Here is a 72,089-nt window from a genome sequence, read left to right as displayed (position 1 = left end):
TATGGTGGTTCATTTTGCAATACATATATTCGGCCTTTGTCACATTGTTGATTTACTACGAATCATATTGTACAGTAGCAGTTTTGTTATATTGTAGAACACATCCGAATAAAAAAATCGAGGACACTTTGGCGACTACAGTAATGAAAGGCGAAAGTCTGAGTGCTGCATTCCGCTACTCGACTGTTGCGCATGTAGCGATGAATGTTGCTACGAATATAGCGAGCGACTACTCTTTCACATTCTGCGAGTGCATTTATTCAATGAATTCTGCTTAGAAGCAACGAGATCGCGCTCTTTGTATCTTCGCAGTTATTCTACGTTTACTGTTGTGTGGTCGATTTTACTTTTTGCGCGGCATTATTTATTAAGTAAGGAAATTTGTACACAACTTATGCTAATTAGTATCTGTTACATAATCAGTCAATAATTATGTGATTAGTAACTGGTGATTACTAATTATATACTTATTTAACCGCTAATAAAGATAATACCAAAACAGAAATTAGCAATTAGTAAATTAGCCATTATATCTTATGAATTATTGATTGGCATAAGGCCATATCACGCATTTTCGCATACTGTGGTGGGGCTCTGTGATTGGTCGAGACCTCCATGACGTCATCCCGTCTCGAATAATCAAAGCCGCTGCAAAACCGTGACACATGCGGACGACACCGAATCAGGATATAAAGGTTTTCCCTTAAAACTTGGTTGAGGATTTTATCTGCTGTGTTCAAGTTGATCCGATTAGGCGTCATATATGATGATACCAACATGTTATTTGTCACGGGGCCATAGATTCTTACCCTAACTTAGATTTTGTAAATCGGGATCGATAAATGCCGTCACTTGCATGATCCGGACAGAGATCTTTGATGCATGAGCACCCTGCCAATCAAGAACCTTTAATAACCCGCTTTACAATTTTTGCCTTAAGGCTCCCTTTGAATTTTAAGGTCGCTTCTTCGAATATAACCATGGAGTGTTCCCGCTTTCCAAAAGAATTCTGCTCGCTTACGTTACAATTTTCCGTCTGTTTTAAATTGTTAATACATGTGAATCACGTTTTGCAGTTATTTTTATGTTATATTGTAGAACGCACCCGAAGGAAGAAACTTGGTCGAGAAGTTTATCTGCTTTCTTTAAGCGGATCCATACAGGCGGCATTTGTGATGATTAGCGACATTTTATTCCTCACGGCTGCCATAGCTGCTTTCCCAAACTTTTGTTTATGTGAAGGGATTCTACTTTTATTTATGTGAAGGGATCGAGAAATGCCGTCACTTGCATCGTTCAGGCAAAAATCTGTCATTGCATGAGCGCCGTGTCAAGCAAGCACCTTCAATAGCCCCTGTATGCTTTTTGCATTACTGCAGGTAAGGGCAGCCCTTTAATATCAAAGGCACTTCTATATGACCAGATGGTGCTCCCACTTTCCAAGTGTGTTCTGGTCGTTCATTTTACAGTCACTGTTTTCGGCCATTGAGATATTGATAATATAGTAATAGTACGAATCACCTACGCAATAATATTGATTTTATTTTTGAACACACCCAAATGAAAAAAAAATTGGTTGAGAATTTTATCCGCTTTCTTCAAGTTGTTCCGCGCACGCGTCAGATATAATAATTAACAACATTGTGTTTCTCGCGGGGCCCATAGCTGCGTTCCCAAACTTTTATCTGTAAACCGTGATCGATAAATGGCGTCACTTGCATCATTCGTGCAGAGATCTGGGTATGTATGAGAGCTCTGTCCAACAAGAGCCTTAATAACCACTGTTTGCTTTTCGCATTACTGAACTCAAGTTCGCCCTTTGAATTTTAACTTCATTTCTTCGATTATGATCATGTAGTGTTCCCTCTTTCCAATAGTGTTCTTGTGGTTCATTGTACAAATAATTATTTTCGGCCTTTGTTGTATTCTTAATATGTACAAATCACTTGTGCAGTAACTTTTATTTTATATTCTAGAACACACCTGAATAAAAAATCTCGGTTGAGAATTTTATCCGCTTCCTTCAAGGTGATCCGAGCAGGCGTTCAAAACATTAAAGAGGGAAATCATAGCATAATGACCTAATACAGTGTCCTGGCGCAGCTGAGTTGTTCGCACCGCGCACAAACCCAAACCTTCTACCTGCCTAATTTTAGAAAACAGCGAACGAGAGCCCCACCTCTCGTTCAAAACAAAGGCTTTTTTCATTCATTCATTTTACTTGAAGGTTAGAGGTGCTTGGGACTGACAAATATCTATAGAATCTGAAAGTAAAGGCTTAATTGCTGGCTCTCTTACCAGGCAGCACAAAATTGTAGGGCTTCATTTATTAAAGTGATCTCAAGGTCAAGAGAGGTCTATAGGAGGTAGCTGCTTCAACAAATTTTGTCGAAAACTCTCTGTTCCTATTATTGTAAGGTAAATTGTCGTAAACACAATTTTACAAACCGAATTTTACAAACCGAATGAAGGATATTATGGATGTTTTTACTGAGTGTGGATCCGGCCTGGAATTTACTGTTGAGAAACCAGTGGACGATCATTTACAGTATTTAGATATTTTGATTCAATTCGGTGATGATCATGTTTGTTGGGAATACAACCCGAGATCGATGAAGCCGTTGCTAGGCTCCAATTCAGGACATTCCAAATTAGTGAAGAATGGGATGATAAACACTTGCTTATTAAGTGCGTTGACGAAATCTTGTTACCACGGCATGGGCAAGAGTTTTGAAAGACAAGTGAAGAGAATTGCAAAGGCCGGTTATCGCGAGTCAGTTATTATTGAGGCCAGTTGCCGGGTCCTGAAGAACCTTAAAAGAACGCACAGACTGAAATCCCTGCCCAGCATGGGGTGAGAGGAAGAGGAAGGTTGCCGTGGTACCGTATGTGCACAGGATTTCGCATGGCCTCAAAAATGTAGGCAAGAGGTATAATGTGGACGTCGCAATGACCGCCCCGCTCAAGATGAAGAGGATTTGCCTGGCTGTTCAAAGGGAAAGAGAAGAGAAGAAGCAAGAATGTGGGGTGAAACATAGAAACCCCTATGTTGGATGCAAGACAGGTGTTGTGTATAGGCTTCCACTCTCTTGTGGAGCCAGTTATATAGGACAAACCGGACGGTGTATAAATAAGAGACTACAGGAACACTGTAACAACTTGGAAATTGGAAAGGACAAAACGTTTCTAGTATCCCATTGCCAGTCATGTGAAATAATGAAGAAGGAGAAGAAGTGCACTCCTAAGTTTGACAGTGTTAAGATTTTATATCGCCACAAAGAGAAGATAACGAGAGAAATAGTGAAAGCGTATTTTATTTCAGCGGACAATAAGTGTGTCAGGAAGACGTCTCTTGCTCTTTCAAGCAAAGAGGTGTCTTTTTTAAGTGATTTTTTAAAGTAATTTTTATGCAGCAGGTGAACCCAGGGGTTTTTCACGTGACTGTTTCTTTTCTTCTTGTTTGTTTTTCTGGGCCTTGGAGTAAACGGCTTAGGCTTAGTTGTGAGTCAGCGCATGTACTGTGGCTTTCTTGTTTCTTGTCCCTTGTTTTCGTGTTCGCGCTGTTTATATCAATAATGAATAAGTACCAACTCGCCCAACAAAGTATCTTGGTAAGCAATATTTCTTGTGCAACGGGCTCTTCGTGTGTCCTGCAGAACCTTTCGTTTAATGACCCTGAGGTGTTAGCGCCTGCCATCGCAGTTTGTGTCTTCCAAGCAAGAAAGGCCTCTTGGTACCTCAAGCTCGGCACAGTGCCTCCGGAATTCCTGAAGACCTTTGGGTTCCTGAGGCCGTCTACTGGTCATTGCAGGAGACTCTGCCGTATAATGGTGTCTGAGATGTGGAGGCAAGCCCGCCATTTCAAGGATTGTCTACGACTCGTGTGTGAGTTCATGTATAGCAAGCAGCGTGCGTTTCGCAAGTACACAGAATGGAGTGCCCTGAGTGAAAGATTGACGGAATTCCTTTGGAAGGTAGTTCTACCTCTGCTTCCACGGAAGAAGAAGATGAACAAAGATCAGCAAGGCAAGGTATTGAATTTCGCTGATGAAGATATACCTCTAGGTATTCATAAGATGCTGAGGCTGGGTCCTAAACATGCTTTTGAACCTAGAGTTGATGAGGCTGAACAGGTGACCATGTCACGATGTATTGCAAAAAGAGTTGAAGATTCTGAAAGGTCGCGGTGCATCCATGAGTGCATGGAAGTGCTAGAGCACACAAAAGAAGCATTAAAGGGGAAACGGTGCCCTATTAACTATATTGCTAAATGGATGGCCTCAAGAGACCTCAGAGTTATACTATCAGATAAAGAAGGGTATTTTACTATTTTTTCTGAGAATCAGTTTAAAAAAAAAAAGCCGAGGCTGCTGTTGAGAAGAATTTCAAAAGGCTTCCTATGGAAGCGACCAAGATAAAAGAGAGGGCTATGGCTCTTCTAGATGATCTGGGGCTTGAACGGATACGTGAACAGGTGAAGAAATGCAAAGCAACTGCATTTGGAAGTATTCTTTTCGGCAAAAACCCATAAACCAGATGTTCCGTTCAGAGCCATCGTATCTGAGAAGAGCACGTGGCAGCACCTGGTGTCCAAGTATTTGCAGAAGCACCTTTCCTCGTTGACTTTATCAGACCCTCTAAGGCTAACTAACTCTGAAGCCCTTGTCGTGTTCCTCAAAGAACACAACCCAAGAAATTGTGTCGGCTTCAGCATGGATGTCAAGGATTTATATTATAGCCTTCCCCATGACTGCCTCCTTAAGCGAGTACAAGTGTGCATTACAGAAGACAATAATGAATCTGACTTCATTGACGCCTCAGGTGTTAGTGTTGAAAGTTTCCTTGAACTTTTGAGGTTCTACCTGGAATCCACCTTCATAGGATGGAAGAACAAGATATGCAGAAGGCTGGAGTATGCATTGGATCGAGTGTCGCACCGGTCTTGAGTGACATCTTCTAAATGTACTTGGACAGACACCTGAAGGATAACTTGGAGGGCTTGTATTATTCCACCTTCAGGTATGCGGACGACTTTTTAGTATTAACAGACCGTGAGGGATTCAATCAAAGAATGAAGGACATTATGGATGTTTTTACTGAGTGTGGATCCGGCCTGGAATTTACTGTTGAGAAACCAGTGGACGATCAGTTACAGTATTTAGATATTTTGATTCAATTCGGTGATGATCATGTTTGTTGTGAATACAACCCGAGATCGATGAAGCCGTTGCTAGGCTCCAATTCAGGACATTCCAAATTAGTGAAGAATGGGATGATAAACACTTGCTTATTAAGTGCGTTGACGAAATCTTGTTACCACGGCATGGGCAAGAGTTTTGAAAGACAAGTGAATAGAATTGCAAAGGCCGGTTATCGCGAGTCAGTTATTATTGAGGCCAGTTGCCGGGTCCTGAAGAACCTTAAAAGAACGCACAGACTGAAATCCCTGCCCAGCATGGGTGGGAGGAAGAGGAAGGTTGCCGTGGTACCATATGTGCACAGGATTTCGCATGGCCTCAAAAATGTAGGCAAGAGGTATAATGTGGACGTCGCACTGACCGCCCGCTCAAGATGAAGAGGATTTGCCCGGCTGTTCAAAGGGAAAGAGAAGAGAAGAAGCAAGAATGTGGGGTGAAACATAGAAACCCCTATGTTGGATGCAAGACAGGTGTTGTGTATAGGCTTCCACTCTCTTGTGGAGCCAGTTATATGGGACAAACCGGACGGTGTATAAATAAGAGACTACAGGAACACTGTAACAACTTGGAAATTGGAAAGGACAAAACGTTTCTAGTATCCCATTGCCAGTCATGTGAAATAATGAAGAAGGAGAAGAAGAAGTGCACTCCTAAGTTTGACAGTGTTAAGATTTTATATCGCCACAAAGAGAAGATAACGAGAGAGATAGTGGAAGCGTATTTTATTTCAACGGACAATAAGTGTGTCAGCAAGACGTCTCTTGCTCGTTCAAGCAAATAGGTGTCTTTTTTAAGTGATTTTTTAAAGTAATTTTTATGCAGCAGGTGAACCCAGGGGTTTTTCACGTGACTGTTTCTTTTTCTTCATGTTTGTTTTTCTGGGCCTTGGAGTAAACGGCTTAGGCTTAATTGTGAGTCAGCGCATGTACTGTGGCTTTCTTGGTTCTTGTCCCTTGTTTTCGTCTTCGCGCTGTTTATATCAATAATGAATAACTATCTCTTAATGTTACCCCTACCATTTTTCGTTCCATAGCCTTCTGGGTTGTCCTCAACTTAAGTAGAACTCTCTTGGTTAGCCTCCACGTTTCAGCCCCATAGGTGAGTACAGGCAAGATGCAACTGTTGTATACTTTCCTCTTGAGCGATACCGGTAAGCTGCTAGTCATAATCTGCGAGTGCTTGCCAAATGCGCTCCATCCCAATCTTATTCTTCTTGTCATTTCCTTTTCATGGTCCGGATCTGCGGTTCTGTCCTAAGTAGACATATACGCCTACTACTTCCAGTACTTCGCTACCTAATGTAAGCTGCCATTCCTTCCCGAGGCTGTTGAACATTACCTTAGTCTTCTGCATATTGATTTTCAAGCCTACCTTTCTACTTTTTCTGTCTAGGTCATCAATCATTATTTGCAGTTCATCCCCCGAGTTGCTTAGCAAGGCAATGTCCTCAGCAAATCGCAGATTACTGAGGTATTCTCCATCTACCCTTATACGTAACTGCTCCCATTCCAAGTCTCTGAATACTTCCTCTAAACAAGCTGTGAATAGTACTGGTGAGATTGTGTCTCCTTGCCTAACACCTTTCTTTATGGGAATTTTGTTACTTTCTTTATGCAGAACTATGGTTGCTGTGCAGCCACTATATATATTTTCCAGCACTTTCACGTACGGCTCGTCTACCCCCTGCTTTCGCAATGCCTGCATCACCGCCGAGGTTTCAACTGAGTCAAATGCTTTTTCCTAATCAATGAATGCTATGTATAAGGGCTGGTTATATTCCGAGCATTTTTCTATCACCTGATTGATGGTATGGATATGATCGATAGTAGAGTACCGTTTTCGAAACCCTGCTTGATCCTTTGCTTGACTGCAGTCTAAGGTTGTCCTGATTCTATTAGCGATTACCTTAGTAAATACCTTATACGTACAGACAGTAAGCTGATTGGTCTGTAATTTTTAAGGTCCTTAGAGTCCCCTTTCTTGTGAATGAGGATAATGTTTGCATTCTTCCATGGTTCCGGTACCGTCGATGACACCAGGCACTGAGTATACAGGGTGGCCAGTTTTTCTAGCACGATATCCCCCACGTCCTTCAGCAAATCTGTAGTTATCTGATCCTCTCCAGCTGATTTCCCCTTTTCATAGTTTCTAGTGCTTTCTTGACCTCGTACTTCGTCACTGGTGGAACGTCTGACTGTTTTTCCCTACCGCCAATCTCATTACGGTCCTGACTACTTTGGCTACTGTAGAGATCTGTATAGAACTCTTCGGCTACTTTGACTATCTTTTCCATATTAGTGATGACGTTGCCCGCCTTGTCCCTTATCGCATACATCTGGTTTTTGCCTATGCCCAATTTCTTCTTTACCGCTCTAAGGCCTCCCCCGTTCTTTACAGCATGGCCAATTTTCTCCATGTTATACTTCCTTATATCGGCCACCTTGCGCTTATTGATTAGCTTTGATATCTCGGCCAATTCGATCTGGTCTGTTGGATTGGAAGCTTTTATAGTCTGGCGTTTCCTAATCAAATCTTTCGTCTCCTTAGACAGCTTGCCGGTATCCTCTCTAACTATCCTACCGCCTACTTCTACCGCGCACTCAGTAATGATATCTGTGAAATTATTGTTCCTTGCCTCTAGGGTAATGTCGCCATCCTCAGTTAGAGCGGAATATCTATTCTGTAGCGAGATCCTGAACCCTTCTGCCCTCCCCCTCACCGCTAATTCGTTGATGGGTTTCTTTCTTACTAATCTGTTGCGTTCCTTCTTCAGATTTAGGCTAATTCGGGACCTCACCATCCTGTGGTCACTGCATCGCACTTTCCCGATTACCTCTACACCCTGCACAATGGCGTGGGTTGAACACATTATGAAGTTGATTTCATTTTTAGTCTCTCCGTTAGGACTTTTCCATGACCATTTCCGGTTCTTCCGTTTGCTGAAGAAGGTATTCATGATTCGTAAGTTATTGCGCTCTGCAAACTCAACTAGTAACTCCCCCCTGCTATTCCTAGAACCAATACCATAGTCCCCCACTACCTTGTCTCCTGCCTGTTTTTTCCCTACCTTGGCATTGAAGTCGCCCATTAGTACAGTATACTGCATCTTTACTTTTCGCATTGCCGATTCTACATCTTCATAGAAGCTTTCAACTGCCTGGTCATCATAACTGCATGTAGGTGCATAGGCCTGTACAACCTTCAGTTTATACCGCTTATTAAGCCTAATTACGATGCCAGCAACCCTCTCATTATTACTATAGAATTCATCTGTATTACCCGCTATATACTTATTCACAAGGAAACCTACTCCTAGTTGTCGCCTCTCTGGTAAACCTCGATTCTGCCTTGTCTGCATTGCCCGGACATAATTTGAAGTACTACGCAACGGAATCCCCTGGCGTAAAGCATTCGCAACGCACAAGCAAGTGATTAATATCAAATTACTGTACTATGAAAGAAAAAACAACATAGGCAGAATAAATAATTTTTCTGATCTGCTATTGGTTATTTTAATCTGCAGTGGCAAAATGGAACGCAAAAGGCCACGGAGAAAAGCTACTGACAATCCCTGCGCCATGTCAGAATACATTTGCGGGCTGCATGAAATTTGCGGCCAGCCTACGATCACAGAAGAATCAATGACGACTGAAAGAGTGGAAGGCCATGTAGCTGATGAGTTCACAGTTTGAGTCACTCGGTTTCTAGCCGTTTGCCTATACAAAAATTGGCAGCCTCATCCGTGGTACTCCTAGATTATTTCACTTCAAGAATGCACGCGTGATGATCCATCTTCACTTACCATAAACAATGGCGATCACTTCCTCGCCAATAGCCTTCGCGGTTATCAGTAGCAGTACTCGCAGATGATTCTGTCCATAACGACGTCTTACCTGAGTTCGTAGCGACTTAGCAACGCAGTTGGCAATTGACGAGCGAGATATCGACAACGAAAATGGTCATGCACGCACGAGCGCCGGGTTAGCTCAGTACAGAAGTTTGGCCTGTCAGTGCAAACGCGCTGATTGGTCCCCGAGATACTCCCCCACCCTAAACCCTTCCCGTGCGGTCGAGCCTCAATCGCAATTGGCTAACTTCGTTTCAACAATCGGTGAGGCTTTTTTTGTCTCTTCGTTGCAACCATCTGGTTCGTCGCACGGTACTGGTATGCTGTGCGACACTAGGGCAGCTGTGTTAGAAGGGTGGGTTTGCCTTTTCTTTGTCTGCTGCCGGCTGCTGGTTCTGCGCTACCCTTTTCGTTTCCTACAAGCAGATGAGTGCCCAGCGCGGGTGTTCAACTACCATTGTTAGGCTCAAGTGTTAGGTAGCTTTTCCTTGATATACCGCTCAACAGGGTTCCATAGGCTGTCTGGATGCCGGATTTTATTCGTCCATGGTGGCATTTCGGTGCCACGCCGCCATGTCTGTCCGGATTTAGGCATCCCGGCGAACAGAGTAAAAGAGCTAATAAGAACTTTACTTCTCCAGCTACTGCCTGCAGAGTGGAGGCGAAGGACGGATTCCATTTATTGGTTACCATTCACAGCGTCGCTTATGTCATAACATTTACGTGAATTTATGTGGCTCATGTAGGGGGGGGGGAGGGGGTTTACCTACAGGAGACCGGCTGCAACGATGGGGAATTGTTCGGACAGAGCAGTGCTCCAACAGTCTACTTCAATAAGCTTATCGTCACATGGCCCAGCAGTGCGCCATTGCTCGTGTCATTTGGAGAACAGTCCATGCCGGTTTCAGGATTCTTGCCATAAATCTATATCAGATAACTCGTAGATGTCTTCACGGTGGCTTTGCACGGTTGCTGTTTGCAGGGGGCGCTTTCGCATTATGGCGCAATCTTTTTGAGGCTGTCACCTCAAGCCGCAGCGGACATGCGCTCATCTCTGTTCTAGACCGTTTACGAAAGGAGATAGCAAGCTTTCTGCCCGAGGAACTTTTCTACCATGGGGAGCGATAGTTTCTTCGCTAATGGTCTTGCCCTTTGGTTTTCGTGTCAGATGTCCATTTCCGGGTGGTCTTCAACCCGGCATGGTAGCTGTACTGTAATGCAAATATCTATGTCAATTCACAGCTGTATACATCCCAAAAAACATGATTAATACATACTGTGCATGCGGGAGCTCTATATATTTGTATCTTCTGCATATTAATTTTAGGCCTGCCTTTCTGTTTCTCCTATCTGCATCATTATTCATTTGTTGTAATTAATCCCCTGAGTTACCTATCGAGGCAATGTCATCAGCGAATCGCATAATACTGAGGTATTCTCCGTCAACCCTGACGCCTAACTGCTCCAATTCCATGCCTTTCAATGCACTTTCTAAGCAAACTGCGAATATTACTGGGGAAATCATGTCTTCTTTCCTAACCGTTCTTTATGGCAATTGCTACTTCCTTTATGTGGAATAATAGTTGATGTGCGATGCTCTGCGATGTCAGTGCAGAATAAACCCCAGGTGGTCAAAATTTTTGAAACCCTCCCCATCGGCGTCTGAGTTGTTTTGGGAAGTTAAGCCCCATAAACCAATCAAACCAACATCTTCTCGATTTCGAGGTGTGTGCTGCACTTTAGCTATTATGCGCGACTGTAGCAAATCCTCATCATAATATATTTTCCACAAATAAACTGCGCATCCTCCTCTGCACATATTTCCATGCGCTCGTAGCAATCGAATCTTTGTCGTGTATTTAAGGAATGCCATTCTGCTCCTACTCTCCCTCTTTATGCTTTCATTTGCTGCCATTTCAGCTTTCTGTCCCTTACCAGTGATCCCTGCTTAGTATATTGTCCGCTTTCGGCGTAGTTGATTTCGGTCAGCAAGCGTAGCAGCTATAATTAGATTTGGCCTTCCGGCTCAGTGCACCCACGCCTGATTACAATTTCTTCGCCATTGAGTACCATGTTTTAAATATGAATCATTGAATAATTCATTTCCAGCTTTATTTTCGTTCTAAGGATCTATTCCATGATCATCAGGTTCCATTCCAGTTGTTTACTTCCTGAGGATCCGTTCCACGATCATCAGCTTCTTTTTCATATAGTTTTTATTGTTTGACAGTTTCCGCATATACTTTATGCATTGCTTATCATGTTAAAACAACAATCATGGTTCTACCTTTTATCCTTGCACATTAAAATCGACCCAGTCGGCATGCAAGTTGCTTAAAGCGGCCGTTCAATTATATCGATCATGCAGTTCGAGGAGAGTAGAGATTATAGGCATAAAAATGGTGTCCCCAAAAGTGACAACAATTTTTGCATGGAATATTCATTTTTCATAATAATCATGAGTATATAAGAGGGCGTAAGCGCGCAAGCTGTATTAAAAACACAAGACGGTATCATAAGGGCAGGTAAAGGCCCAATTGCACAGGTACTTTGGAAACATTTTCTGTGCCGCATCTAAGGTCCGCCGATAATAGTCCCTAGGACACGTAATGCTGACGCCATGTCTTCTGACTAGCACTGAGTCAATTTTAGAATAAACAGTTATTGTGTATATTTACAACGAATTTATACGTAAAGTATAAAGAAAGTCTGTTCTTTCGACGAGAAAATCCGTACTGGCTTTAAGCAAAAAAGAGCTATAGCCAAATTTTAGAAATGCCAGGCAAAGAATTTTGTTTCACTTTTTGTTTTTGTTTTACTTTGTGAAAGCTGAAATTGGGGGGGGGGGGGGGGGCTGTGCCAAAGCGATGCTTTCTGCCAGAATTTCTGCTTGTATTTTCCATCGCCAATTTCACCGTTGAGTGAACCCACTGTGGTTGCCCAGTGGTTTGTGCGTACAGTTGCCGAGCCTTGGAAGCGCCCTAAATCCCGGCCGCGGAAGCCGCGTATGAACGACACGCTAAAAGCAAAAGCGCCTCTTAACAGTGCGAAATCACCAAACTTTTATGAACTCTAGGTGGTCGAAACAAAACTTTCTCCCTTCACAATGGCGTTTAACATATTTTATCTTACATTGTGGCATTAGACAATGCATAAATATAGGCTTAATGATAACAGCGAGCTATCGTTGCCACAGCGAGACAAACCGGCTGCTTCATAGCGTCTACTACATAGAAGCGCTTCCCGGTCAGTAGGAGTTCCACCTATGCTGTAAGCTTTTGCAAAGCTTTGAGTATATGCTTTTGAGTTATATCTTCGGAGGCAGCAGAGACCTATGCTGAAAGCTTGACCTGGCCGGAGAGGTCACGGGTTGTCACGTGGTGCCACTTTGACACCACATATTGATCACTATGCGCCCTTCATTGTCTGCGGCCTGCTCGCAAAGACCTCTGTTGATTCTGCACACGTGTCTGTATAAGTAGCAGTACATAATCACAATGGTGGAAACTCGCCGTTTGTTGTGCGGCAAGGGGGTGGGCCTCATAAATGTTCGGAGTGCCCATAAGTCCCTCTTCCCGGCCAGGATCACTTTCGCTGAGTGCCACCCAAGAAGAGCAGCGCGACTATTTTAATGTTTGCTTTTTAGTTGCTGGTCTTGTAGAAGGCACCAGGACACTACTGCTTCATCAGTTATGCAACCTGTGCTTCTACCAATCTGAGCAAAGTGCCGGTTAGAAGAAGGCGTAAGATAAATGCGTAACAAATGAACAAGTGCACACCGCTTTTGAATATAATCTTGAACAATAAGACCATAACGACAACTGGTAGTGTTAAAAAGGGAGTACATTAAGAATGTTGCCCATAAGTGATTTGAATGTTCATGGTGATCGCAGTACATCGCGTTATTATCAGCAAATGCCGTCCCTTACTTACTAAAACCGAAACAAGCAGTTCGTCATTTTTATACAGTGAGTACAAAGGCGAACAAAACAAGCGATGTGAAACTTAGCTTACACACCTGGTAGCATCGAAGCTAATACAGCACTACCATCTGGTAAAATTCCCCACAAGAGTTCTGTAATTGATTTAAATCTTAGAGCTCCCGGTGTGGAACAACATGAAAGATTGCATCACAGGTAATAAGGCAGGATAGATGCAGGTTTTTGAGGATCTGCTGTCGCAATAAAACCGCAATAACGAAATAGGGCGTGCCTGTTGATCTCACAAGCATTAATAAAAACCAACACTGAAGCTCTAGGATTCAACTCCGAGAGGCCTTTCTTGGCTAATGGAGGAAATCTCGTGTGCTTGAGATCTGTCCGCGAGATTCTGCGAGACGTTTTTTCCTTGTCTAGCGTTCCTGCTGTTTATATGACAATGTAGGGGGCGCGTCGATGAGCGACGTCGTACAGCTGATCCGACACTTTCAGGAGCGCTTTCATAAAACGCGCCAAGGAACGCCACGCTCAGGAGCGATGGTGTACCATCCAATCCTACTCTTGCAGGAACACTGCAACTAAAGTGTATCAAGGAAAAGAAATTCCCACTGTGCTGCACGAGCCCTGCCTCTGCTAGCAAAAGCTATGCAAGGGTGCGTGATCTACCGTGTGCGGCAGCTTTGAAATTTCTCCAGAGTAGATGCTGCAGTGTCCCCGGAAATATTTTGATGTAAAAAAATCTGCGAAAATTGTGACCAGACTATTTCCTGATTGGGGTCTATTTGGATGTGGAATGAGGGAATGTCGTTTGAAATAGCAAAATGAACCTCCATGGTGGTCATTTCGTTCATAACGGCAAATTGTGAATTCGCGCGCACTTTCGAAACATTCAAAATCTTGTATTTGTGGAGAAAGCCATGTGTCAGGTAAAACGATTACAATTAAGAAAGCACGTTGTTTGGTGAGTCGTTCGTAAATACTTATACAAGGGAAATTGCGCTAAAAAGACACGGTCGAGAACAGGACAATAGAGAATTATCAATACAGAATTATCGGCCTTTTTGGACAATTTCTTGACTAACGTTCACGACAGTACTGCTCAGACAAACTGTTATAGTTTTGCAGCCAAAGTCAAAGCCTTAACTGATAGATACGTTCCAAACCGCTCCATCATTTCAAATAGTCACGCCCAGTGGTACAGCGGTCATATCAGACACCTTTCTAACCAAACGAAACGCATCTATCGTACCAGCTGGAGCATCGCTTACTAATTCACGTTGGACGGTATATAAACTAGCTTCTTCAGAGTACATCTTCGCCCTAAAAAGCGCTAAGCGTCATTATCTTTCCAATACTTTGCCACCCATATTGAAAACTAACGTCCGTAAATTTTGGCGCGTAGTTAAACCTTCCTCTGAAAACCTATTTACATTACAGAACTCGTCTGGCCAACAGATTTCCAACACCCAATGTGCATCTTTTTTGAACGATATGTTTGTTCAAAATTTTTTAAGTGCTCCTAGTTCTCACTTTTTTGAATTACACAACTATAACTGCCCCACCATGTTCCCAATTTCGGTAGAGGTAGCTGGTGTTGCAAAAATTATTTTAAAATCTCGACTATCATGATTTAACGCTAATGTTTTAAAAGCACTTCCACTTAGATTCCTTCACACTAAAAATGATTTTTCAACAGTCTCTTTACACATGTACAGTGTGATCCACTTCTAGCTATACCATGGCCACTGCTGTCAAAGCAACGTTGCATCCGACCGGGCCAATCCATAGGCGGCAGGCCATGCGGAGCATAAGCTACGCGTCCCACTGTGCATATATCGCTTTGCTTCGATAAGCGCCTCCATCCGACGCAATGCTGTTTTGAAAGCAGTTATCGTGTTACACCCAGAAGTGGATCATCCTGTACATTACCTACGCAATGGAAGATTGGGAAGATGGTTCCTCTTCATAAGTCGGGAAGCAAAAACATTGCCATCAATTATCGCCCGATCTCTATGACATGCTGTAAGCTACCAGAGCACATAATCTTTAAAGCACTGACAGATTTTCTTGAATCAAACTCTTTCTTTACGATGGCACAACATGATTTCATTAGGTCGTGCTTATGTGAGACTGAACTCTTATCCTTCACCCATAAACTGCACCACATTCTGGATCGATTCTCATTTGCTGATTGCATATTTTTAGACTTTTCTAATGCTTTCGAAAAGGTTTGTCATAAACTGCTGCTTCACAAACTTCGTCATCTTAACACTGAGCCGAGCGTTTTAGAATTGATTGAATGCCTTCGTACTGACCACTCACAATTCGTATCAGTTAACTGACATACCTCTTCGCTTTCTGATGTGAACTCCGGTGTAACTCAAGGATCCGTAGTAAGGCCTTTACTCTTTTTTAATTTACATCAACGACCTGCCCTTTGAGATAACTTCTAACCTGCACCTTTTGGTCGATGATTGCGCAATTTTTCCCGAAATTAAAAATCCAGATGATATTAACTGTTTTCAAACTGATCTCACTGCAATTGCTACCTGGTGTGAAAAATGGTTAATGCAACATAATATTAGTAAATGTAAATTACAAGGATTTGTAATGACTCACATGTTTACTATTTCTATTACGTTTCTTTGGAATCAGCAAACTCATATAAGTACCTGGCCATAATTAATTCATCCAACCTCCCGTAGGCAGCCCATATTGAATATATAGTTAACAACACTAACCTCAGGCTTGGTACTTACGCCGTAACTTTTCCAGAGCTCCATCTTTATTACAGTTTTTGCTATATAAAACACTAATACACCCTAAATTAGATTATGCATCATCGGTATGGGATCCAGGTTATGAAAAACTAATCACCACCTTAGAGCTTGTTCAAAATAATTCCGTCCGTTTGATTTATTTGAATTACAACCGAACCGAAAGTATTACAGCCATAAAGTCCGACATTCAACTTCCATTATTAAGATCACGTCGCAAAATATCTCGCTTAGTTCTAGTTAAGATTTTGATGGTTCGTACTTCTGATGGTTTCCGAAGTTTCTCGGTTCCCCAACGAAGTGCAGAATAAGCTGCAGCCAGTTCACCAAAGTTAGACGAGATAGACACAATTTGCATAAATACTAGTCCGGATCCAGATCGAGGATCAGGATCGAGGATCAAGATGAGAATCAAGATGCCTGAAGGTTTTCCAGAGGTTCCTTTTAAGGCTTCCAAATTGCGAGGAAATATTTCGTTGCATTGTAACCAGCCAATCACATCCGTAGACTAAAACCCGCCCACAGTGAGGCGGTGTCTTCACACTCTCGCACGTCCTTCCACCAAGCGGCTGGTCGATTGATGTAACATCACTCCTTGGACTGTCAAGCTCTTTGGAGCCGACGAAGGAGATCCATGCTCCTCCGCTGTCAGCCCGCTGTCAGCCTTGTGTGAACTTGAGACTTCAAACGGCCGCGTCTAGGCAGACTGTCGATTTATGGGCGTCCGGCCCCGCGGTCCTGTCGCCCATTTCTCTTTACGCCGCCGCCGTTTTCCCAGGCAGCGGAGGTAGTGATGGTGCGGTCCGCGAGCAGTCTCTCCCTATCAGGTGGTGGCGGTCTCGTCGCCGCAAAGGGGGCGCCGGGCCATCGTTCGCGAACACGTACACTTCTCCGAACAGGATGCCGGCGAGTAAACACGCATACACACTCTGTTCTTCAGCAACAGGCCGCTTTTCCCATAACTCAGTCAGTTTGGCACCAACTGTCCAAATTCCTGACCAGTCGAGCTCCACACCTCCCCAACAAAGTTTGCTGCACAGTCTTCAAGCTTGCGGCACGCAACAAAGTACAACAGCTCGACGCGTTGCCACCACTTCACATGTCGAAAAGTACTCGACAGCCCCCCACTGATACAGTGATCAACAATGCCATACCTCTCGCGAACCCAGGTCGCAGAAACGGACGACTGATCTTACCCGATTACGTCGTGGGTGACCAGATGCAATATAGTGTCGGCAATTGCGTTCAGAAACCCAATTTTATGCCCCACTATCGCGTTACATTTCTGGAGAGCCAGCGCCCACCAGGTCAGCACTTTTTCACCATGTTCTGTCTCTTCCCCGGAAACCCTCTCGCTTACAGCTGCCCTTTCTTTGAGAAGTGTGTTTGTAGTCTTCGGGCGTTATGAGCGCATCTATTCCGGTCGACAATTTGTCTTTAAGCGCACATTGCAAAGCTGGTTGTGCATCTTCAAATGAGACGAACGGCGCAACTTCCGTTGCGGCGAGAGGCACATACGCTAGTTCAGCGCTTACTTCATTACCGAAAGCTCCCCTCCGCTTATTTGGGAACCAGCTGCCTCATATGTCGGCACTAATGTCTACCTGATAACACTCACTTCCGCACAGGAATTAATACGGCGTTAAGCCTTTGCTCCGAACTTTTCAACATTAATGTTGTGAGGCGGCCCACACCTGCTCTACCTGTTTCGTTCATGCCTACCTCATTCACCGCAGTTACTTCCTCCAAACGAGCCATCACTTCAGCTATTACAGCGTGATATCCTGGCTTTTCATAGATTCTATGCCCAGCTGTGCCTGACCTTTTCAGCGGACAATCCCTAGCGAAGTGATTAGTTGTCGTGCATTCAGAGCACCGTCCTTTCTTTTCCATTACGAAAGAATTTTCTCTTTGACGAGGTTCTGCACAGGTCTGCCCTTTCTCTCTATCATACGGCTTCTTCCGATAGTTTTAGAACGAGCTTTTGACCCTGGTTTGCATATCACACTCTCGTCGAAACTCTTCGCCAGCTTGGCGACTTCGCATGGGAAAAGGAACTTCTCACTCTCATTGACAACTACATGAGCGCTTGCCTCAGCTGTTAAGCACTCCATCAACCTGTCTGTGAATATTAATTGCTTTAGTTCTGCAAAACTGGTAGCCTTCGAGGTTTTTGCATAATATTCAAAACAATTTTCTAGCCGGATTGCAAATTTGCCCCATGTTTCATTTGCTGCTATTGTCGACTATGCAAACATCCTTTTATATTCTGCCGCTGACAACCTCAACCTGTCTAAAATGCTTTGCTACATTTTTTTATAGTCCTTTCCATCTTGGGCTGTCCAGGTAGAAAGCAACCCGCGTGCCCTTTCACTCAACTGCGGCAAGACAAGCGCAGCTCGCCACTCGGGTGGAACATCATAAGAATCAAGAGTCGCCTCCACATCCTCAAACCTTCCGGCCACTAGGAACTCCCGACCTGGCATCGGTGCTAATACTCCCTTCAACAAGGATTCATATATCACGCGTCTATCTTCCTCTGACCAACTCACAGCTAGCGCTCGGCGGTTGCCATCCTCGTGGGAACCAGTCCGCTCTTGGGATCGCAACTTTTGACTCTCCAGAATTAAGCGTGGCTTTTCCTTTTTTGCCTCAGCAATTTTCAATCAAAGCTCCAGCATTTTTATCTGCTGCTCCGACACCGTTTGCGTCATGGCGCTACTCGGATCCCCGACCGCGTCACTGGTCACCGCCAACTCCTGCAAGCTTTCAATCCCGTCCACTCCGCAGCGGTGGTGTTAACGTCCCTTTCTCGCAAGTTGTATGGCATCATCAACCGCGCCCGACAGGAAACCAAGAAGCACTAGGCTGACTTCTGAAGAGTCACTCCGTGATGCTCTCTTCTTCCACAGGATTAGAGGGACTCGGTTTAGCAGCCCGCTGGCTCCTAAGTGACATTCTCGGGTCCGCCGTCCACGCCTTCGACCTCGCCCGGTGTCTACCACTGCTGATATCACTCGCCGATCGCTGCGGAATCCTGTCGACTGCGCTAGTTAAAATGTTGATGGTTCCTACTTCTGATGGTTCCCGAAGTTTCTCGGTACCCCAAAGAAGCGCAGAATAAGATGCAACCGGTTCGCCAAAGTTAGACTAGTTAGACACTATTTATTTACATAATTACTAGTCGGGATTCAGATTGAGGATCAAGATGAGAATCAAGATGTCTGAACAATTTCCAGAGGTTCCTTGTAAGGCTTCCGAATTGCGAGGAAAATGTTGGCTCTATTGTAATCAACCAATTACATCCATTGACTAAAACCCGCCCACAATAAGGCGGTGCCTTCACACTCTCGCAGACCCTTCCACCAAGCAGCTGGTCGATTGATGTAACATTACTCCTTGGATTGGCAAGCTCTTCGTAGCCGGCGAAGGATATCCATGCTCCTCCGCTGTCAGCCCTCTGTCAGCCTTGTGTGAACTTGAGAGTTCAATCGGCCGCGTCTCAGCAGACTGTCGAGTTATGGGCTCCGGCCCCGCGGTCCTGTCGTCCACTTCTTTTTACGCCACCGCCGACGTTTTCCCAGGCAGCGGCGATGGTGATGGTGCGATCTGCGAGCAGTCTCTCCCGACCAGGCGGCGGCACCGGTCTTGTCGCGGTGAGGGGGGCGCCGGCCGCGCCCGGGCCGCAAGAAGGGGGGTGCGCAGGCGGCGTCTGGACCTCAAAGAAACAGGCCATCATTCGGGAACACGTACGCGCGACGAAAACACTTCTCCGAACGGGATGCCGGCAAGTAAACATGCGCACACAGTCTGTTCCGCAGCAACAGGCCGCTTCTCCCGTACCTCAGTCTGCTTTGCGCCAACTGTCCAATTTTATGACCAGTCGAGCCCGACGGTCCTGTGCCACAAGCGCTATGATCATCCTAGCCTAAGTGAGGAATTCTTTTTTCAACCTCACTACGTTTCCCATCGCATTGACCATCATCATAAAATTGGCCTCGATAGATGCAATACACATGCTTTCTTACAGTCATTCATACTCCTAACATGGACTCAATGGAACCAGCTTCCCGCAGATATCGTTTCCATCAATTATAACTAAAATGTTCGTACTGCTTTAGATAATACTTTATACTGACAGGATTTTTGCACTGCTTCTTATTGTATATAATTTCTGTATTTATCATTGTCTTTTAAATATCTTTGAAAATCCACCCTTGTAAATAATTCAGTTATGCTTATTTTGTTTTGTTGTTATCCCACTCCCCTCTTCAATACCTTTACGGGCCCTGAGGGTATTGTAAATGAATAAATAATGAGGCTAAGAGTAATCAGCGAGCCTGGGAATCAGTGACCACAGTTCTGACAAAGGAAAGAATGTCTTAAAAGGCTGCTTCGGAATACTTGAATCAATGGGATATCTTCCAAGCAGTTTAAAATGTTATTTTTCTAATCAGCTTTGAAATATTTGAGAAATAGAAGCTTCCAGAAGAAATAAGTATTCAGCACCAGTAGAGATAGCCGTCTATAAGGCAAACTTGAAACCCCTCTGGGATATTCTGTGGCCAACTTAATTCATGATTTGCGGGTTGCATTGGCCACTGTAAACATAATACCACAACGGAAAACCAGTGTTGCGCCTATATTACCAGCACCTAATATCAGCTATGGCTTTTGTACTTGACCCTCCAACTGTTATTTTTACCGTTATCTTCTTCTTCTTTTGGCTTTCACACACCCCAATTCCTGTATCATTCGTTATTTACACTTTTTATTGTTAAACTTTTCGGAGATTTTTTTACATCAAAATATTTCTCAGAACACTGTAGCATCGGCTCTGGAGAAATGTGAACACTGCCGCACACCGTACATCACGCATAGATTTTGCTAGCAAAGGCATGGCTCGTGCCGCAAAAGGGAATTTCTTTTCCTTGGTACACTTTAGGTGCAGTGTTCCTGCAAAAGTACGACTTGGTGGTACACCGTCGCTCCTGAGCGTGGGGTTCCTTGGCGTGTTCTATAGAAGGTCTCCTGAAATTGTCGAATCAGCTGTACTATTAGCCTCTGTAGCTGTACGGCGTCGCGCATCGTCGCGCCCCCTACATTGCGATATAAACAGCAGGAACGCTACACAAGGAGAAAACGTCTCGCGGACAGATCTCAAGTGCACGAGATTTACTCCATGAGCCAAGAAAGGCTCTCGCCTTGAAACGCCCTCCCTGGTTTGGCATTCTTGAGCTTTAGTGTTGTTTTTTATTAATGCTTGTCATATGAACAGTCAAGCCCAATTTCGTTTGTGGTTTATTGCGACAGAAGGTCCTCAAAAACCTGCCTTTACTCTGTCTTATTACCAGTGGTGCAGTTTTTCATGTTGTTCTAAACTGGGAGCTCTAAGATTTAAATCGATTACCGAACTATTGTGGAGAATTTTACCAGATGGTAATGCATGCACCCCGTTTACCATGAGAGCCGGAGGAGTGATAGAGCAACAGCGCTGCAAGCCCGTTTTGAGGGAAGAAAGGACGTCTTATATACAGATGCCGCACAATGCGCGATCGGTAGGGGACGTGTTTCAGTAGCAACTAGAGAAGACGGGGGCTCGGTAGTATGCTGCAGCACCAGAAATTCGACGACAACGGAGGCGGAAGAGGTGGCCATCGCGCTAGCTCTAACACAACAGGTCAAAATTATAGTTACAGACTCGAAATCAGCGATTAGAAACTTTGACGCGGGCCGCATTTCGGCCATAGCAGCAAGAGTGTTGGCCAGTGGTTCACCACCGGCAGAGCAGGTCGCGCTCATTTGGACACCGGCGCACCAGGGGCTGAGGGGGAACGAGAAAGCGCACGTACTGGCCCGAGGATTAGCTACATTCCGGGATCCCAGTAACGACTTATGCGCAACCCCGTACCCCTTGCGCGATGAGGAGCCCCTGCAGTTCGACGATGACCTTAACACCTACCAAGATATCCTAAATCATTACAAATTAGGCAGATCAGTACTACCAAAAGCGTGTAAGCAACTCACCAAAAGCGAGGAGGTTATGTGGCGTAAGCTACAGACTGGAGTATTCCCGAACCCCCAGCTTTACAGCAAGTGGCACCCGAAAATTTTTAGCCCCAGGTGCAAACGTTGCGATGGCATAGCGGACATGATCCATATGATATGGACGTGTCCTAGATTTTTAGAACCTGACCGAACAGATGAGTCCTGGGAGGCACTACTTCTTAAGCAGGACGAAAAAGGGCAACGAGAAGTCATCCGTCTTGCCCTGGCCGCTGCTAAGATCCAAGGGATCCAGGTCGACGGCTGAGGGGGAGGACACGGTTGGGACAGAGCTTCGCCTCGGATCCTCACCAACCTTTTGACGGGTGCAATAAAGGTTATTTCTCTCTCTCTCATTAGCTTCGTTGTTACGAGGCGTCTAAGGTAAGCTTCACATATCTTGTTTTGTCCGCCTCTGTACTCATCGTATAAGAAGGGCGCACAGCTTGTTTCGGTTTTAGTCAGTAAGTAAGGGACGGCATTTAGTGATAATGACGAGATGTACTTCGATCACCATTAATATCCTAAACACTAATGAACAACATTCTTAATTTACTACCTTTTTAACCCTACCAGTTGTCGTTACGGTGACATTTTTCAAGATCATATTTAAACGCGGTGCGCACTTGTTCATTTTTTACGCATTTATCTTACGCCTTCTTCTAACCGCCCCATTGCTCTCATTGCTAGAGGCATGTGTTGCATGACTGAGGAAGCAGTAGTGGCCTGGTGCCTTCTACAAGACCTGCAGAATATCATCATCATCATCAGTCTGACTATACCGACTGCAGGGCGAAGGTCTCTCCCATATTTCTCCAATTAAACCGGTTCTGTGCTAGCTGCATCCACTTGAGCCCGCGAACTGCTTAACCTCATCCGCCCACCTAACTTTCTGCCGCCCCCTGCTACGCTTTCCTTCCCTTAGAATCCAGTTTGTTACCCTGAACCACCATCGGTTATCCTCTCTTCGCACTACATGTCCTGCCTATGCCCATTTCTTCTTCTTAATTTCCACTAGAATGTCGGTAACCTGAGTTATTTCTCTGGCCCACTCTGCGCGCTTCCTATCTCTTAATGTTACCCCTACCGTTTTTCGTTCCATAGCCCTATGGATTGTCCTCAATTTAAGTAGAACTCTCTTGGTTAGCCTCCACGTTTCAGTCCCATAGGTGAGTACAGGTAAGATGCAGCTGTTATATACTTTCCTCTTTAGCGATACCGGTACGCTGCTAGCCATAATCTGTGAGTGCTTGCCAAATGCGCTCCATCCCAATCTTATTCTTCTTGTTATTTCTTTTTCATGGTCCGGATCTGCGGTTACTACCTCTACTAAGAAGACATTCGCCTACTACTTCCAGTACTTCGCTACCTAATGTAAAGTGCTGTTCCTTCCTGAGGCTGCTGAACATTGCCTTAGTCTTCTGCATATTTATTTTCAAGCCTACCTTTCTACTTTACCTGTCTAGGTCATCAATCATTATTTGCAGTTCATCCCCCGAGTTGCTTAGCAAGGCAATGCCATCAGCCAATCGCAGATTACTGAGGTATTCGAAGTCTCTGAATAATTCCAATAACCAAGCTGTGAATAGCACTGGGGAGATTGTGTCTCCTTGCCTAACTCCTTTCTTTATGGGAATTTTGTTACTTTCTTTATGCAGAGGTATGGTTGCTGTGCAGCCGCTATATATATCTTCCAGCATTTTCACCTACGGCTCGTCTACCTCCTGATTTCGCAATGCCTGCATCACCGCCGAGGTTTCAACTGAGTCAAATGTTTCTTCTGGTAGTTCCTACACGTCTTAGGTGCGAGGTTCTTCGTGTAATGCAGGACGATGCGACAGCTGGACACTTGGGTTTCACTAGGACATTGCACAGAACAAAGAAACGTTTTTATTGACCGAATATGCGTCAAACTACTCAACGCTATGTGGCCAGCTGCCTCTAGTGCCAGCGTTTCAAGCACCCAACCTGGGTAATCCTCTGGGTAATCTTCAGCCTATAGCGCCACCACGAACCCCATTCGAACAGGCGTGTATTGACCTTCTGGGACCGTTTCCCCTTTCCTCCAGTGGAAAACGCTGGGTCATAGTGTGCGTAGACTATCTTACGCGGTACTGTGAAACTACTGCATGTTGAGAAATGTAATCAACATTTAATCAGAAACTCATTAAGCTTTTTTGTAAGGCATAGGTGCAGCGTTCAATTTTAAGCTCGCATCTACGAATATAATCATGCGGTATACGCAGTTTTGTCATTGCTGCGCGCTGAAGAGGCAGACTTTCCGGTATGCTAGTGCACTATATGAGTGCTTTCAGGTTGCCGCCCGTCATAAGTGTACCCGTTGAATTTTAAGCTCGCATCTGCGAATGAGATCATGAGGCGTACCCGTTTTTCAAGAACAAATATGGGATTTAAGCATAGCTCTAACGTAGTGATAGAGCGGAAGCTGAGTGTTGTAGCGATGGCCTGTTTAACACTCGCTTTTTAATCCGCATTGCAAAAAAAATGAGCTAACAAGAGACTGAAGGGAACGTAATACCCTGAGAGGAGGATACGTTACTTGTGCGACGTACCATGTACCCCGCAGACAACAGTGTGTACAAGGTAGCGTTTCTCCAGCATGGGTAGTTAAGAGCACAAGCCGTAGCCACCTTGCTGCGCACTTCGTTTCAGACTGAACTTAGTACCAATGATTCTATGAACACGTGTGTGGTAATCATTGACAAGGATGCGGATAATATTGCTTTGTGTAATTTTCAGGGTGCCATTGAAGCGTGTTTCTGGCCTGCCATTGAAGAGTTATTTACTTTTGCGAAAATTCAGAGCAGCCCCAGACACCTTGCCGTATCTGTCAAAAATATGAAGGCAGCGTTGTTTCCTCGATTCATCACACAGATACAATGTAATGTCTACCGCATAAGCAGTTACTATCAGCGTCTGACACCCTGGGAGAGGGTGAGCAGGATGCCCTGGTCTCTAATGATAGCCCAAAATAAGGCTCTACCTTGAGAGCAAACAAAACAGGCGAGAGGAGCAACCTGGTCGGACACCGCCGGTCAGAGGGAAAGGGGTACTTTCCCACTGATTCATTGCCAGTGTAGATTGAATATCATCATAAATGCATTTATAGCGAAAGCAATACTAAGCTAGGTAGAACCGTTCTTCACGGTATCCCGTGGCTTGTCTCGCCGCGCGCCGCTTGACCTTGAGCCACCGCCGCGCCTATCAGATGGCGCGCCGTAGCCATGGCTGAGCCCCATGGTTGTGGCTGAGCCCCAAAAAATGGCAAGGAGGAGGTCGGGAAAGAGAAGTACAAAAAAGAGATTTAACACTAGGATCAGTTATATAAACATGCAAGGAAGTATAAAAAGAGCGAAATAGCTAGATATAGAACTGCAGTTGAAGGATGACAAAGTATGTGTGTACGTTCTTGGCGAGACTCATCTCAGGGATCTATCCGCCGTTTATAGAAGGCAACGTCTGGGAAGGGTGCAACTGAGCGAGAGAGGAAAAAAAAGGGTGGAGGGGTAGGTGTGTTGATACACCAGGGACCAAATTGGCAAAGAATAAAATCATCTTGTAAAGAACATATCTGGGTATCAGGAACAATTGCCGGTATAAGGACATGGCTGGGGGTAAAGCTTTATTTACGAATAGGACACCAAGGCAGGCAAGAAAACAAGGATCTTGTTGAATGTCTCAGTGACGATATAAGCCAGATTGGAGACGGGGCCGATAATCTTCTGGGGGACATGAACGGCCGCATCGATGATCTGGATGGTTACGCGGATTCAAACGGGAAGCTAATGCTAGATGTCTGAAGCGACACGACCTAGTTACAGTAAGTAGAGAAACAAAATGCGAAGGACAAATAACGTGGGAATTCCGCAATAGGCAGACGACCATTGACTACTGTCTAATGTGAGTGTGCACCCGGAATTAAGATTGAGAAACAGGGTAATGATGTTTCTAGACAAGCCTGGTGCCCTCTTCGTAACCATGAGCAGCAGCAGCAGCATAACAACGCCTCCTGCTGAACAAAGGCCTTGCGAATTTATGACCGATTAACCGAATGGCAGTAACTGTTTCATGCGCACACATCTCGTTCCATCCACCTGCTAAACATCCAGCAGAACTTGCACTTATGGGCCCCCGTAGAATCCACTCCGTTGCTCATAAACACGACGGGTTACCTTGGCTTCACATTTCATTTTCTGTTTATGTCCATTTCTTCTACTTAGTTTTTACTAAATTATAACTAACTGAATGACTTCCCTGAAACATTCATCTCCTCCTCTTTTCCTTCTTACCTTTTTCCTTGTCGCTACTACCAAAGAATCACACTGCTGATAGAAAATACGGGTATAAGATGGATATTGGCCTATAATTCCCGAGTTGAATGAATGAATGAATGAATGAATGAATGAATGAATGAATGAATGAATGAATGAATGAATGAATGAATGAATGAATGAATGAATGAATGAACGAACGTTTATTCCGCTTTTGTCGTACAAAAAGCGAGGGCGACGAAAAAAAAAAGCAGTTCGCAATGACCGCTTGACGGGCTTAGCCACCCGTAAGGTCAACGATGAACAGCAGCGGCAGTTTGTGCGATATAAAATGAACGACTCGCGCGTTACAAAATGAGACAGTGCTTTGAAACAGAAAAAAAGTTATACAATGACAAGGGAAAAGTAAAAATGAATTGTCGATAGACGCATTCCTTATCAATACAACCTAATCAGTGAACATTTCTCGGAGGAAAGAAAAAGTCATTTTGCTCATGTTGCTGTAAAGAAAAGTGTTCAAACACATTGCAGTATATATTTCAACATAGCAAAACCATAGTTTGTTCCACATCTGGGTACCTCAAACATTTCAGGGTTTCTTGTAGCATAGGGCGTGTTGCGTGGCACTAGCTGTACAATGCGGGACAAAAATGGGTCATTTCGTGCGGTATGTTTTTTTATAAAAACAAGCAAACCTGTACTGGAACAACTCAAGTACTAGAAATTTTTTGTATTTCATCCGTATGGGACGGGTTGGGGCGTCATAGGAGGAATTTGTTATAACGCGCAGCATTTTCTTCTGCAGAACAAAAAGCTTTTGCAAATTGGACATAGTGGTATTTCCCCACACCAAATAGCAGTATCCTAAGTAGGAGAAAAAGAATGCATAGTAGAGGTCAAGCTTCGTTTTCGTTGGTAGAATATATTTATTACGAGAGATAATGCCTATGAATTTAGAAAGCTTAGTGCAAACTTTGTTTATCTGAGTATCCCATGACGTGGGTGTAAAATCTATGACAAGTGATGTGAATGATTGGACATATTCGACTCTTGAGCCGCCGAAAAATATAGGTGGCGCATTCCCTACTAGCTTGCCCTTTGCATGAAATATTATTGCCTTTGTTTTTTCTTTGTTTACCGTCAAAGAATTTAAGCATGACCATTCCTTCAAAGAAGCGAGTACCTTGTTCGCAGAGTTTGTTAGTTGATTAATATCAGTAGAGGAGCAAAATAAGCTGGTGTCGTCAGCGTAAATAATAAATTTTATCTCGTTGCTTATGTTAACAATATCATTAATATATACGTTAAAGAGTATAGGACCCATAAGACTGCCCTGTGGCACGCCATTCGAAATTTGTAGCACATCAGAACGACAATCATTGATAACAACATATTGGGATCGTGAGCACATATATAACTTGAGAAGGTTGAGGGCATGGCCACGTATACCACAATGTTCGAGTTTAGCAAAGAGGGTATTATGATTTAGTGTATCAAACGCCTTACTGAAATCTACAAAAATTCCAATAGTAAGCTTCTGGGATTCTATGTTGCCTAATATATATTCTTTTTGATCAAGTAAGGCATGCTCCGTGGACCTATGTTTGGCAAACCCATATTGGCAGTCATTTATAATAGAGTGTTTTAGAAGGAAATTATGCGTTCGAGAATGAATTATGCGTTCTAGTTCCTTGGAGAAGAAAGGTAAGACAGATATTGGCCTGTAATTACTCAGACTATTTCTGTCCCCTTTTTGAAGATTACTGCCACCCTAGCAAGTTTCATATCAGCAGGAAAATTTGCTGTAATTAGCGCAGTGTTATATATGTGCGTTAAGCATGGAACTATTAAAGGCAAGACATATTTTATTGGGCGACTTTGGAGATCGCAAGAGTCCAAGCTTGTCGTATTTTTGAGGCTTTTTAAAATACAGTACACCTCATTTTCATCTGTCGGCCCAAAAAAGAGAGATTACAAAACTCTATCGCCCAGAAATTTAGAGAAGTCAGGGCAGTGACATCGACTCCCGACTGCAGTAAAAAATTCGTTAAAAGCATTGGCCAAAGGACGCCCATTTAGGTCAATACCATCTACTGTTAAGCTTTTTATGCTATTGGGATTAGTGATTCTATTTAAAAGTTGATTAAGGCGCCTCCATTTTTCTTTAGGATTATTGGATAGTTCCTTATCAAAGAGGTTATTGTGGTAAGTCGTCCTAGCTTTCCTGATCTCTTTGTTCAAAAAGTTCCGAAATGCTTTAAAGCGGGCTAGTAGTGCTGTATCCTTCGTGCTAATAAATTTAGCAACATTCGGTGCTTCTTCTTTACAAGCCGCAGAAGTCCTGGGGACATCCACGGCTTGCGAGCGTTTTTCGGCACTTTTGCTTCAATAGTAGGAAAACAATCATGATAGATTGGTAAAAATATTCGCAAGAAAGCTTTATAGGCAACATTCGAGTCAGTGCTTAAAAAAACGGGTTCCCAGTTTGTTTGCTCTATACGGCACCTAAATGTTTCAAGGTTTTTCTGTGAAATAAGCTGCCGACAGGGAATAAAGCTATGTGCTAAGCGGGATTTTGTATCAATGCGTAGGAAAATAGGCAGATGGTCTCCGATGTCCACTGTGAAACGCCCGGCGATAAGAGGCACAATAAAATTCGTGATAAAAAGGTCTATAACGCCAGAAGACGTAGCCGTTATGCGCGTTGGCTTATTTATGACGTTCTGGAAGCCAGCAGCTTGAAGCAATATCGTGAGTTCTTGTTGCGCAGAACTGTTGGCATCCATGTCTATATTAAAATCACCTCCTATACAAGATGAAAATTTATCTGACAAGAAATTGATTTCTTTTTCAAAAACGCGAAGGAACTCGTTTATACTGCTTTGCGGTGGGCGGTAAACAACAGTAAAGGATTGACGGCCAGAATGAACCGTAAGCATCTCAATGTTCTGGTCGCTCAGACAGTGTTCTGATAAGATATGGCACGAGTAGCTTTCTTTGATTAGAAGGGCAACGCCCCCACCACGTTTCGAGCTTCGGTTAAGAATGAAAGTCTGGTATCCGGGAATTCGAATAATGTCATTGTCAAAGCGATACAATGTTTAGACATCATGATTACGTCAAAGGTGCGTTTAAGACTCGACAAAAAAGTTGTCAGTTGATTCGTTTTATTTAAAGCGCACTGCATGTTTAAGTGTAGCATATGTAAATATTTACCGCGCTCTTTGTTTCTTAGACAACGGTTGAACTCACATGGCGTAAAAAGTGCTGTCTCTTCCATATTAGTCTAAGAATCGGGATCAGATGTGTCTGTTGAGCATAAGCACTTACTACGCCATTTTTGACAGATAATCCTGCAAATACAGACGAATGACATTGGATTCTTTAGTTTTGCGTGCATAAATAGCCCCATTTTTCGTCCACACGTATTTCCAGTTAAGTTCCTTTTTCTTTGCTACTGCAGCTCCATGAAGTTTATTGTTTTCGGGCGTTAGGTGTTCATTGACATAGATTGAAATCTTGTCATCCAGTCCAACATCCTCCGTAGTCAGCCGCATCTTTTTTGATTTCTGCAGCACACCATCACGCTTGGCTTTGGACTTGAATCGAACCACAATGTTAGATTTTCCGGAGTTCTGAGTAGGAACTCGGTGGCAAGCCTCAACATCTACGTCTGTAATCGGCTCTTTGACTGCATCACCAAGTTTTGACAGAATCTCACTGACATTTTCATCCTCATTTTCTGGGACACCTTGAATTTCGAGGTTGTGGTTTCGGGAATATTGTTCACATTGAACAAGTCGTAACTCAAGTTCTCGAGACTTCCTTTCTAACGAAGCGCATAGGGAGTTAAGCTCCTGATTTTCGATCGTTAGCTTGGAGTTTTTTTCTATTTCCTGCTGCAACTTTATCTCCAATTCAGCAATGTCCTTCTGGGCGTACTCAATGCTGCTAGTTAGTTCCATCTGCTCCTTTTTCACCTCGCCCACTTCGTTCCGCAGGCCACGTTCTGCAGATTCAGCTAATGTTTTCACTACTTTCTGAAATTCCTCTTCATGTTTATTGCATTTTTTAAAGATAACACTCACAGGTGCGATTAGCATTTTACGAGGAAATACAGCAGTACAGTAACACAAAGATTTAGGATGTACGTAACATATGGTAAAATGAGATCAAAAATATACCCAATATGCTTTTCTGGAGGTCATCAATATCAATTTATGTGCTATACACCGGGATATTCAGCAGTGCTTAATATCCCCAACACCTCTGCACATCTGTGATTGTAATGAAGAGTGCACAAGAGAATGGAAACAGCGAAAATGAAAGCCTATTCTCTCCAGTGGAACCTAAGGAGAGGATAGGGATTAGGGCCAGAAGAAAATATTAGTGCAGAGCACTAACGTATTTCAGAGGAGGCAAGAACGCTTTAAACTTCTCTCAGGACCTACAACAAATCAATGCTTTAAATAAGCGCCCATCAGTAAACACAAATTCTGCAAGAATTCGGGCATTACTCTTTTAGTTCTTCGAAGGGTGAGACAAAGTAGCACGGCTGCATTGCACTCAACATTGTTTCACTTCGGAACCCCATCGCGTAACAAGTTTGCTTCCCTAAATGAAGGAACTCCACCGGAACCGTACGCGTAATGTAAGCAACATAAAAACAGCTTTATTTCATCAGAGCTCACAAAACTCTACACAGTGCTTAACGATTTGGAAGTATCTGCAGAGAGAAAATATTGCTGCAAGAAGACACACAGTCACTGAGCACATCAGAGGCGCCAATTTGTTGCGGGCCGGAGAGCTAAGAATGAGGCATGGCCTCTTTTATTGATTACAGAAGAACCGCCTCCGGAACATGGAAAAAAAAAATAGAAGGCAACCACGAAGGAGGCAGTATTTTGGTTTACTGTCTGCCTGGCCGGTGGGAGTCTACCCAAACAAGCAATGTACACGAAGTATATATCCTTCACACACGTCGAGGTCATCAAGAAGGCTGCACAACAATTATTTTATAACACCGCGAATGGAGGCTGTCTCGGTACTTGTCGTAGCGATAAATACACACAGCCACCTATCGCAGCGTTATAAATGAATAAATTAATGAGGTCTTGTTTTTTGAGTGCGACAGTTATTATTAGTGATAGTTTGCCCAAACTAGAAACGCACTATTCAAAACAGCGTCATTATTTGTCGACAGGCAACTCCGCGTGTGTTAGAGCAGAACCTACAACAGCTGATGTTTCTTCGGAGGCATGCTGAAATTTCTTTTTTACTGCCTTAGCACCTTTCTAGTTGTAAACGATGATGGGAATAGTCCAGTTAATCTGTGCGCTTCACTGGAAAGCCGCCTCCAAATCGAAACACTTCTTTGTAATTAGAATTGACACCTCTTTATTTCACGAAAGCGATCTAAAGCTATGCCACAATTACTTCTGTTTATTGTGGGTATCAATATTGTTCTGGAGCTATTCAGTAATGAGCGCAACTTCAAAAAATTTTTCCGCAACTTCCAGAAGATTACACAGAGCACATTGACAGGATGCAGATGAATCCTGCTGTTGTGTTCATCGCCTATGTGATTTATGAGGGTGTACAATATCCGAAATATTTAAAAAGAGCTCTTATCAATGTCTGCATGAGGTACGATTCCCCAGTCGGAAAAAACTACAGAAAATTTTCTGATGTTGCGACAGAATTTCTGTGCGGTTTTTTTACGGAAAGCCTGTTGTGGCAACCGAATATTCTGTAGTAACATCAAAAATTTCTGAAGTTACAACAGAAAAGTGCAACAGAAGTACAGACAACAGAAATATACTACAGAAAGACTACAGAACTACAGAAAACTACTACAGAACTACAGAAAAATTTGATAGTTACGACAGAACTACAGGATATTTTGTTGTATTTTTGACACAGTTCTGTAGTTTTTTTCGACTAGGGAATATCTGCCATTTCAGTAATAGTATGCCTTGGCGATTCCTTCGCCGCGCGGTCCCAGAAAGTGCTCTGTGAGAGCGCTTGCTTGTAGATGATCTAATATTTGTTGTGGCTTTTCATTGGGCAACACGAGTCCCGAAAAAGGTTTTGCCTCGATGCATGATGCAGTCCCTGACAAAAGTTACCCTTGAAAAGAGAATGAACACATCTGTGCCTATGATATTTTCTTGCCATGGAGAGTGCAAACTGCCATGAATGTGGCTGTTCAGTATATAAGACTTAAGAGATTGTGCGCAGAGCAAGTCGTGAGAGCAGTTTAAAACCGCATAGTGCTAATGGCTGGAAGCTTCTGTGTCTAAGATATTTCCAATACAATAGTTCAGAAATGAGAACATACGGACATATAAGGAAACAATTCCCGCTTATGAAGGAAGCGCAGCGAAGGGTCGAGACAAAGGCGTGGTCACTAGTGCTGTGAATGGATCATAGTAGTCTCTGTACAGGTGCCATAGCACCCGCGAAAGATTACACTTTAAAAATGCACAGTATACACTATAGTGTGTGACATATATCTATCTCCCCGCGGCTACTCATGGTATGAACAAAGCCTCGACGGGGGGTTCTAAAATTATTCAGACCACACGGGGAACTTTAACCTGTCCTTAAACCAATCAGAATGCAGGCGCTTTTTAGGTTCGGTGTTGGTCATGCCTGTAATGACTAGCCGGCTAATAATGGACCGTTAAGCGTGGCCCGCATGGAGCGTTTTTTGCACGCGAAAACGCGTCGCACGCCCGACGCCCGCGCCGGCGTCGACGATTTCACTCCCGCATGGTCAGCAGCCGAGCGGCGTTTTTTTTGCCGCCCAGCTGCGCGACGCACGCGCCCCCATCCGGCCGTGCGCAGAAGGTCGCGAACATCTTGTTTTCCCTGTCGCCGCAAGCTTCAAGTTGTGGTTTCCTCTCTTTCTTCTGGGTCAGGTGTGACAAGAAAACAGGCAAGGCATCACTTCCAACAGCTATGGATCTAAATGCAGAAGCCATAGCACAAGGGAGGTATCAGAGGTCCGCTGGCAAGGCTAGCAGCTCATAAACAACCTCCGAGCTCAGCGTAAACACTCTTGGCCCCAGCGGACGGCCCACCTTCACCGAACTGTAACCTAAAAACTTAAAAAAAAAAGGAAATGCACGGTGCCCGATGCCCGGACCTTGCTGTCGTCGCCTCGTGCGCCCCCGCGACTACGAAGGACTACATTGCTGCTCGGCCGTTTCGGCTGAGAAACCCGAAACCCTCGGTATACCCTCGGCGCCGTCGGAGCGCCAAACCCCCGTCGTTCTTTCCGCTCTCGCGAGCTTCTCTCTCTCGGCCGGCGTGGGCGTGGCTCCAACAGGAATTACGTGGCGGCTGCTCCGGCTCTCATTGGCCCTCTGCCGCTGCCGACTTCCGGCGTCGGCGCGTCGTCGGCGTTTTTATCTGTTCAGCAAGATCCCGACGATTTGGCAAAATCCTCCTCTCCGGCGGCAAAAAAAACGCTCCGCTGCCGTCGACGCCGGCGAATCGCCCGGAAAAACGCTCCATGCGGGTCACGCTTTAGACCGTTACAAAGGACGCCTGACTCGTACTTTGTACGGCTGTGTGGAGTGGCAAAGGTAAACAAATCACGACTAAAAGCCTCAGACAATCGCAATAGAGAATGCGGAAGGGAAAGCTTTTACGATAGGAGTCAGAATCAGTTCATTAAACGAGCAGTGACTGCTTACACGTGGTTGATGCAGGATAAATACGATTGTGCAGAACATAGAACGGAACTGAAGAGCCTGTGCCCTCGGTAAAGCTCAAGTGTCAAAATTCTACATTTAAGTGTGTAGCACTTGTAAGAGGCATATATTTACGGACAGCCTGTAACTGATAAGGATTTTCACATCATGTGCAAGAAAGAGGTTTATATTTACAATATTACCATGCTTAAGGCCTAAACGGTACCATCAGTGTTCGTGTAATAAAGTAAACGAAAGTGGTCACTCCGTCGCTGGTACAGCCATCCTATTATCTCTGCAATTAACGTCGTTATTCTGACGAACGTAAGTGATTTATTGTACTCCACTCTCTCGTAATGCCGTTCTCTCGGCACATGTCTGATTTTAGCTAAATTGGGCCCAGTCGCTGCATCCGCGGATATTTCCTTTCCTTTTAAACAGACAGCCGCAATTTGAAGGAACAGGTTAAATAGCAATAAAATAAATGTCGTAGCCCCTGTCGTCTACGTCTGGGCAGTCCCCATGAAACACGTTTTTTGTTCCTTCTTTCCTTCTTATTCCTCTTCCTAAATCCTCCTTTATCTACATTCGAACATGATGGTAACCTATATTTAGTACAAGCCTGAGCGCAGCGGCCGCGTTTGCGTGGAGGCATAACGCTAGAGACGCCCGTGCGCTGCGCTATGTTATCGTGTAAATATAAACTGATGATAACGCCACCAAGTTATTGCCTCTCTAAACCTGTTTCCTTGCTATTTTCTCAGCACCTTAAAATGTTCGGCGAAAACTACAGTACATATAACTGGGACTAATTGGCTTAAACTTTCCCTCAAATGGATTCAAGCGCTCGAAACCCTTGCCGAAATTAACAAGTTTGCCACTGTTTAAAGAAATCCGTTCAGCGTCACCTCTCGTGTTCGCTCAGAAGTTTGTTGTGCATGCCAGAATTTGACTTGCGAACGTGGCCGGGAGTTTAGTTCATTCCGGTTATTGGCCGTACATATCTCATAAATACTAAAAGTCGCATTTTTTATAAGATCCGCACACGCGATAAAACTTGAAGATATCTTCATTTGGTTTTTAGCGCCACAATTAACACCACATGCATTCCTTGAGGCTTTCAGACGCCCAGTACTAGCAACAATCATTATCGTAATCGTTAAATTGACGTCTAGTAGGAAATAGACAGTTGTTGAGAAAAAGATTTCAGTAGTAAAATTCTAATTAAGGCTGTTCCCAGTACCCCTCCCCGGGTGCCTAGATGAAGTATTCGGAAACTTAGAATGGGAGCAGCTAGAGATAAAGGTCCAGGAAATTACCACAGTAACCTGATTCGCTGATGACAGTGATTGGCTGTGTAACTGTTTGGAAAAATTGCTAAACGTGTTTAATGACTTTGACAGGAGAAGCAGAAATGTCTGACATAAAAATCAATAAACTCAACAGCCTTGGCAAGGAATAGAGTTCACAATAGTCAGCGAATGATTGGAAGGGGTAGGCGAATGTGCCTACTTAGAACATGTAGTAACCGTATATCCGAAAAGCGAAAAGAAAATAGGAATATGATTGGTGATAGAGAATATGGCAAATATTCACCGATAATGACTAGCAGCTTAACTTTACCGATCAAGAGGAAATATATTACAATTATATCTTACCTGTACTCACCAATTGGGCTGAAACGGGGAGGCTAACGAAGAAGGTTCTGGTTAAGTTTAGCACAACACTGAGAGTTACGGAGAGGAAAATAGTAGGTTCTACGTTAAAAAAAAAGGAAATATGCAGAATGGGTTAGATAAATATCTTGGGATAATGACATCCTAGTTCAAATTAAGAAGACATTGGCATGGACAGGGCATGTAATGTGAAGCGAGGGTAGCCGATGGTGGAAATGGGTAGCCAACTGGATACCGAAGGAAGGAAAGCGTAGCAAGAGGTGGCAGAAAATTTGGTGGGCGGATCAGGTTGAGAAATTTGCAATGGTTGATTGGAGGAGTATGGTAGAGGCCTTGGCTCTGCAATTGGTATAGTCTGGCTGATGACGATGTTGATTTTTTGTAGGAGACGCGGCCTGCCAGGACGCAAATTTTGACGTGCTATATAGTGCCTGGGCGGATGTTGATTGTTGCCTAGCCGATGCTATAAGCGCAAGTGTAGATTTCTAATGTGCGGGGTAATATTATCTCCGACTGTTGGGCGAAGTCCTGCGCACATTCAGGGCTCGTGTACTCGGACACTCGACGGCCAGAGTACATCGGAGGGGCCAATAACTACAAGCATGTTTCGTGTATATTACGCCTTACATCGGGAAAAGTATTCAGGAAAGAGCTCGAAAAGGTGGTCGCCGAATGGTAGGGATTTACACTCGACGGCTGTTTCCGACTCATTTGCGGCGCATACTACTGGATGAAAACTGGCATATAAGCCCATTACGACACATGTGAGAATGGACGAGTGATTTGCGTTCAATAAAAAAATAAATCGGTTTTTCTATTTCGAGAAATTATTGAAAAGCGCCATTGGCTGCTAATTGATAAATAATCTTTGACGTGGTGTTCTTCTTGTACGAAAATGTTTCTTCGAAATCCAGCATTGTCCTCTACACGCAATACAAACAGCTTTGGAATTTTACTGAACCCTACCATGGTCTACCAGTATGTTTCGATGGGTCACATACGTTTTTGAAAACGCATGTCAGCTGATTCAATTTGCTGGTGCATCTCTGCAGCCATTACAAACGTGAAACATGTCACGGTCAGAGCACTAGTGGCCATCTTTTTCCCGCCGAGATCACGCCTATTCACTGTAATGTCACACCGCTATCACCTGTCAGTTATTCTCTTATCTGGCAGGTCATTAGATGCGTAAAAAATAAGTACAATGAATGTCATTTTATTATGATGCATAGTTGAGCTAGTTTGTCGCACAGATAATAAACACTTCTCAGCAACTAACGACATAAAACAAGCGTCGTTCGTGCCTGTTTGTGTGGTTCTTCTCTCTCGTTTTGGTTAGCTGCGTCTTTCATAATGTAAAAGTATATTTTTTCTATACATCTAAATCAGTATTTCACCAACAGGACGCATATATTCAGTCTTCATATATATGTAGGGAAGCCAATATTTGAAAATTTTAAATTTATTATTCACAACAAAATTATATAGCTGGGGAACAAATGGAAGGGCGAAGCAAAGTTGTGCTTCTTCCAGATATACAGTTCGCTTCTTTTTCCTTGGCGACTATTTTTCAATGATCGTTATATTCACCAGGGACACCTATATAAATTTACAGGGATTGTTGTAAAAATTAGGGTCGCCTTTAGCCAATAAATGTTTCAAAGCACTGCACTATTGCAATCTTGTATTAAACAAACCTTGATTACCTCATTTGCATATACTTCAGCCTCCGATGTTTCGTGGCATGTTCGTCCATAAGCTCTATAATGCGAATTCAGTGTGCGAGTTGACCACCACAGGTGTATTTCACAGACGTATCCGATGCTTTCGAGAGGTCAACGCCGCTGATAATAGCGCAGCATCATGGAAGAAGATATCTCCATTCACTATCTTTCGCGCATCAGATGCCATCGTACAGACACGCACGCATTAACTCAGGAAGGCGATACGCACTAAGACACTGAAAAATTTCCTCTTATATGACAGTAGTATAAAATTCTTTGGCATCATTAATCGGCGTTGCAAGTGATATCTCCATGAACGTTGTGACAGACGCCAAGCGTACACAGCCTTACGGTCGTTCCGAAGTTCGCACAGACTCGGGAAGAGAAAAATTGACTGCGGTGTAATTAGGCTATAGCTTCCCCACGTTTTCAGACGCCTAATGAAGTGGACATGCGCCTGTGCATCTTTTTTAGTCATGCCGGCCCGCTAGCAGTCCTGTACGTCCTCGGTTGGAAGGAAACGAAGGATGCTGCATTGTATACTTCTGTCGCTTTCCCTCTCTATCTGTGAGAGGCATTCGTGGAGGAGTTCCTTTTTTAACGCGTTCGCGTGATAGATACAATGCTCGGAACTCATTAGCTCACTCCTTCGTTTCGAGCCATTGTTTAAGGCTAGCGGTCGATTTGTCTCGCGTTGCTGCCTTTGTTTCGCGATGCGACCATTGGTGAATGAGGCTCAGCCTCTACATCCTCCTTGGCACGCCGACTTTGGTTGTTCGTGGGGAAATATTTCTTCTGTTACATGGTCCCAAGCTGGTTGGCCACTCTCGAAAAATGGCAAGCCAAAGATGCATCTATCTATCGTTTCCCGCAAAAGCTGCACACGCGGTACCTGATATAATACATGCGTTATATCATGTCATCCACTGAGGAATAAGCATCGATACTGCCAACCCACCTATCGCGCAAACTTTCTTTCTCGACCGTGCACTGGCTGTTCACAGTGTTCCCAACTGCAAGTTCACAGTGGTGCTGGCCTCCTGCCTGCAGCTTTTCGCTTCCGATGTTCTTGTTTTCGTATGATAGATTATTATGGTCTTAGATAGTCATTGTTTACAAAAGCGCAAGCAAAGCGCCAACCCTTTATTGAGTTGGTGGGTGAATTCTTGCGTTTCTTGGGAGCAAGGCTTTGTTGCTTTACAATTTACAGGAGCCTCCTCATGCAGATTCTATATCTGTGCCTAAACCCGAAAGTTGTTTTTTTTTTTATATCAGAAACAAGCTGTGATAAAAGTGGCGCAATATTACCCGGATACCGGTTATAGGTAAAGAAAAACGTATGAGTAAAATAACGAGCGAGTAAATAAAATAGGTTTTTTAAATAAAGAGCAAGTGCTTTCAGATAGAGCCTGTGATGCAAAGAGGGCTATGCCTGTGACTAGTCTGCCTTATGGAGTCAATTGCTAGACACAACAAGCTAGGGGAGAGACTACAAACCACACAAAAATGCTCTATGTGCTTCATTCGACAACGTAATAGTCAGCTATATCAGTCTATAGACTTTTATAGTCAGTCACTAAGGCCCATAAGACTATATACACCAACATAGAGAAACCTTTATAACACTTTGGCTATAGGTTCTGAATCATGCTAGCTAGCTGTAGATCTATAAGTGCTTGAAGCCACATGCAAAATATTCATACATTTGTCTTTAGCTGCCTATACCGATGAAAATGAATCTAAAGCTACTGATTAAAAACCATACAATCAGTTTTCAGGCAGCACAATACACGGACCCAACATCGATACTGTGTAGGTAGTGCATGGGTCCTATGTTGGGGCCAGACATTGCGAACACAATAACAATATTGGGCGGATGGTTTATGCCGCATCGGTTTTAGCTAGCTGTAGAAAACTGTATGTTCCTAAAGGTACCTACCTATAGAACTGTAAATGTCTCAAAAGGCTACTACACACTGCAAACCATATGTGTTTAGCCCTCTATAGACAATGCACGTTCCTGAAGCTATAGACTAGTCCTCATACAGTTATCTCGACATGTCTATAGAGATGCGATTGCTTCTAAAAGCTACAGATTGAAAGCAATATAGAGTGCCTATCTGTCTATACAATATTGCATACACCACCATCTATAGATCACCAGTGATACATCTGTCTTTAGTAGGCTATAGGAAGTAGGGAATGAACACATATTACCGTACATATATCTTCGGTTGGAATCCCACTCATGACTTGGCCCCCAACGTAATGTATGAGAAACATGCAGTTTCCTTACCTAAACCAGAAGCCCCCCATGCTTCCTCAACTTCAGTGAGTGGCGGATAAAGTATTCGTGTTTTTGAATTGTCATTAGCCACTGTTTAGTGAAGACAGACTCACAGCGATGAGGAGCAACCTAAAAGCGTGATTATTTGTGAATAGTTGCCTAACAGCTCAAAAGAAGTTTTAACATCTGCTACAGTTTCCTCCTCCTGGAAGTTAGCCAAAGTGCCTTTTCTTTATAAATGTTGGGATAAACAATTATTGTCAGACTTGAGGCCGATATACCTGACTTCAAAATTGTGGAACATGCTCGAAAGTATCATGCGCAAACGTATCACATGCTTCTTAGAATCTGACAATTTTCTCCCTAACATTTATTACGGGTTTATACGCGGTTTCAGTACTGCAACACAGATGGTTGAATTCACACAGCACATTTCATATAACAATGACTCCCGTAAAGAGCTTGATGCTATTGTTATTGATATGTTGAAGGGAATGGGCACAATAGACCAGAATGTTTACCCTCACACGCAGGCTGTTGGCGCGCTCCTGGATGGATGGATATAATATAGGAGTGTCCCCTTTGAAACGGGTTGGTAGCAGTAGCTATCATGCTCATTTTCTCCCTATACCTTATTTATTTTTTATATTGGTTAACTATACCATCATTCTATTTATTTAATTTTTGTTTCTACATTACTAACCTTAGGTCACTTCTCTGATTTTAAACCACCAATCTTCCAGTCGTTTTTCGCTAGCTTCCACCGCCGGTTTATTCACCCGGCCACTGGTATCTCTAAACCCCAGAGCTTCAGTAACCGTGACTGCGCCTGCATCAACTTCCGGATGGATACCATTACATTCGATTATAATACGATCAATTTTTTTCACTAGAGTTAGCACATATAGCACATGCATCATCTTCATTCTTAAATTTCTTTTTGTAGCTGCGTGTTCTAAGACACCCTGATCTAGCTTCAAAAAGTAGGGCACTGCCTCTTGAGTTGTCAAAGAAAGCTTCCTTCCTGATCTGGCTTTTCTACTTTCGGTATAATTTCGCACTCTGTTCCTTTTTCATCAGATTTATTCATTTTTTACCTTCTTTGTTTTTCACCTGTTGCTTAACGCTCTTTATTTCTCCGTCTTTGTGACTAGCATACTTACTAGTTACTTGCCTAGTTCTTTTCCTCCATTGTGAGTCAACGTTTTTAAGTATAGATATCTATGTAAATACTTTAGCTGCCCATCTGTTACTGTCCAATTTCCTCAGGCGTTCTTCATATAATATTTTACTCTGAGCTTCCGGTACTTCGAAAGATGCCCAGCCCATATCTCCCTGTACCGCCTCATATTTGGGTTTGCTGTGGGCCCCTAGTGCTAATCGGCCGACGGCTCTCTGACTTATTTCTAATGTCGATTGTACTTCTAATTTTAGGCACAAAACCACATTTCCTAAAGTAAGACCGGGCACCATAATTCCTTTCCAAATACCCCTCAAAACCTCTTACCTATTGTATCCCCACAATGCCCCATGCTTCATTATCCCGGCATTTCTTCGCCCTTTGGCCTACTCAGACGCTAGACTAAATATGGCCTACTCTCGACACCAGGCGCCATCTGAAGGCAGCTTGCGGCCAGGGGACTGCAGGTCGCGCGTGCGCCCCGCGTTTAATGCGGGTTGTGAGCGAGCGTTCTTCAATTGTGTCGTTAACGCGCTCTGCCATATATGCATGCTTCCTTGCGGGGAGGGGGGGCTGCCCTTTACATGTGAGAAATCCACGTTTTTTTTCTTACCTTTTGATTTGGCGCACGAGGTTGTAGATGTTTCAACCTGACTCCATAGTGTCAGATTTAACTGGATCGACGAACCTCGCGCTAAAGTTTGCTTTGTTTGCCGTCTTTGGTTTTCGTTTCTCTTTTACAGGAATCTAAGTACGAAAACCAGGGCTCCCAATTGTTATATCCTTATTTCAGAGAGAACTCGGCGTGCAAAACGGTTGAGTGCAATAGCTTTTAGCTTTTAGTATTTACCTCGGATGCAAGACGATTTCCTTACTTCTTATGACCTGGCCCAAACGGCTAAGCAGCGGTTTGTCACTGCAAAACTCGGGAGAGCTGGCTGATGTGTAAATATTGGTAAAGGCTTAATACAAATAATAAGAAAGGTTTGTGCCCTCCGACGGTGGCTCTGTGGTTAGGGCTCATGAGTGCTGAACCCGAAGAAGTACGTTCGATCACAGAAGCGACAGCCGCGCTTCGATGAAGACGAAGCTGAATCGCCTGTGTAGTCTTCGATGTCAGCGCACGTTAAAGAACCCCAGGCAGTCGATAACGTTCCGCAGCGCTCCACTACGGCGTATCTCATAGCCGATGCCACTTTTGGATGCTAAAGTTTATATACCATATGAAACCTGAGTCGTATTGCTCCAGCTAGCATTTCTTTGCCTGCTGTTTCTTTGACTTCTACGAGAATGTACCGGTGCGGCATAAGTAAACGGAGCACGCTTTTCTGTTCAAATCAAGCTAACGCCTTCTGCACTGGAGATAAAAAAAAAAACAATATTTTTCCAATGAAAGGGATCTGGCGTCTAAAACCGGATCGCGTATCTGCAAAGGTGCAATCACGAATGCGGCTAGATCGAAGGTGATTGATTAGACAGAACTGTACACACGCGGGACAATCAATTAGAGATCGCACCACCCGTGTTGCCGCCACGAGACCCCATTTAGATACGAATGGATTGAACGCCTGGCAATTTTGTCTTAATAGTGACCTTTTATCCAGCTACCATATGCGGTGCGGCTTGCGAATGTTCCAGTATCCGCCATTACGCAAGTTGTTTTGTCAAGTTCAACTGAGGGCGAGGTAGTTTGTGTCATGCTTCGTCTTATTAGCTTCAGAAAGACACTCGGCATGTCCGCTCTTAAGTAGAGCGGCTTGGAAATGTATAACCCAAAGAAGTTTTTTGTTGTTGAAGTAGAAGATATTCCTAAGCTTTCCTTTAAAAACATATTAGGCTCTATAAAAGCTCTTGTTTGTTGGAAGAAGTGGACTGCCTGAAAAGATCTGCTACTATGGCTACGATCAGTCGACTGGAGCGCAATGTACCGCATCTTTCTTTCTTTCTTTGGAAGGAATGAGCTGTGTCTCCTTCAGTCAGACAAAGATGGCAGGTTTGTGGTTACGAAAAAAGGCAGTTACCGTGAAAAAGTGCGGAAAGCGGTAGGCAAACATTTTATCTCCATTAATAAAGGGCCGTAAGTTTGAAAAGATAGTTTATTTAGTGAAAATAAAGTTTATTACTTTTGCAAACAGTTGCAACTGCCGAGATTGGCAAATGAGATAGCCAAAAGTAAACGGTACTCTCTTTGAGTGTTGTTTACTGCAAAAACCCAAAAAGCTGAGATTCAATTTAGAACTATTATAAGTGAAAATGGTTCCTGGCAGCATAATTTTAGCTGATTTTTTAAAAGAAAGTTTAGTCTTCTTGAGTTGGATGAATCTTTTAAAGCTAAGAACTCGATAAAATTAGTAGATTGTTTTAAAACCAACCCAGAAATTAGATCCTCTTTTTCTGTAGACACCAAGGATTTGTTTTATTCCGTCCTGCATGCTGAGGTATTGGCGTCTGTACAATCGTGTTTGAAGATAAGGGGGAAATGGCCTTCCGGGGTGCCACCGGTATGTCTCAGGAAAACGTTTTGTATTTATTGGAGCCTTATCTGAAGGTCACTTGTGTCGCTTTTAATAAACAACCTTATATACAGCGGAAAGGCATATGTATTGGTTCCTGTGTCACCCCTATTTAATGCGACATTTGTTTTAGCTTCTTTGGATAATGAACTTGCCCAGTTATGTTTAACAAGACCTGTTTATAAAATCTTTATATATGTAGATGATTATCTTATTCTTTTATCCACTGATTTTGACAATTCTTTTTAAGCTGATAGATCAAGTATTTTAAATATTTTGAACCTGAAAGGTCGGGGCCTAGTTTTTACGCAAGACCTCCCAAGCGAGAGAATACTGCAGTTTTTAGACCTCAGACTGTTATTTCGGGACGACCATTTATGTCCGAGTCACTTTCCCCAACTAGCAGGGAGTTGTTGCCTTTCAATATGGCGCACTCTAATACTGTTAAGCGCGCAATCGCCTCTTTATGCATTGAGTCGTCGCTTTCAAAGTCCTGTCCGCACTGATTGCATTCTAGTCTAGAAAATCAGATTAGCCTCCTTTTGGCTGCTGGCTTCCCCTTGGGGGTGTTCACTTAGGTCACCGAAACCTTAAACCAAAAAAAAACTAAACGCTGCACCAATCCGACGTGCCCTGAAGGGCGGGGTCCCGCCGTAATACCTGAAGTTATGCCCTATGTACACAAAGTGTCACACAATCTGAAGAAGGTGGCTAACAGACACAGTGTACTGCTGTTTGTTTTCAGCCCCTAACAAGTTGAGTAAACGTGTACCCCAGATTTTTGGTGCTGTACGCCCAGGGTGCAAAATAAAACATCAGCGTACTTTCATCTCCTGTGTGAAAGGAGTGGTATACGACATACCCTTGACATGTGGAAGTTCCTATATAGGGCAAATGGGCAGGTGTATTAACAAACGCTAAAAGCAAAATAATCGTATCAAACAGTTATCTGCACATAAACCAGCAGCCTCTTGAAATCGTCAGCGAATTTAGAACTCTTGGAGTATTTTTCTCAGAGTACATGCTGTGGGATGCTCATACAAATCACGTCATAACGAGCTTAGCTCGCATTATAGGATTATTGTGTAGAAATCGGGATTTATTTCCGCTTAGCACAAGACTGCTTATCTATCATACATTGTTTTTATCACACGTAAACTACTGTTTTTTTAGTATAGGGCAAAACAACATTTACGAACGTTAGAAAACTTTCGGAAATGCAAACTAAGGTAATCCGGATTATTACAAATTCCAAACCAGACTGTCCCGCAGATAGCTTGCTCAGGAAATTGAGACTAATTAACATGGAGAACCTCTATAACTATCGCCTTTGTAAAATGATAAGAGATGAAAAGAAACTAAACATTACACCTGTCACTAACTTAGCAAACTTACGAAGAAACAGGCATTTTTATACAACTAGGCATCCTGAGCCCGGGGTAGTGCAGTACAGCCGAACTAACTATGGCGACCAGATGTTACGACAGACAGCACCAAGTATATAAACTATTTATACCAAAAAGATGTTCACCTGATGAATGTTCCAAAATCAGTGTTCAGAGATTTATTCTTTCCGTAAACATTTAGTTCTGTTTTGTTCATTTCACTATACTTCATAAACTATTTTTTCGTTTCTTTCTTTTTTTTTATTTCATTTTCGTGATTTCTGTGCAGAGAGAAAGTGAATTTATTCTACTCAGATATCGTTTGTCTGTTTATTGTTGTATTATGCTTTCAAGTGACAGGGTCATGTTGAGCGTGAATGTATGCTGTCTGCGTGCAGGTGTAATGGAAGTTATGGTTAATTCCCATTGCGTTAGTACTGTATAGATTTATCACTGCATAATTTCGGTATAGATGATCTGTATGGACACGTCTTTTGTGCGCTCTGCTGTTGTCTGTGTGAATACGGGGGGTGAACGATTGTCAAGCTGCTGTTCATCTACTTTGTCTTTCATCTCCCCATGTTTTGGAAAAACATGAAAATAAACAGTCTAAATAAACAGTAAATAAATAAATCTTATCTGCCGAGTACTGATCACTAGAATGAGCGATCCACTCGACGCCGCGCAGACCACATGTTACAACAGATAAAATACAAATGTGACCATGCGCTGGCTGCAGTGTCAGTGCACTTGCTAAACAGAACTACTACGACTTTCCCAGAGCATACGAAGATTTGTAATTTAAAAATGTAGCATATTAATGCTCATCCGACAAAGACTAGCAGGGATATCTGCATGTGAATGTACAGCATCGCCCACCTTTAACTATAACGTCGTCACTTCTTTTAAAGCATCATTGTGTCCTACTCGGCCATGCAATAACGCTAAGTGGCAGGCAATGTGAAGCAGCAAATCCGGGTCTCTTCTGTGCTTGCATCGCTTTGCATCGATATGCACCTGCGTCGACCGCAGTGTTGCTTTGAATGCTGTAAACGTGTTAAAGCTGGACGTGGATGACCCTTTACACCACCGCACATCCGCAAGCTCATGCGAAGTTGCTGCGTCAAAGTACAAGAGTAAGAAAAAAAGATATACAACATCCTGCCGGTGACAAAGCTCGGAAACCTGCATTTCAACGCTGTCTAGCAACAGTTCTCTGGGGTCGAGACAATCGTGATGGTGCTACTTATTGTCGACATGAACGTGTCGCTGTCTATAGATGACGTTTAGATGCGGTTTGCGGTTTATCTGAGCTCCGCGACCAGGTGCATGTGCATAGTACTTTTACTCACGGCTTTACATTATACTTGCGCGCACAATGAGGCTTTCGACTTTCAGCCACTTGAAGGCGTCATGTTGGCTTCAAAAAGCGCCGTAATGTCCTGGTGCACGTTCAGAATGACGATCACACTCTTCAGTATGTTACTCTGTAGGCGGCATCACTGACCGTGATAACTTATAAAGAATGGAAATTTTTTGGCTTCATAAATTACCCTAGCTTTGCTACGATAATACTGGGCATAGTCGGATAGTAGTCAAGCCCGCCGTAGTGACTCTTCTGCAGCTGTACCAACGCGGGAAGTCCCTTGTCCCTGATTAGTGTGCCTGTTCTTTCGCGTTCAGACTACCTGCCCTGAGAACGCTTGAAAGTGCACAGACACTTGCGTTTGGCTTAAAAGGCTGCTTTACTGAGCTTGTCTAAAATTTGGCTTGTGGAGTAAATACATTTACTGGGAACGCCACTTCAGAGACCTAACTTAGTTTCACTGCGAGGATTTCCAGGCACGTTTACAATTTGTGACCGCGCCTTACTAAGACTTCAGGAGGGAATTTGTTGGATGTGTTGGTTCATCGTTACACAGAAAGCATATCGCAGCAATTACCCGGACGGTTTGGTCATTAATAGTGGTATTAGATATGGTAGCCCGGGCATATCATGCTGCGAAGCTGTAGAGCCTATTTAATATGGTTCCTATCATGCTTCGTTCCACAGGCTGTTTGCAATATGATGACAGATAAGATTGGCACGAGGCAATAAAAATAATATACACATGTGAATCCGTTCCTAAGACATCCCGACATGCAGACGACTGAACTGAAGGAATAAAATTGTGCAGTGGTCGCAATATTTACTACGTAGGGGCCCCATATATTTCTTAGTAACGCAAACAGCTAGTGAAGCGGAGTATATCTAAATGCCACTTCAAATCACACATGTTCGCGAATTCTGGAAGGTTTGAAACATTAAAATTCGTCCCGCCGTTACTGTATGTCCTCCACTTTCCTGCGCCATTGAAGCGTACTGTCATCAACTTATGTCATGTTTAGGCGCGGCGACACGGAGAACGTCTTTAGAGATAAATCGCCAATGCTTTTAGTAGCATAACTAATAGAATGTTTGGAAATCTTGCGCAATCGCTTATGTAACCAATTAGCAGGGCTGCAAATTAGTTTGTATGAGAAAGGGTGTCCGCTATACTGTAGCAAATTATATTTTAATACTCATGACCTGCATTGCATCTAAAATATATGAGAATATTGCCGAATGGCATAGACCGTGACAGGTGTCAGGCGTCAGGTGTTTAAGAATAGCCAGCTTCGTAACACTCCAGTAGCATGAATGCGAGCTATTAGCATTGGAGGTAAACGATTTCACCTAAGCTTGAGGCAACCTGGCTCGTTCTGAGTGGATCTTAATTTAATATACTACTCCAAAACAGCTGTTGCAGCTTGTGCGCTTATTGAATGCAATTTAATGCAATGGCAGTAGAACTACATCAGTCATTGCAAGGACCATATTGCTAAGATCGAGGCGGTTTTGAATTTATTGGGGCTCGATAGGGCTGGGGCCGTGCGTCCAGATCCAAACGCGGTTAAACTACTTCGGGCAACGCCACCAGCCGCTACGAACACCACATCTTTGATTATCCAGCGTACCAATCTGTTTATTGGTAACTCCCGATTCTCTAATTTCTTGGTAGTAGTGTCCGCGCGCATAGACGTCCGTCCATTCACCCACCCACCCACCCACCCACGCACCCATCCATCCATCCATCCATCCATCCATCCGTAGCCCGCCCGCCCGCCCGTCCATCCGTCCATCCGTCCATCCATCCGTCCGTCCGTCCGTCCGTCCGTCCGTCCATCCATCCATCCATCCATCCATCCATCCATCCATCCATCCATCCATCCATCCATCCATCCATCCATCCATCCATCCATCCGTCCGTCCGTCCGTCCGTCCGTCCGTCCGTCCGTCCATCCATCCATCCATCCATCCATCCATCCATCCATCGCTCGCTCGCTCGACTGCTGTGCTCAAGGATGCGGGATCGAATCCCGGCCTCGGCGGCCGCTCTTCCATAGCGGCCCAAATCCAGGCGCCCGTGTGGTGTGCGATGTCAGTGCAATGTTAAAGAACCACAGGTGGTCGTAATTTGCGAAGTCCTCCACTACGGCGTCTCTCACAGCCTGAGTCGCTTTGGGACATTGAACCCACAAACCAAAACCATCCATTCATGCATCCGTTCTCGCACGCACGCACGCACGCACGCACGCACGCACGCGCACACACACACACACACACACACATAAATACATACAAACAAACAAACATACATGCATACATACATACATACATATATACATACATGCATACATTCCGCCTGGCACCATCGCCGACTTCACTTGTTGCGATGAAAGGGGAGAAGAAAGGAGGGACTGCCCTCAGGGTTTTGCCTGTGTCTGTCACATTCTCCCTCTCCGTTGTCACTGTAAAAAAAGTGGCAAGGAGAGGGTCTTAGCGTCGGCACGATGAGCGGAAGGTAGAATAGCTGAAATTTCACTTCGTCATTGTGCACTTTGATCTTGCCACCGCGATATCCATGGCAGATGACTGACCACATTAATTGGCAGTAGCGTTGCAAGAAAATCTACTGAAGCTACCGTGCGACGAATATACCGCCTCCGTTGGCTAAAACCTTCATTATAAAAGCTACGCCCAGTCGAAAAACACTACATAACCATGTCGAAAATACGACCATATACTCTGCAGTTCTTTGTAAACGTCATGTTTTTCTTTAGTTCCGTGGTACTTTTCTGTAGTGTTTCTGCAGTATATTTTTGTTGCCTGTAGTTCTGTAGCACTTTTCTGTTGTAACTACCGAAATTTCTTATGTTACTGAAGAACATTCTGTTGTCACAGGTTTCCCGTCAAAAGCCGCACAGAAATTCTGTCTTGACCACACAACTTTTCTCTAGTTTTTTCTGGCTGGGCACTGCATGCAACTACGTCACTCTTAGCGATTCGCCTTTCACGGTGAAACTTTTTTTCTACCTTCGTGAAATTATTTCATGCAAAATAAGTAGCGTAATTCAGCACATTGTTCACTTTAGCCTGTTTCCTAAAATTCATGAGAGCCTTCGTTTCGATACGAGGCTCAAGTGCCTGGTGGATGGTGCACTAACGATTGTCCTTTATTTTTTTGTATGAGCAATATATAGTGACCGTCCTCTGACACACTTGACCTCTGCTAACTCTTACCGCCAGAGTTGAGAGCGATTAAGCATTTCACACATCCGTGGTCGATGGTTTAATATGCCCATTTTTTCTCTAATAAACATTTGCTAATGAATGTGCGCATCCTGTGTCGTATTCTTTTTTGTGTTCTGTTTTTGCGTCGTAGTGAGTTTCAAGATTTTATCATCTTTACTCTCCTCTAATATTTTAGTTGAAGTTGGTGTTTGGCGAACGGAAGCAATATCTCACTTTTCAGTAAACGCCTACCCTTCTCAGAGGTGCAGCTGTCGTCGGCTCGGATACCTATCGCAACAAAAAGATGAATTCTACCTGGAAAGCGAAATTCTACGACGCCACACTGAACGCTGCACAAGAAAAAGTTGCGTCAAAAAGTTTGGTAAGAAATAGGTTCGTATTGCACCACTTTTCTCTATTCCGCTTACGGCGACGAAAAATGCGTGGGTGCGTCTTTACGGCCGAATGAGATGTACACACTTTAAGCAGCATTTATAGATAAGAATATTTCGCTTTCAGGTTTATTCTTTTGCCCACTGCTTGAGAACATCCATTCACGCGTTTTCGGTGCGGGGAGCACATCCTGAACCTCGCAACGGCTTGCCACCTTCTTCAGGTTGGGCGTCAGTCGATGTATATAGGGAACCACTTATGGTCACCTAGTTCCCATATTGCTATTAGGCTTCCTCCTTCCTTTCATTTTTTGTCGAAAGGTTTCAGCTATATCACAAACGGCAAAACACGGGTAATTAGCAATTTTAAGCCTTTCAATCTGGTTATTCGCTCATGTGAGCACAGTATTTAAGCAGGGCGAATTCCAGGCAAAGGGAAGCGATAGCCCTTATGGCCGTTTCAGAGTGGGCAAATCGGTGTGGAAGGAGCTCTTTTTTTTTTTTTGGCCCGAAGGAAATGCATCCAATACAATCTACCACCTATGGGCTAGAAGTTAATATTTAAAACAGTAGACTGTCATTGAGTGGTAGTTCATGGCCCTTGTTGTCTGAAGGCGGATAGTATGTTTCCTACAGAGGAATGGTACGTAATTATAGCGTTACTCTTTAGTGTAGCAAGGAAGTCGTGGTGGTGGTGGTGGTAGTGGTTGATTTATTATTATTTTTTTTAAATAATCAAAAAGAAGGAAAATGCTATTGCCGGCCGCGGCAACTGCTATCTAAAAATCTGAAGCACTTGAGCTGCGGCCGGCGGGAAGGAAAAGGGGATAGGGAGAACATAGCGAGGGGAAGTAGAGAGGGGAGCGATAGGAAGAAAGGACAGGGGAGCTTTGTACATTATTTACAAAGTAAAGACGGTCAACGAGTTCGCATCGCTCGCGCGTAAGTGTCCGAGCACTGTCCACAAATGCCTGCGCGCGAGCGGCCTCTGCAATTTTTTACAAAATATATACACATATATATGTAATACCATTGATGTATATACATAGTCGCGCGCAAATAGCGTCCTGTCGCAGACAGATCGCGCGCGCTACATAATGCACCAGCTGCCGGGGTGGGGCGCCCGGCAGCATACGTCCAAGTGTCACCCGTTAATAATTAAGGGGGTATTATTAACGATGCGCCCTTAACGGTGCGCACACTCCCAGACACCCTTAGAGTGAGTGGGGGTAGCTGTTCCGGTCGCAAAGGAGATGCCCTCGACTTGCGTGGCAAGCTCAGCCGGAATTCAACTACCTTGTAGTGACAGAAGGGGGGTGGTCGTTTGGTGCCCAGCGGTCGCCGGTTCAAACCAGAGTAAGGATCGGAGTCAGAGGTAACAAACAAAACCACAATTTATGCACAGCAAGAGACGATACAAAGGAATACACAATATCACTTGAAGTACAATAGACGAGAGGTTCACAGAATACAAACGCTAAGCATGCAATTACACAGGTATCCAATAACGTAGAGGCTTTACAACAGATGAAACACGAGAGAGTACATAAACAAACACCAAATTGTTCACCGGGCACTGTTGCAGTCCGACGCCTCAAGAGTCACGATGTGGCCGCCATACGAGACGAGCGCCGCTCCCTTGAAAGTCCGTGGGCTTGCCAGCAGCGGGTGATCCCCGGGAGTCCAGCCGAAGCGCGAGCACGTCGCAAAACACTTGACGAACTGAATGACTGACTGACTGACTGACTGACTGGCTGACTGGCTGACTCATCAAGCGGCGCGGTCTCTTTAAATAGGACGCGCCGCGTCTGTTTGTTAGCACGTGTCAAAGCTAGCGCGCACACACACATAGCTTCGCTGGTTATAGCTCCCTCTTCTCCTCCCGTCGAGCCGCGCGTCGTCATTGGCCAGGTCCCATAGAACCTTCTCGAAAGGCCTGGCACATTCCAGGCCGATGAGCCACCGTCCTCCCCGGCAATGGGAAAGAGGGTGACGGCAACGCGTACAAAGATACGCGCTCTCCCGCGCGGGGAAGGGGGCTTTGCTCTCCATGCCTTCCACGCGACGCCGCGCGCGCCTCGCGCCGTGCCGACTTGATGAATATGTGCGCCGATTTCGTGACACTGCCCCTCCCTTAAAGAATATTGTCCCACAATATTCACAACAACCACGAACATCGCGCGCACATGCATGCGTTCACAAATATATGGGGCAAATGACCATATCACACACATTGCACAAATTTCACAAACTGTAATAACGCCTTACGAAATTCACACATCAATGCCATGAAATTCACAAACATAGCAACATACTGTTGTTGGATACATGCCAAGTATCAGTAACATAGAAACACACAAATATTCAAATGTGCAGCACCCAAACCTAAGCCATGCTTTCGCCTATATTTCCACACTCGGGATGCACCTTCTTGGAACGTATCGGTTCCTCTCCAACTTTCAGATACGCCAGTTTTCATTCTCACAAAGCACTGGTTTTTATTTCTTTCGCGTGTCCTGACTCTTTTTCTGGTTCTAATGATATTTCTCATCCGCGATTTTGTCTCGCTCCTCCCTCTACTCTTGAGTTCTGCTTTCCGATCAGAAGCTTGGCCAGAACTAACTCTACCTAGCCTAGCGGCGCTTCGAGCAGGCCGTCTCATTCTTTCTCGGTCGGGGCGGCTCTCCATGCGCTTGCGCATCCAGTCGTTCAGCCGCTTCTTCCTTCTTTTTCTATGAGACATTTCCCTGTCGACTTTGCCTGACATGGCAGATTTGGATTTGTTTCTTTTTGTTTCCAATTTTATTCGCACCTTTGGCCGAGGAATGCTTGATCCAGTTTTGCCCGCATAATCAGAACATTGTTGTCTGAAAGGAGCGTCTTTTTGAGAACCTTGTTCTCCCTTAATCCTTTTCATTTTCTTTCTTTTCTTTACGACCTTCAGTCGTACCTTCCTGAAGCAGAGCTCAGTTGCAACTGGAGACTCATTCTCCTCACTTTTGGTTACATCCTGTTCCTTAAAATGTTTCTTGAATCCTTTCATTGCAGTGCCGTCTTCGCTTTCTTCCATTTCTAAATCCTTAAGGTTAGGATCTGCACTGCCACCTTCATCCAAGCTTTGGTGCTCACTGCTATTTGAAAGCTCCTCATCCCGGTCCCTCATGCACTCAGCCATGGTGTCATTTAATAAGGAGCTACAATCCTGCCCTTCTTCACCTCCAGGCGATGAAAACACGAAAGAGGTTTCTGGCTCGATAGCTACATTCACAGCTTCGCCGCTACCTGTCATTTTGGAGGGGACAATCTCACTTTCTTGAGACATCTTCGCTCCAGAAAAGTTTGTTCTTTCTGAACATTCTGTCGCGGGAACGGACTGTTCCACAACCCTACTTTGATCCCTGGAACTAGTCTCACCCTCTTCAGTGGTTGTCAGGGAGTCAGTCGGTAGCTTTTCAAACAATGTAGCCGCATGCAGCGGCGGTTCCGCAGCCGGGCAGTAAGCAGTAGAGCACTTAGCAACATTTTCTAGATCGTCATCCTCGATAGTAATGCCCATTTTCTCTCCAGAGTCAGATAGTTGGAACTTAGTGTCCTGAGCCTTCGCTTCTGTCTGTGTAGGCATACCTAGTGTACACCACTCATCTGATAGAGTTTGGTTTGCTTTGGGAGCAAACATCTCTTCAGCCTCGTCGGCGTGACAAATTTCGGGATTTGGTGGTCCCGCGTCCTTGATGCTACCCAAGATTAGATCGTACACTAGGTGTTGCATGCATATCGCAGTCACAACGCCGGTGAAGATCGGAGTCTTCACATGCACTTTGGCTTCAGGAAACAGTTTAGCAGAACCATCGAGGAAAAGCACAGGAGTCATTTCTCCGGTAAGCTCTTCATCAAGAACTAATCCTCTTTTTATAAACACTGCAGTGCTCCCTGTGCTTGTCAGTACAGAAATCGATTTGCCTCGAATTTTTCCGCTGAGAACCGGAATTCCAGCACTCTTGGATCCCGGCGCGGTGCACGCAACTGTGCATAATACTGGAGTTTTCTCCCAGCTCTTTTGTTGCACACTGTCGATGCCGACGTCTTCATCGCAGCGTTCAAATGAAGAGTCGCAGACGCATGACGGCTGTGGGAATGGCTTCCTTGGACAATGCACTGCTTTATGTCCCTTACCACCACAACTAAAACAATTAACCATTCCTGTGTGCACAAGGTTGCTACGGCAATCTGAGGCATAGTGCCCTACCTTATTGCACCTGTAGCATTTCACTTGGGGCCGGAATAATTTCTCACTATTGCCCCTTCCTTTGTCTAGCACTGTCTGCTGCCTCTCACTCTTCATAGGCGCTTCTTTGACTTTCAATGAAAGCCTTTTCTCCTGGTGGTCAAATTTTGTTTCTTGCGCCCTTTGATATTTCACTGCCCTTCCTCGGGCGCTTTCTTTTTCTTCTCTCCCAAAATGGGTTATTCCGGTTACTTCTCGGGCTCTTGCCCTTTCTCTTGGCACCCCTAATCGGGCTTTTTGAGCAGCTACTCGAGAGCTCTCTGCCTTGCATCTTTTCCTCTGTTCTTCATTTGCAGAGGCTTCTATATAAATTGGCCTTTGCCTTTCCTTTTCTTTTAGCTGACTCTCTCTTTCCTTCTTAGCCTCTTCTAGAACCTCCCTTTCTTTTCGGTCCACCCATTCTCGCAGTTCAGCTCCTTTAAGACCTTTCTCTTGGCCCAACGCAATAATCTCCTTGAGATTCATCTTCAATCTGAACTGCCTAATGCTAACATATAGCACTCTCAATGGACCCTCACAACCGCTTCAGCGCGGTACCTCACGCTATCGCTCTGCTGTTACGCCGTTTACGACCTCTTCGTAAACTCTTCCAACTCGTTCTCCGTCCTCTGAGCTTGAATGCACCAAACGTCCTGTCGCGGACGCCAGATTAATTGTCACCCGTTAATAATTAAGGGGGTATTATTAACGATGCGCCCTTAACGGTGCGCACACTCCCAGACACCCTTAGAGTGAGTGGGGGTAGCTGTTCCGGTCGCAAAGGAGATGCCCTCGACTTGCGTGGCAAGCTCAGCCGGAATTCAACTACCTTGTAGTGACAGAAGGGGGGTGGTCGTTTGGTGCCCAGCGGTCGCCGGTTCAAACCAGAGTAAGGATCGGAGTCAGAGGTAACAAACAAAACCACAATTTATGCACAGCAAGAGACGATACAAAGGAATACACAATATCACTTGAAGTACAATAGACGAGAGGTTCACAGAATACAAACGCTAAGCATGCAATTACACAGGTATCCAATAACGTAGAGGCTTTACAACAGATGAAACACGAGAGAGTACATAAACAAACACCAAATTGTTCACCGGGCACTGTTGCAGTCCGACGCCTCAAGAGTCACGATGTGGCCGCCATACGAGACGAGCGCCGCTCCCTTGAAAGTCCGTGGGCTTGCCAGCAGCGGGTGATCCCCGGGAGTCCAGCCGAAGCGCGAGCACGTCGCAAAACACTTGACGAACTGAATGACTGACTGACTGACTGACTGACTGGCTGACTGGCTGACTCATCAAGCGGCGCGGTCTCTTTAAATAGGACGCGCCGCGTCTGTTTGTTAGCACGTGTCAAAGCTAGCGCGCACACACACATAGCTTCGCTGGTTATAGCTCCCTCTTCTCCTCCCGTCGAGCCGCGCGTCGTCATTGGCCAGGTCCCATAGAACCTTCTCGAAAGGCCTGGCACATTCCAGGCCGATGAGCCACCGTCCTCCCCGGCAATGGGAAAGAGGGTGACGGCAACGCGTACAAAGATACGCGCTCTCCCGCGCGGGGAAGGGGGCTTTGCTCTCCATGCCTTCCACGCGACGCCGCGCGCGCCTCGCGCCGTGCCGACTTGATGAATATGTGCGCCGATTTCGTGACACCAAGGTAGCACACACGGAGCGTTCAGGCCACGCACGCACTACCTGGCGAAGAGCAAGCGAGGCTTCAAGCCCGCCCGCTCGATGAACGCACAGAGGCTCACCATTGCCCTGTCACGGGTGCACGCACTGCCTCGCGGCCACAGGAGCGTCTCGATGCTGTCCGGGATGATTTCGAGTGCCCTATAAGCAGCGAGCATCTCACGACGTGGCTCTGCGGATGCGGTACCGCGAAGCAGCATGTGCTCCAATGTCTCCACTGCACCGCAATCACCACAGACGTCGCTCGACGATAGTCCGTGGCGCACCCGTCTTACCCCGGGCCACACGCAGCCGACGCGCACTCGGATGAGCATTACACGCTGTGGGTGCGACAATAAGCGCGCCGACAGCAGGGATGCGCTCTCCTTGCGCGATGCGTGGGTCCGGGTGTTGCTGACAGAGGTGGTCATAGATTACCGCGCGCACGTCCGCCAAAGCGAGAAGTTCGTCGCTGGGAGGGAGTTGATGTGCGGCGGGGGCGAGTTCATTGCCGTGTATGCCGCAGTGGCCGGGCACCCACTGCGCGCGAATGCTGCACTTTCGTTCTGCGAGGTGCTCGAGGCGCTCGCGTATCGCGCACAGCAGCGGTGTGCCACGGCCGGGAGTCTGCAGGCGGCTGAGGGCGGCGCGGAAGTCACACAGCAGTGCACACCTGGGAGGTGGCGGCGCCATGGTGAGCAATAGGTCAAGGCCCAGGCGAAGGCCCAGTAGTTCCGCCGTGGTCGAAGACCCCAGGTGTGTCACTCTTTGCTGGTGGTGCAACTGCAGGGCAGGGATGGTGGCCGCTGCGGCGAGCGAGCAGCTTTCTCTCGCCACAGAGCCGTCAGTGAAAACAAGCAGGTGGTCGCTTAGTTGCTCGTGTATGACGGCTCTGGCTAGCTGTTGCACCGCACAGAGTGGTGTGCTGCGTTTTCCGGCGATGCCGATGATCTCGCGTTGTACCTCCGTTGTGAGGGGACAGGGGGAGCAGAGGCCGTAGGGGGGCGTGGCACGCGTCAGCTGGTCATACTCCTGCAGCGCCGCACCCATTCTAGAGCGTGGGAAATTCCGAAGGCGCTGCAGGAGTTCGCCGCCGTCTGGTGCGCGGTGAAGGCGGTCGATGTGGTGCAGCGCTCGCTGTGTGGCCTGTAGCTGCAGTGGCCACGCGCCTGCCTCGACGAGTGTCGCTTCGCATTGAGAGTTACCCGGCAGGCCAAGGCAGGTTCGCAGCGCTTTGCGCTGCACCTCCAGTGCTCTCCACGATGGTTTGCGCACCGTCACGAGTGGCAGTGCGTAGAGAATCGCCCCCACGGCTGCTGCGTTGTAGAGGAGCAGAGCAGCCTTCTGGGAAATCCCCTGGCCCCGGGCCGTGAGCTTATGCACGGCGGCGGTGGTACTCTTCATCTGCTGGCATGCCCTGGTCGCCGCGGAACCGAATGAAAGGCGCTGGTCGATATCTAGGCCCAGGTACCGCACGGAGCTTTTCCACGGCAGCGGCATCCCAGCCAACGTTAGCCGTGAAAGGCGGGCGCCCCTGCGAGCGCCGCAGGCCATGGCCGCGGACTTGCCCGGGCAGAGCGCCAGACCGAGATCCCGCAACCGGGCGTCTATCGCGCACAGGGCCCCCTGAAGGCACTCTCTGACGCGGGGAGCCTCGCCCGGCGGCCCCAGGCACCACAGTGCGATGTCGTCCTCGTACATGGAGATGTATACACGGTGCCGGTTGACTGCGGGCAGACAGCCCGGCACCGCCAACATCGCCACATTGAATAGAAACAGCGACAACACCGATCCTTGCGGAACGCCTAGATCCACCGGACGGGGTAGCGAGAGAGCCCCGCCTACACGCACGTGAATAGTGCGCGCGTTGAGGAAGCCCTGCACATAGCGCAACAAGCCCCCGTTCACGCCTGCCTCTTCCAGCCTCGCGAGGATCACCGCACGGCGGACGTTGTCAAACGCACTCGACACGTTGAGCAGCAACAGCAGTGCGACCTGCCGCGCCGCTACGGCGTGCTCGAGCGCAGAAACCACGTCTGCGATTGAGTCCGCCGTGCAGCGCATCCCTCGAAAGCCTGTCTGACACTCATCGAACAAGTCCGCCTCCGCGGCCCGCGTGTGTAACCGCTGAAGCGCCATATGCTCCATCACCTTACAGGCCGCCGACGTCAGCGCCACAGGGCGATATCCGCTGAGCTACGTGGGTGAGCGACCCGGCTTCGGTAGCGGGCAGACGACCGCTGTGCGCCACTCCTCCGGTATCTCCCCGCGTTCCCACACCAGGTTCAGTTGCCGCAGAAGGACTTGAGGTTGCTCCGCGTCCAGGTTGCGCAGCATCTGGTAGGTCACCCCGTCGGGCCCGGGCGCTGAGCGGCGGGTGCAGCTGCGCAGGGCGTCATTCAGTTCGACCGCTGTGAAGAGCGCGTTGCACGGGCCGTCGTCCGGGGCGGAGGAAAGGACATTGGCATCGGGGCTCGGGCTCGGTGTAGTCGCTGCGATGGCAGCGGTGCTCGCGGAGCGTTGCGGCGCAAACCGGTCAGCGAACCGCTCAGCTAGTTGTTGGGTTGTGTTGCCGCTTTAGATGGCGAGAGCGGCGAGGGGCTGAGGGTTCGTCTGAGGTGTAGTGATGCGCCGCAGGGTGGTGAAGAGCCGCCGGGAGCTGCGATCCTTCTCCATCGTATTGCACAGAGAAGCCCACTGCCGGCGGTAGAGCTTGTTAGCGTGCCGTCTTGCTGCCGCGTCCAGCCGATTGTAAACCATCCAGTCTTCCGGTCTGTCCGTCCGTAGCGCCCTGCGTTCTGCGATGTCTTTCTTGTCACGCAGATCGAGCAGCTTCTTGTCGGGTGTTGGCTGACCAGCTCGCACTTCTGCGTGACGCGTGGCTGCGAGAGCGCTCCGGACGAGACTAGTGAAGAAATCGGCACCGGATGCAGCGGCGGCGTCTACCTTGCGGCGAAAGTGGCCCCAATCTACTATTGAGTAGGTACGCATGGGGCGCGCTTCTTTAGCAGTGGGCTCTATGGTGATGGAGAAGTGGTCCGAGCCCCAGAGAGATGGTGCACGATGCCAGGTCGCCTCGATGCCGCTGGACGCGAACGCTATGTCGATGCAGGAGCTGGGCGAACCGCGTCGTCGGAAGGTGGGCTGGCCAGTGTTGAGGGCGGCGAGTCCCAGCTGTGTTGCCGTGTTGTGCAAGTCGTCACCGCGCCGATCATTGCGCGCACGTCCCCAAGCACAATGATGAGAATTGAAGTCCCCAACGATTAGTTGGCGTGGGGCACAACACGTTGACACTGCACGGAAACACAACATTTTCCAGGCTACAGCTGGGCGCACAAAAACACTTGGCACTGATGTGTCAACACCTCCGACGCGCACTGTCACTGCCACGCACTCCTGGGCGTTGCTCGTCGCCGCCGCCGTGTCGACGAGAGCGTGCTGAACGTCGCGCCGCACAAACATAGAGGCCCGAGATTTCCCAGGTCGGTGGTTCGGGTCGCCGCAGGGGATTGCCGTACATGACACCTCCTCACAATTTGTTGGTGAATGGTAGCCAACGTATCTGGGCAGCCGCATTTGGGGCTCCCCTTCCCAGAGGCGGACGTACGTCTCCAGTAGCGCGATTACCTCTGGTTGCTCTGATGTTATGCGCGAGCGGAGCTCGGGATATCGCGCCGCGAGGGAACGCACGTTCCACTGCAGGACTGAGGGAATGCGAGGGGTTGCCCGGCGACTCGCCATGGTGTTGGCGGTTTAGTGTAGGAGGGCCTGTCGCTTCCTCGCAGATGCGGCGACCCTCAGAGCCCTCCGGTAGCAACACGCTGAGTGCGCGCAGCGCGGCCTGTAGACGCGCAATTAGGGCATCACGCGCCTCCGGAGGGCCGCCAACGGAGGTGGTGGAAACGGGCCTTGCGTGGGTAAGGAGCTGCTGCTGTTGCTGCTGCTGCGGCTGCTGCTGCGGCTGCCGGGACTGTCGCCTCTGGGACTGCTGCTGCTGGGACTGCTGCTGGGGCCGCCGTCGCTGCTGCTGCTGCTGCAGCTGCTGCTGCTGGAGCTGCCGCGGTTGCGGCTGTTTGCTGAGGCTCGAAGTCATCCACATAACCAAATATTTATAAAATCCGAAATCGATAAGAGTCATGGTAAGCCTTTTGTTTCGTCAGCCGCTGGCGTTGTGTATGAAATCCTGCTAACATGCGGAAGGAGCAACATATACCAGACGGGTTGTTGCTTCAGTGACAGAGGACCGGAGCTCGAAAAATCGCAAGAAAAAGGAGGGCGGCCTAATGGGGGAGGGGCTCTGCACTGCATAGATTGCAGGTGTGAGCCAGTGCTTACTAGTATCAGGATTCTACGCAGAAGCCGCGATCAGGTCGCACGAGAAACTCTTGAAGCTTTTTCGACTGAAAAGAAGGGAACCTTGTGCATCAGATATAACTCTTTGGCTCTCCGAAAAATAAATTTGCTATCTTGAAACGTTTTATAAAGATTGCTTAGGAGTAGAGCTATGTTCAAACTGAATGCAGCACACCATTGTTAAACTTCATGCGTGAAAATGGCGACACGGTTGGTAAGAATTAAGGAACAAAAAAAGACGATCAAATATATGTTTTCTTCGTAATCTCCAGACATGCCTCTCTAAACTAGAGCAATGAAACAATATCTGAATCAACGCCCACCCTCTCCTTCATAAAACGCTTAAATGTTATCTAGTGCTTTTACTTTTTTTTAAGGCGATATCTACAGGACATGTCACGGCTGTCAAATCCGCTCAGACAGGCCATTTAAAGACAGGGTTCTCATCACACCTCTCAACACACCTGAACATCCGTTTCAGGTCGTAAATGTCGATATAATCGGGCCGCTCAATATTCCGTCAGGCAGGGGTCATATGTATGCTCTCTGCCTCGTTGACTTGTGGACGTGGTGGCCGGAGGTATAGTCTGTTTGCGAACTCTGACCGATATAGGCCAACACGCGACGCCTTGCTTACAGTTTTCAGCCGCACGGGCATATCTGAGGTAGTTTGTTCAGATCAGGGAACAAACTTCACGGCGCAGCTAACGCTTGAGATGTTAGCAAGACTGGGATTCGCGCCGCGTTTTTCGACTCCTGAGCACCCGGAGAGCAACTTGACAGTGAAAAGGCGGAACCGCGTTTTGAAGAACACGTTGTTCCATATTATTGAGGAAGATCCCAAGAACTGGGATATATACTGCTCCCGTTCGTTCTCTGGGCGTACAGGGACGTCCCCCATGACACTACAGGCGTGGTGCCATTCCAGCTCTTATTCGATAGGAACCCTATCGGACTGCTAGCAATTCTGCAGCGAACATGGACAGGCCGCCAACCCCTCCCGAACACACTCAGGGAAGGGCCCGCGAAGTATTTGCGACAGCTACGCGAGCAGCTAGAAGTAGCAGCAGAAGCAGCGGGTTTGACGGCGAGCGCACGTCAGGGAAGTTATGCGCAGGCATATAACAGGTGCGTGAAGCAAGACATTTGTCGTCGGAGAACAGGTATTGCTCTTTGACACAGACCCGGGCAGTAAAATGGCTCCAAAATGGCTCGCTCCATTCGCCGTAACCGCGCGAGAACTCGTACAGAATAAACAGGGGAGAGATGGCTACAGCGGTAGTGCATGCGAACATGCTGCGACCCTACCACGCACGTGCCAGCCATGTCGGAGTACTTTTCGAGGAAGACGAGGAGTTTAGTGAAATCGAGTACACCCCTTGGTCTGTGCCTGAGAGATGTGGTGGTTGTCCCATAGATGCGGAGAAACTCGCACCTACTCCGAACCGCCTCGAGATCTCGGAGGTGATAGCCGCTTACGCTGATTTTTTCATCGAGACACCGGGAGTCGCACGGGTTGGTGCACATAAGATAGAGCTGCACGAAAGCCACCAGCTCAAACACACTTTCCCATATCGCGTGCCGGAGTTATTAAGGAGTGAGGTGAGCCGCCAGGTAATCAAGTTGCTAGACCTCGGGCTAGTGTATCCGGTGGAAAGCGAGTGCGCCCGTCCCTTTGTATGCGTGTGTAAGAAGGATGGATCTGTGCGCATGTGTGATGACTATCGCGCTCTAAACGCAGCGACGTCCACGGATGCCTTTCCGTTGACACCCACTAAACAGCTAATCATGAGGGTGGGCCGCGCTGGGTATATCACTGTTATCGACTGGCGACGCGGATACTGGCAGGTGCCGGTAGCTCCAGAAAGCCAACATCTGACCGCTTTCGTAACCCATGAGGGACAATATCCATGGCACGTCATGCCGTTCGGGCTAAATAACGCTGCGGCCACCTTTCAGCGGATAATGAACACCCTCCTCTCGAAACATCAGGCTTATGCGGCCGCATACCTCGATGACATCGCCATTTTCTCTTCCTCGTGGGCTGAACACTTACGGCACTTGAAAATCATTTTTGATTTGTTGCGCGACGCCAATGTTAAAGTGAGCCAGGAAAAGTGTCAGGTCGCACAGGCGCACATTACGTACCTAGGCCACATAGTGGGAGACAGAACTCATGGGCCCGATCAGCAAAGATATCGGCCATTTGAGGCCTCGCGCCCCCCGCAACGAAGAAACAGCTCCGAAGTCTCAAAGGCTTATGTGGTTACTACCGCGTTTACGTTGAAGGCTACGCTGAGGTGGCCACACCGCTCACGTCTTTGACGAGGTGACGTGTACCTAACACGATTCCATTTAGCCAGGAGGCGCAGAACGTGTTCGATAGGCCCAAGTCAGCTCTGTGCAAAGATGCAACGCTGAACACCCCCGACAATAAAAGGCCATATTGGCTGTTCACCGACGCGTCCGACGTCGCAGCGTGGGCTTGTTTAACGCAGATGGGAGACGAGGGACGGGAAAGGCCGATAGCGTTTGCCAATCACCGATTCACGCCAACGCTGACCCGCTGGTCTACGATCGAGCGGGAAGCATTCGTCATTATTTGGGCACTAAAAAAAAATTGATCATTTGGGGTACGAGGCAGAAATTAACGCGGTATCTGACCACAACCCCCTCTGCTATCTCACTGCTAGTACGCCTCATGGGGCAAAACGCGTACTACGCTACATTGTGGCAGTGACCTATAAGAAAGGGTCAAGCAGTGGGAACGCCGGTGCGTTATCCCGGGTCCCCAATGTTACTTGGGGCGTAGAGCAAGCACACGCTTGAGCCATGGCCTTTCGGCGACGCGTGAATGTTCCCGCGTACCCGGTGCAATGTGTGAATTGAACAGTGAAGTGCATGTGAACTCTGTGTGAGGACATCCAATTGCTCACGCGCGGGACTTTCACGAACAATGCCCGGTCCGCCGATGCGAATGTGTGTGATTCATGCTGTGTTACTCATTTTGTGTCGCAAAGTTCATTTTGCGCCGCATTCATGTGTGAAGTGTCATACATGTTTTGTTTTCGTCGCAGCCTTTGTTATATTAGGCTGGAATGAGTGGACTCCAAGCTAATCACCCTCTTAGGGGGTACGTGTAGGGCCGTGATAAACGGCAGCGTCTTTTTGGTTTAGGGGAAACTGGCCCTGTGAGAACGCGCAAAGATGTTCGCTCCCACGCATCTTCGCTACTAACCCATCGGACCAGCCGACGACGACACCTGTTTCCTTCGCTGACCGGTTCAAGCTCCCGTCACGGTGGGGGATCAAGGGCCGATGCCGCCGCTTCGCGACACCTTTCTTCGGAAGCCACTCGGAAGGGCGCCCACTTCCCATACAGGGACTTCAAGGAATATTCACCACATAGTGCCCCTCTGTCTAGACGCAACATGCCGGCTTGGCCCTCAGCTGCATCGGCTTTTGTCGCCGAGGCATTGAACGCCCCCGCAGCGCTTCTCCGGACATACAGCAGCGACATTCCTGTTTTTCCACGTACACCGTGGGATAAAGAAAGGAGAACGAGCGCCGATGGGGAGGGGTTGTTACCCTCGCGTGGAGAGAGCGTGCAGAAAGCACGCTGCATTTTTATTTTAAAAGAACTGAGGACCTAGGTCCCAGATAAGGACCATCCCATCGGGGTGGGTCGTATTAATCAACGGGTCTGATTGCTGCGTAATTTTGAGAAGGAGCATGTGAGGCGGCCGTTCTCATGTCTTTGTCGTTGCCATGAAAATGCGGCCATCAGACCCGGTGGAGCAGTTCTGTCCAGACGAGCACAACCTGGCGACCCTGTGCTCTGCACGTAGCTTTCCTCTCTGTGAGCTAATACCCTGTTTACACGGGCAGTCCTAACCGTGCTTAAGCTTAACTACAGTTACGGCGCTTAACCGTCGTTAGAGCGAACCGCAGTTCGTCGCGCTTACACACAGTTTAAGCATCTCGGTTAGTGCGACGGAAAGGATCATGTGATAGTCACCCGAGTGAAGTTATAAATTCACCTATCGAGGCGCAATATTAAACAAAGCTAATTTTAAAAGAATAAGCAAAAGAAAAAATGTTGTATTCCATGCTAAGACCACTTTGAAACCTGTTTTTACTTGAACATGTGGCTGACGTTAGCGAAAAGCTAAAAGGAAGTCTTAAAGAATGATCACAGTGGACTTCGTAGCCGACTCCGCGCTCAACTTTCGCCGCTTTTTACCGTGACTGCTTACGGCGACACATCTGTGCTGGTGCTTTCGCTATTGCCGCGTCTTTTCTTTCACCGTTGGTGCGACTTCGCTTGCTGTGCACTGTGCATTTTTTTTCATCAAGCCTGCGATGGCCTCAGCAGACCTGCAGCGTACGTCGCGAACGACGGTGACGCTAAATTTTGGGTCGCTTTCGGGGCACATCAGGCAGCACTACAACGCCTGCGCCTGCAGAAGCTGGCGCTGAGCGTCGAAATCGACCTGCTTGTAGAAAGGAGCAAGCATCACCGGAGGCGGTCGAAGCGCCTTTTGTTGGCGGCGGCGCACCTGTCGATCTCTGAGCGAAGTTTGTGGACGTAGCCGCGCCCTGACTCGTGGTGTGAAACAACGCTGCCGCATCTTCTGGACAGCGGATTCCGAGAAAACTTTCGCGTCAACCGCGCTACATTCCGTTACGTGGTGGCAGTTTGTGGAAGTATGCGCTGGCAGGACACAAATATGATAAAAGCCATCGCAGTGGAGAAACGTGTGGCGATTGGCCTGTACCGCCTCGCAACATCAGCCGAATAGCGGACTGTTGCCAACTTGTTTGGCGTCAGCCCCGCCTCAGTGAACATTATCTTTCACGAATTTTGCAGCGTGATTGTGGAGACGTTGGAAGCACGATTTGTGCAGTTGCCAACACTTAACGAGCTTCATGAGCACATGCGTGAATTTGAAGCAGTCTGCGGCTTCCCACAAGGTGTCGGCGCACTGGATGGCTGCCATATAGAGGTGTGCCCTCCAAAGCAAGAAGCTACAGACTACTATAACTATAAGGGATGGTATAGTATCATCTTACTTGCTGTCATCGACCATGCCTACAGGTTCCTGTACACCAACTTTGGGAGCCCTGGTAGAAACAATGACTCGGCTGTATTTCAAAAGTCTCGGTTGCCTGGTGTTCTGGCTAGTCCACTATTCAGAGGGGAAACGAAGATCATTGAAGGTGTGGAAGTTGGCCCAATTATTCTTGCTGACCAAGCATTCCCCTTGCAGAATCATTTAATGAAACTGTTCACCCTGCCTGGCGCCTCTGGATCCCCCTCACATGCCTTTAACTACCGGTTGTCCAGTGCCAGACGTGTTGAGGAAAATGCATTCGGACGTGTGAAGGCACACTTTAGAATGTTGATAAAGGACCTTGAGTGCAACATTCATAGTGTGAATAACGTGGTCCGTGCTGCTTGTGTATTGCACAACGTTTGCGAGCAGCTCAACGACCAATGTGATTCAAGCTGGTTTGGTGTGGTACAAAGTGCAGATGAAAAGCGGCCTCAGCCAGTTTGCACAAGCAACCGCGAAGAGCCGACAGGAGTGGCTGTCAGGAATGCCCTGGCGAAGCACCTTGCCGGGAACTAAAGTGCGTTCATGTGAACTGTTTAAAAGCATTTGGGAAGGCGCTCCTGCCAAGAACTACAGCGTTTATCACAGCCACTCGCATATTTGTGAAGGAGCAGGCACTGCAGCTTCGGCTCACCTTCAAAGGCTAACACTGCATGCCTGTGATGTATTCCCTCTAGGGTGAAGGTTGCAAGGGTGCTAAGTTACATAAGCTACATGTGCTTCTGAAAAGTGTCTTCCATTATATAGCTTACATGCATTATTTTTACCGTAATGTGCTTTTTTCTTCTTCTAAAACGTGACGTTTTTCTTTACAATTATAGCCTCATGTTAAGCTATAAAATGATGTGGTTCATACCAACCAATAGGACTTCTTATGACAAACAACTCTTCACCTACGCGCAACCTTCGCCTATACACTTGTTAAGTCATAAAAGATCAATCCTTGCTCTAGTCTAAACAGATCTGTCTTCAAACAGTTCTGCTAGAACTCAGTAGTAAAATATTGGTTTAAGCATCCCATTCTTATAGTATTCATTTCTGTTAAGCACTGCTGGTTATGTAGCCAGTTCGATGTCATTGTACTGCCTTTTTGTTTTTGTGTCACATGGTCTTGTGTTTCTTGTGTTTGTGTCACATAACCTGCTACTTTTATCGGTTACTGTTTATTTCATTCTGATATTCATGTATGAGAGGTCATCATCATACCATAATGCCAATCTGAAACTTCCCGAGACCTTGTCAAGCTGTTCAAGCTTTTAGTCTTGCATTCCTACTTATGAAATGAATATAATGAAACGCATTCTGTGTATAAACCTTTCCAAAATGGGCTCCCTGGGTGCCGCCATATCGCTCACTGTGTTCATCAGAAGCTAGCTCAGTTGAAGCGGCAATGGAACTGGTTTGCAATAGCCCAGAGAGAAGGCGTTTCGGCATGAGTCTATAATTCAATTTTGATGCCATCAACACTTTCATTTCTTCATCACGGCAGCTAGTTATTCAGTTAGCACAGACACATGCCATTACACTGTAATTCAAATATATCCACAAGTTTTCAAATCGGGTCTGCGCAGTGTTTGAATAATCAGTGTGAGAGGCCGCCTCCTTTGCTTCTTACAACCCTTTTGTCGGCAGTGCCAACTCTGATCCCACACAGCATGCTGCCGTGCTGAGTGTGCGCGAGCAGTAAAGAGCCTGTAGGCACGCAGTGCAGTGACAGGCATTAGCACGGTTTATCTGAGTAAAAACATTCAAAATGCTGACCTTAAAGATTGGACAACTGCGGCAGGCGCTAGTTTGATGTCTTCTCAGTTGATGCTATGTCATATGACTGATGCCAAGATAGTATCCATTTCCAGGTGTGTTCTAGTAGTGCCAGGTTGTGCATCTAGGCAATCTGCGTTTTAACCCCCATCAGCTTTACTTCACTGCAATGGGCACTTTGTTTTCTTGTGTTTACAAATACGTGCAATCTTGCTGCTTTCCAACATTTAGCGTACCCGTAGTCATGTCTTACGCAGGAATAGATTCGTCTAAACGATTGATCGAACAGAACTTTAAATAAAATTTCATTTCAAACTGTTTTGCAGGTTTCATACTCAGAGTACGAAAATGCTATCATGACTATAAACTGTTAAGTTCGTATTTGATTTGGTAGCAAGGCTGTGCTATTCATATTACATTTGGTTGGTTTGTAACAGGTACTGTTTGCACGTCCCTACATGGATTTGCCCCAGTAGGCAAAAAATTCGTGCAGCACCTCAGTGCAGGCAGCTATGAATTCTTCATAAGTTGTTAAAATGCGTTCCAAGACAGCAACTGTTTTGAATTGCAAATTACTAGTATATGGACAACTGTAATACTAAAATTTCAGCAATAAAAGATCTCAGTTTATCTCATCGCATGAACTGTAATGTCATGAACTGCAAACCAACAAACTTTCAGTACTTTTCATCACTCTTTATTGAGAGTGTCACTGTTTCTTTATTTCCAGAAATTTTGCTAGCAGTCTTACCATACTAGCATTAATTTCATTGCCCTCTTCTTAGAGGCGAACCCTTTTTTTTGCGGATTTTATGCGCCTTGCGGTCAGCGTGAGCTGCCGCCTTCGCTTCTCGACAAGGGTCAACAACTGTTCCAGTGCTGACCCTTGTCGCTTTCGGCGACTTTTTAGCGCATTGCTCCTTTCAGAGCTTGTACTAAGGTGCACAGGTACTGAAGCATTTGCACTTGCACTGCAGCTAGGGGAGCTGGCAGCAGTTAGTGTGAGGCCGTCTGTGGTGCTCTCTTCAGGCACTCTGTCATCCCATGACAGCAGCACGTCTGAGCCGTCGGGTGCCTCATTGATGACTGGCAGCTGCATATGATGAAACATGTGAGACGGCATGTTTTATGATCCCAGGAGAGAGGAAAGCAATCATTGGCTGCAACAGTATATTGAGAAAGACACAAATTTGTGCAAGCCACGATGGAAAAAGGCAGAGGTCCACATTTTTTAGAACATACCTATATAAATATAAGATGAAGAGCCGCGCAATACAGTATACGAAGCTCATCATTCAAAATAAATAAGGAACAGTATGTTAAACACACGCAACCATATGGGCATGGTCGACCCAAGGGTAAAGCCACCTGAGGAGTGTGACTTGAGCAAAAGTATACATGGGATGGTTGTGGGAGTGGTTCACTCTACACAAGCCCCAGTAGGTTCATTATCTGTTATTGGTCAACCTTTTATAATGAGGAGTATGCTGCACACTGAGAAATGAGTAGTAATACAATTCTGTAGTGATGATGGACAGATAACAGGCAATGTTAGAAATCACAAATTACCTCTAAACTTTCCTCGACTCCCCCATCATCATTGATGGGTAGGCTGCCGAGGAAACTGTGGAGCTGCCAGTAGAAGGTCCATGGGACACCAGGCGACCCAGTTGAAGTGCCTGTACGTCTCAAATGCCTGAAAAAATAAAAATGATTTGAAGTAATAAATGTACTTTTTAAAAAATAGACAATTCAGGATTGTGATCGCAAAACTTCTCTTAGTGCATTAAGCATTAGCATACGCATTTGCACTGAAGGAAAAGAAAATTACTAATGCAAATTACATTTACAATGTGCGTTTAATCCTACAAGTTGCAGCCTTGCAAGCAAAGCAGCCACTGGCTATTATAGTTCAGCTATTGGGATTCTAACTTAGTGAATTTATAGATTTATTTATTTCATATATCTTTCCAGGCTTTGATTCCTTGTATATACTGCTTTACAGATACTGCTAGTACACAGTGAAGCCTGGAAGAAATGCCTAATCACATATCGGCAAATGCCTAGACGGCGTTCTAGGCATCACTGTGTACTAGCAGTATCTGTAAAGCAGTATACACAGCGAAGCCTGGAAAATATATATGAAATAAATAAATATAGGAATTAATGAAATAATTGCTCTAGCGCGTGGGCCAGAAACAGCGACGCGTACAGCAATGCTACCACTGGTGCAGCTTGTAAATAGTTTCCAAATAAACACAACGAACAACACGTGTAGAACGAAGAAGACGAAGTTGTTATGCAGCACGGTGCACGTGCGCACGAGCGAAGACAAATAAGGACTATATTCTAAATGCTGCGCATGCTGCCCCTGCCGTGAGTCCTTCATTACTCTCGAGTCGTTAGCACCTTTACAACGCATTTGCAAGATTACCTCGGACACTCAAGAACTAACCAATGTGCGGCGACGGGAAGAGAATCGACGCGTAGCTCAAGTGACAGCACGTCCTACTGTCGCACACGCGAGGCTGACGCATGCAGCTCAGCTGCGCTATGAAAACAGCGTCAAGAACCTGACGGTACAATCATCGTGCAATATATATATCGCACTTACCGGTATTTCTTTGTGAGGTTATCCATCTTCTGCTTTACTTGCTTTGCTGTATACGGGCCTTCGCCCGACGCTAGCCCGGCGTTCAGTTCAGCAACTATTGCTGCGTATATTCGTGCATTGCGCGTGTTACCACGCCGCGCAGGCAGCTGGTCCTCCCAAATGCGTATCAAGGCCGTGGTTGTAGAATCGGGCCAGATGACACGCCTGTGAGAGGAAGCGTCGTTCGCCGACGTTGTTGCTGTCACGGGCGCCGCCATTTTGTCAGTTTACCATGTTTGAGTCGCCAACGGAGGTTGGCCAGCTCGGTTTCGGTAACTGCGGTTAGGTGGCGCAACTGCAGTTTCGTCTGCCGCGTAAGCGCGGCTAACTACAGTTTCGGGGAACTGTAGTTACGCTACCCGTGGTTAACTCTGCCCGTGTAAAGAGGGTAACTGAGAGGGTAAGCGGTTCTCTGTGTGAGATGTTTTGTGCTTGTGATGTACCCTTTTGCTAGGGCGGGGGCAGCTCTGTGTGAGGCCACCAGTGTAAATTCAGTTGTCATTTGCGTATACCGGGTGTCCCAGCTAACTTGAACCAAGGGTTACAAAATAATATATTTGAGGTAGGTCAGTGAAACCAGTTGCATACAACTACCAACCTGCTTACGCACTACAGGCAATTTTTTGTTTTGCAATTAGTTAATTGGCTAATTATGTTAATTTTTCTAATTTTATAAATATTCACCTTAGACCAACAATGTGAATTGGAAAGTTGTAGAGCACCTTCAGAAACCCCCATTCCAATAATTGTGATAAAGTCTCACGTGTATCTTTTTTTCCGGGCTCAAAAGAAAGCCCGCGAAATACGAATAATACCACGTGACTAGCGCATTTGAGCGCAGCGATCGTGGTGCTCTCAGTCGGGGTTTGAGCGAACGAAATCAGCTGCGGCCGTGACCCGATGGTCCCGTTGCAGCGGCAGGCAGAAATGTTGGCGATGGTTGGAGCGAGCTCGAGCTCGCCCGTCGTCACCGCGATCTTGGCCAGGCCTGTGCAACACAGTAGCCTACATCACGACGGGCGGATGACTATAAAGAACCGGCAAATGAAGGTGCAGCGCTAATTTTAGTCGAGTCACATGTCATCTCGCCCCTTTACCCAAACCAAGCCGGCTGCATGCGCAGATTCAGTGGCTGATACCTTATCGCTCATCCGTTTGCCGTAAAGTTCGCTGATTGGAGAGAAGGAGGTTTTGTTAGAATCCCGGTGCTGTCGGCTCGCCGATCTCGGTGCTACTTGCACCATCACTTGGGCCGGCTGTCGGACGCAGGCGAAGAAGCCATCGCAGGCCTATCGGCCTGCCGCTTTAACGGGGCAAAGGAGACACGGCCGCAGCTAATTTCGTTCGCTCAAACCACGACTGAGAGCACCACAATCGCGGCGCACAAATGCACTAGTCACGTGGTATTATTTGTATTTCGCGGGCTTTCTTTTGAGCCCAGAAAAAAAGATACACGTTAGACTTTCTTTATCGCAATTACTGGAATGGGGGTTTCTGAAGGTGCTCTACAAGTTTCCAATTCACATGTTTGGTCTAAAGTCGATATTTATTAAATTAGAAAAATTAACATAATTAGCTAATTAAGTAATTGCAAAACAAAAAATCGCCTGTAGTGCGCAAGGAGGCTGGCAGTTGAATGCAATTGGTTTCACTGACTTACCTCAAATGTATTATTTTGTATCCCTTGGTTCAAGTTAGTTGGGACACCCGGTATATTCTGTAAATATATCATCCCTCTTTACACAACTTCAAGACTGCCTGACTTGTCCTCTTACTTCATCAACCTGCCGAACACGAACTTGACATCACTGTTTCACAATGTTTATGAGGGTTCAGGACTGGAGATGCGTATTCAAGTACAGGACGAGTTAATGATGTGTACATTAGTAGCTTAGTTTCTTTTGTGGCATAAGACAATGTTGTTCTCAAATACCCAAGTATTTTAGTGCTTTAAAGCAAACGAAATAATATACTTTGACCAGGACATTTTAGCCATAAATATAACACCGACATACTTGTATTGGGAAGTTCTGAGCAATAGTGAGTTGTTTAAAGCATAATAAAATAGCAAAGAGGACGTGCTGTTAGAGAAAAACACCACTACAGTTTTAGTGAAATTTACTACACCAGGCACAGAAACTAGTAAACGAGGCATTTAGTTGCAAATGATCATGACAAAAAAATAGACAAAGAAAATAACGACAACAGCGCTGTGCTGTTTTTTTCCTTGGTCCACGTGTCAAGAGTGCGCGGTTTTGTTTTCCCTAAATGGAGTAGTAATATAAACTGAAAGTAAAATGAGTTTTACTGAGGGTTCAGCAGGGAATATAGCCCTCTGTAAGCTGCACGGCGAACATCACAGGACCACATTCCGTCTAGACACAAACCAGCGAGCTCGAGCAGCGCAGCGGCACTTCGTTGTTCTCTTCCTCGTGTTTCGTGACATCCGCTCTTCGTTCACTACAAAACATAAAATAAAAATGGCTTGCTACAAAAGCCTACCGACTGTGCTTTAGTAAAGGCAGTTTCCTCCTCTACGGATACAGCGGCTTGAAAGAGAAGGATTTACATCCGATTTGTACCTTGCAGCACGATTTGAAATCAGTTGTCTACTTCAATTCTTTTCTATAAGCAATAATATCCGACATAGGGTTTATTTATTACGGCAAAATGAAGGTTTCAGAAACAAAACTGAGTCACATTTACAGCTTCACTTCT

The sequence above is a fragment of the Amblyomma maculatum genome, chromosome 10, assembly GCF_055883805.1.
Source record: "Amblyomma maculatum isolate TAMU_Amacu chromosome 10, ASM5588380v1, whole genome shotgun sequence".
Classification (NCBI taxonomy): Eukaryota; Metazoa; Arthropoda; class Arachnida; order Ixodida; family Ixodidae; genus Amblyomma; species Amblyomma maculatum.
This window is presented reverse-complemented; position numbering follows the sequence as displayed.